The sequence below is a fragment of the Ruditapes philippinarum genome, unplaced genomic scaffold, assembly GCF_026571515.1.
Source record: "Ruditapes philippinarum isolate M1 unplaced genomic scaffold, ASM2657151v2 ctg3287_1_1_1_1, whole genome shotgun sequence".
Classification (NCBI taxonomy): Eukaryota; Metazoa; Mollusca; class Bivalvia; order Venerida; family Veneridae; genus Ruditapes; species Ruditapes philippinarum.
This window is the reverse complement of record NW_026867077.1, coordinates 220,898-283,510: the sequence shown is the minus strand read 5'-3', so window position 1 is coordinate 283,510 and position 62,613 is coordinate 220,898. Positions and strand designations below refer to the sequence as shown.

The 62,613-nt window shown below is 30.9% G+C and overlaps 3 protein-coding genes and 1 long non-coding RNA gene across 4 annotated transcripts; all 4 read right to left on the bottom strand.

The window, feature by feature from the left end:
• Positions 1-3,090: 3,090 nt before the first annotated feature.
• LOC132734755 (collagen alpha-3(VI) chain-like) lies at positions 3,091-4,268 on the bottom strand. The gene is made up of 2 exons (XM_060721601.1): positions 4,026-4,268; positions 3,091-3,770 (listed from the first exon to the last, which is right to left on the bottom strand). Exons 1-2 carry the CDS (start codon positions 4,081-4,083, stop codon positions 3,181-3,183), a joined length of 648 nt encoding a protein of 215 aa, XP_060577584.1. The 5' UTR covers positions 4,084-4,268; the 3' UTR covers positions 3,091-3,180.
• Positions 4,269-21,729: 17,461 nt separating this feature from the next.
• LOC132734752 (collagen alpha-6(VI) chain-like) lies at positions 21,730-27,062 on the bottom strand. The gene is made up of 6 exons (XM_060721598.1): positions 26,912-27,062; positions 26,438-26,554; positions 25,348-25,464; positions 24,835-24,951; positions 23,974-24,552; positions 21,730-23,725 (listed from the first exon to the last, which is right to left on the bottom strand). Exons 1-6 carry the CDS (start codon positions 26,958-26,960, stop codon positions 23,136-23,138), a joined length of 1,569 nt encoding a protein of 522 aa, XP_060577581.1. The 5' UTR covers positions 26,961-27,062; the 3' UTR covers positions 21,730-23,135.
• Positions 27,063-27,112: 50 nt separating this feature from the next.
• On the bottom strand, positions 27,113-29,147 carry LOC132734753 (uncharacterized). Its single transcript, XM_060721600.1, has 3 exons — positions 29,038-29,147; positions 28,117-28,233; positions 27,113-27,368 (listed from the first exon to the last, which is right to left on the bottom strand). Exons 1-3 carry the CDS (start codon positions 29,125-29,127, stop codon positions 27,240-27,242), a joined length of 336 nt encoding a protein of 111 aa, XP_060577583.1. The 5' UTR covers positions 29,128-29,147; the 3' UTR covers positions 27,113-27,239.
• An 881-nt stretch (positions 29,148-30,028) lies between these two features.
• On the bottom strand, positions 30,029-31,227 carry LOC132734750 (uncharacterized). Its single transcript, XR_009626367.1, has 3 exons — positions 30,887-31,227; positions 30,722-30,763; positions 30,029-30,133 (listed from the first exon to the last, which is right to left on the bottom strand). It is a non-coding gene; the product is annotated as an uncharacterized LOC132734750 (long non-coding RNA).
• Between the last annotated feature and the right edge of the window lie 31,386 nt (positions 31,228-62,613).

The following is a 62,613-nucleotide window of genomic DNA, read 5'->3' as shown; positions in this document are numbered from 1 at the left end:
CTTTGAGTGTATGTTAATACCCATGTTTCTATCACATCAGGTACGAGGAGACTTTCTTACAGCAGGTTCGAGTTGGAACCTGGGTAGAGCTAGTGCCATTCTTACAACAGGCTCGAGTTGGAGCATGAGTAAATTCATTGAATTTCTTACATCAGGTTCGAGTTGGAACCTGAATTGAACCGCTGACTTTTTTACAGCAGGTTCTGTTGAAACCTGAGTAAAACCACTGGATTTCTTACAGTAGGTTCGAGGTCCGTGCTCTGTCTTGTGCCCTGTCCTGTTTTTGTTTGGGATCCGCATGGGTTCCTTGCCACTGGTTCTTGTTGCTGGGTCGTATGGGGGTTGCGTTCATTGAACAATGCCTTTCCTTGTTGATCTTGTTTATCAAAATTTTTGGAGCCTAAATAGAACCACTGTGTTTCTTACAGCAGGTTATGTTGGAACCTTAGTAGAACCACAGCGTGTCTTACAGCAGGTTCGAGTTTGAACCTGAGTAGAACCACTGAATTTAATTTCTTACAGCAGATTCGAGTTGGAACCGGAGTAGAACAACTCGATTTCTTACGGTAGATTCGAGTTGGAACCTAAATAGAACAACTGAATTTCGTACAGCAGATTCGAGTTGGAACCTGACTTAAACAACTGATTTTCTTACAGCAGATTCTGTTGGAACATTAGTAGAACCACAGCGTGTTTTACAGCAGGCTATATTTATTCCTTTTTAAAAATAAATCTCCTATTTTAGAATTTTATCTATCGGACGACATGAGAAAGAATGAATGCATTCTATTAAACTATATTTTGGTAAATTAAGACAACGTTTTCATAGAATATAACTTTAGTAAAATAATTTCAACAGTAATGTTTACATTATTTGGTTATCATAGCTCGTTCATTTATTCTTAAGAAATGTTTGTATTGCGAAAATAGTGACCTGCTGTTTTCATATATTTCACAAAACAGTTTAATCTCAAACACGTTCTGTTTAAACATTTGAGCTGAAATAAGCAAAGAATCTCTCCATGTTGTGATTGTAGGCAATAATGAAAAAGGAATATCAGACACTATATTATTTATAATTATATAATTAACAGATATCTTTGCGCATTTTAGCTTCAGTTTCTAGTCATATATTATGTTGTCTTATATAATGCGAAAGTGCCGTGAATATTTGTTTCATATCCTTTCAAATATACACTGTTAGCATATATTTAAACTAATTCGTTTCTGTGCATATTAGCTGGCAATTGATCTTATTTCTCCTCAATATTTTTGAAATGTTAGTTTCCCATAGGCCAATGGGGTTACCTTTCGCAAAACTCTAAAAAAATAAAAACCTATAGAAACAGTGTCCCAATGAAGTTTTTGTTCGGGGTAATGAATAAATATTACATAAGTTCGTGAGTAACAGCAAAAATATCATTCACGTAAAAACACTGTAACTGTGACATTCCGCTGTTATTAGAATTATTAAAGAACACCACTTCAAAAACTACATCTTAAATGTACAGATAAAAGATCAATGCAAAGGTAGTTAATAATTGCTGCTGGAATCTCATTTTTCTTTGTCTTAGTTAATTCCCTTTGGTAGCTCTTAAAAATATAGTTAGAAACATTTTATGGCAATATGACGTCAATGAATTCGATCCTAGTTGGTATATAATATTGCAGTTGGTATCTTTATTAAATAGAAAAAAACAATCCGTTTTTAAGTCTTTCTTAAAATGACAATGTGTTATATCCCCGTAACTAACGAGTTTCATATACTATAACTGTTTTTTCGCAATGGCATAATGTTGTTTTTTTTGTAATAGAAACAAATAAATACATAAATCGTTAGGGTTTACTCACTGATTAAAATTGATATATGACGCCGGGCGTACCGAATACCGGGATTTTTCCGAACTACGGTTGTAACACGTGAACATGTTGTCCTATTTATTTTGGCTACTGCGTTACCCTAGTAGATTAAGCAAAGAAGAAACACAATATATTGGCGCTTTTGTCAACAATCTTTCTTGAATTAAGATGTAAACTCATAATTAATTTACACATAAAATCTTAATTGGTCAGTATTTACCGTTTACTTGAAATTTTATTTAAGTTTTTTTTTTCATTTTACCATCTGTAGGCCAGGCTTTTATTCTAAGTATTGTTTTCCTCATAAGTGCTAAATTTCGCTGCGGAGTTGCACCAATTAGACTAGAACACACGTGTGATGTAATCGCATTCCAATGCAGCAGCTATTTAAAAAAGATCAATATGTAATAGTTTTAGTAAATGAAACGAGTTAGTTACGAGGATATAACACTGGCTGGGGCGTCATCAAGGGGTGTTTCTGCTAAAAAATAGCGAGGCCGTCAGGCCGAGACAATTTTTTTGGCAGAAACATCCCGAGATGTCGCCCCAGCCAGTGTTATATCCCCGTAACTAACGAGTTTCATATACTATAACTGTTTTATCGCAATGGCATAATGTTTTCTTTTTTGTAATAGAAACAAATAAATAAATAAATCGTTAGCTACATTACAGTTATTTATGATAAAGCAGCTTTTTCAAGTTGTTTTCGCTGCCGCAAAAAAAATATACAAAAGACATCCAATGTTAGAGGCGGATTGTAAACTGTTACCAAAATTGATTCAAGATTAAAGGGATTTTTTCAGTGGAAATAATTCATTCAGCGGATGTACTTTTGATTAAATGAGAGTAAATTTCATTTCATTTTTTCATTGTATTTATATATTTATTTTATTTTATTTTATTAATTCCATTTTTTTTTTTTTTTTTTTTTTTTTTTTTTTGCTACTGGGAATGGTCGTTCCCACTGCCCCAATGGAGCCTCTATGAAAAAAAATGTATTGATATACTACAAGGTGCGAAAAAAAACTCAACCGATATATAACAGTCGAATTTGTTTTTCCTATATGAATCAATCAAAAACTGTACTGTTATATATCAATACAGTTTTCAAACGCTCATTGAAGTGTACTGAGTATAATGGGTTAGCAAGAACAAAGGAAAAGTTCCAAACCATGCGATAAATTGTTAATTACAGTTATAATATAGATACAGATAATGTGGAAAACAATATATAAATATCGTTATTTACTGACAAATTCTTTAAGTATTTAACAATTATCAGGATAACCTTATATGTACGACTTTAGTTAACAAATTATATTATACATTTGAACAATAATCATATAATAAAGTTGTTCTAAGAGAGTCTAGCACATTAACGCCAATATGGATGTCATCCCCTAGTACAAACGTTAGCATTGGGTCCGATGATATATCACGCAAGTTGATCCAGTTAGCACTTCTACCAGTACCTATGGTAACAATTATTATTCCAGAGTCTTTAACCCGTTTTGCCGCCTTTTTCAGTCCTTGTGTATCATTCATGTTTCCTGAAGTTACCAAAACTAGGATCTTTCTTGCATATGGCCTCGATCCTCTCAAAGTTGAAAATCCATTTTTATTCACATCATTCAGAGCACGGGTTATGTTAACATTTTTATTGTATTTCTGTCTTGTTTTCTTATTATCATCAGCTATAAGACTGACTCGATCGTGATGGGTTGTAAAGTTATATACACTCACTGTGTCATTCGTGAACATAGAGTAACTGAACTGAGTTGCATTTGGACCAACATTAGTAAGTGTTAAAAGATGAGAGACAGCTTTGACTTGCATATCAAAGTCTTTATGATTTATATTAGCCGAAACATCCATAACAATAGCAACATCTGACACATTTGTTGAACATTCTGAAAAAGATATTGAAACAATTCAATAACAAAGTAATCAAATCAATATTTGAAAGAATGAGAAAGCAATCCTAAGAATAATGTATGCAGATTATGTATTCTTTTACAAAATTTGATATTCAATTCATTGCAACAAATTTTCAATGAAATTACATGCTTATTACTAGACAATTACTAGTAAATCATGATATAACATCACAATAAAATGAATACACGCAAAGTAAAGTAAAAGTAATATAAAATGAGTAAACATACTGTCACAACCAAACATGGTGTATTTAAGGAGTGTCTGTAAACAATCCTCTGTTGCCATTGGAAACACAAAATGATTGATTATATGATGATATTTCTAACAATTCCTCATGACGTATGGACAATCCACTACCAACAGTATAAATCTTCACCCCGCTGACTATCAAAGCATTTGCCTCTGATATCACAATATTCGGGTCCGACGACAGTCCATCAGACAATAATATTATATAGCGTTCGACATCAACCGGATCTCTCACACCATTGTCCCGTCTGCAAAAACGTCTTCGCGTACTTTCTTCAAAGCAGTTCCAGTCAAACTCGGGCCACCACAATCTACTGTTAGGTGATCTATTGCGTTCTGTATCTCGCTATTGTTGTTAAAAGTATTTAAGTAAAAATGAACAGTCGCTTGTCGAGAAAATGTCACAAGACTAAACTGGTATCGATAGTTTGGTGGCCCTACTTGATATTTGGATATGAAGTTCTGGACGTATTGTTTATGCTTATCAAATGTAATATTACATTCACTCATCGAAGTGTCGATAACAAATACAAAATCGGCCATTTTATATGGCGTGCATACGTCTGAAAATCAATTGTACTGTGTATGAAAAACATTAGATAACAACATGATGTACCATATTCTTGTCTAGAAAAAATAGTGTTAAAGAAAATATTTTGCAGTCCCATTTGATTTTTAAAATTACAAAAGGTTACATGTACATCAGTTTATTTAAAGATGACGGTGATTGCCACTATTCTAAAAAGTTTAGCCTGTAATAAAGCATATAATTATGCACGAATTTATTGTTACTTACAAAGCAGCGAAACAATGTTATATTAAGTATAAATTATTGATCATTATAGAAAATCAAAACATGACAAATTAAAGATAAGTAATATATATACCAATATTTTCACATTTCGGACCTTTCCACCCATAAAAACAAATACAAGTTTTGTTACGACCCCCATTTGTCAGTTGGCAGTCACCATATTTACCACAATGTATCGGACTGCTGCAATCTGCATATATATCATATTTATTTGTGTAATACAAGTATTTAACTTTAATTTTAAGTTTTATAATAGTGTTTGTTGATACATTTAGAAGTCGTACTATTTCGATATTTAATAAAACACATAAAAACAATAATACAAATTGTTATTAATAATTGAAAATGGCTCGAAAAATCCCTGGCTTCGACATTGGTTTTATTTATTTATTATGGTTCGGCTCGATTTCTGGAGAGAGAATTTTATGTTTTCGTCCCTTCTAAAAAAATTCGAGATGGCGAAAGGAAAAAAGAAAAACCACCCCGGTTATATGCCTTTTCACCCAATTAATAAACGTGTCTTTCGCCTTCGGTTCTTTTGGAAAAGGGCATGATATATTTTAGGTGAAATAACCGATATTTTTTATGAATAAGAACGAAAAATAATTTTTTTTGGGAAAATTATTTTTTGTCGTCGGGGAAAAACAAGGCCCGGGATCGGGCGCCCTATAACTTGTGGGTGTCGTACCTCAAAAAGCGAAAAGACGAAGACCCATAAATTTGGGCCCCTTTTATCGGGGTTTCGTTTTTCGGGCCGGTTAAACTTGAAAAAGAAAAAATGAAAAACGAATTTTAAATTTGGCCAAAAATTCAGGGGGCCACCATAAATATAATTTGGGGTCCCAGTTGAATGGGATAATTTGTTTTGGAAAGTTTAAAAATTTTTTTTTAAATTTTCACCCGACTTAAAAAAATTTTTTGAAAAACTCCAAAATTTTTGGGTTTTCACCCAAAAACTTTTTAAAAAAACCCAAAGGGGTAATGGGCCCTTGGGGAGGGAAAACGTTTTAAAAAATTTTTTAAAAAAATTATTTTTACAATTTAAAAAAAAACTGGGGGTCAAAAAATTTTTTTTTATAATAATTAAAAAGCACATAATTCCGTTAATTTTGGTTTTGAAACTTTTTAAAAAAACAATCAACTTAAATTTAAACCTTACCCCAACCTTTTAAAATTTTTAAGTTTTTGGTCCGTTTCCCGCCATCAGAAAAAGCATGTGTGCCCTCTTTTCCCGGCCGTTGAACCCAATTTCACGTCCCCTACCCTTATGGACCAAATTTAAAAAAAATGGACTTTTGAACAATCTTTTAAAATGGGATTTTAAAAATGAGAAAATGACAATTTTCAAAGAAAATCAAATTTAAGAAAGAACAAAAATTTAATTTTTTTTAAAATTTTTTAAAATTTTCTGGGGTTTAACAAAAACCTTTTTCTGGAAAAATCAATAGTAAAAATTTTTTAAAAATAATTTAAAAAAAAAACCCCTTTTAAATGAAAATACCCCAAAATTTTTAAATTTTAATTTTAACCTTTTTAAAACACAAAATTTGTTTTTCCCTTTCCCCAACCCTAGAAATACAAAAATGGCTTTTCCCCTTTTTTTTTTTTTTAGTTTATCAAATTGCATGTTTCCCCCCATTTTTTGACAATTTGTTTGGGCTAGTGCAATCTTAAAGAAAAAAAAAAATAAAACCCTTTTAAAACAATCAAAAATTTAACCCAAAAAACTCTGGCAATAAGGGTTAAGAAATGATAAAATTTCAAAACCCTTAATTTTTTAATTTTTATAATAAAAGTTTTTTCCCAAACCAAAAACCCTTTAAAACGAAATTTCACTTTGTTTTCTTAAACAAAAATTTAATTTTTTACAATTTTAAAAATTAAATGTCCCCTTTTTATTTTGTAAAAAATTTCAGCCCAACCTTGAAAATTAAAATCCTTAATTTTCCAAAACTAATGAAAACAAGCCCGCGTTAAAACCCCGTTAAAAATTAAAATACCATGGTTTAAAATAGTTTAACTTTTTTAAAAAACATAAATTTTTAAAAACTTTAATTTTTGAACCCTTTTTTAAATGATACAAAATCTGAATTTGGTTTTTTTCTATAAAAAAAAACCCTTTACCTTTCAAAAATAACAAGTATTTTCAAATTTTTAACATGAAAAATTAGCCTTACCCTAACCAAAAAAACAATTTGTGCCTTTTTACCAATTCTGAACATTTTTGCACATATGGCCCTTTTTCCACCGGTTTTTAAAAAAACCAAAACCCCTTGGGCAAGTAACCCTTTTCCAAAAATTGAGGGGAAAAGGGGAAAAGTTGGGCTAAGAGCAAATTTTTGGATTATAATTTTTTAAAAACGTTCGTTAAAACCAAAAAAAAAACAAATTCCAAAAATTTTAAAAAAATTTAACAAAAAAGCCCCCAAAAAAGTGTTGGAAAAAGGAAAAGAAAAATTATTTGATAAAATTTAAACCCGGGTTTAAATAACCCCCCCTAAACTCCCTTTTAAATTAAAAAACATCCCAAATTTCGGGTTTTTTTTACATTTTAAAATTTTTACCTTTTCCTTTTTTACGAAAATTAAAATTTTTCCTTAAAATCACCCAATTTTTTTCCTTTTTTTCCAGCCACCCCAAAACACAACAATTTTTATGGCCCTCTTCCAAGCAATTTTTAAACCAAAAAATTTTCATGGTTTTTTCCCCCTTTAAGAACAGTAAAAAATTTTGGGGTTTTAACAATTTAAAAATTTTGGGTTTAAAAAAACGTTTGATCAAACATTCAAATTTTTTACAATTCCCTACGCCGGAATTGGGATACCCCAACTTTTAAAATTTTTTCCAAAAAATTTTTTTTAAGAGGTTTTAGGAACAAAGTAAGGGATCCTCAAACAATTTTGTCAAACCAAAAAATTTCCTCTTTTTTACAATGGTAAACCCGTTAAAATAAAAAATTTTTCAAAAACAGATAAAGAAAAATTCTGCCCCAATTTTTCCCCCTATACCCTGTTTGTTTTTTTTGGCCTTTTCCCCAATTCCTTTCCTTTTTTTTATTTTTTTTTTTTTTTGAAAATCACCAAAAATTTTATTTAAAAATGCCCGTGAATGAAATTTGGGATAATATTACGCCCCTTTTTTTTTCTTCGGAAATTCTTGGGGATGAAATTGGGGAGACTTAAAAATAAAAAAATTTTGTTCAAAAATCATTTAAGGCTTTTTCTAAAAAATTTTAATTTTCAATTTACCCTTTAATTTTTAAAATTTAAAAAGGTTTAAACCCCCGGCCCCCCCAACCCCATTGCCCCAAAAAATTTCAGTTATGTCCTTCCCCTTTTCCCGGGCCTTTTGGAAGATCCAAAAGTAAAAAAACGGGTTCCTCCCAAAAATTTTTACCAAATTTAAATGGGAACTTTGGGGAACCAAATCTGGAAAAAGGATAAAAAATTCTTTAATTTAATTTCAAACAATTTTTTTAAAATTGTAGATTGGGTTAAAAAAGGTTTTTTTATTAAAAAATTATCAAAAATTCGTAAAAATTTTTTTTATTATCCCACTTTTTAAAGGGGTTTAAAACATTTAAATTTTTCCTCGGAAAATTTAAATTCAAAATTAAATTTTTTCCGGGCCCCAAAAAAATTCAAACCTGCAAAAAAAAAAAAAAAATTCAAAAACAAAAAATTCTTCTTTTTTTTGATTTTCAAAAAAAATTTTTTGGTTTTCTTTTTTCCTAAATTTGGGGAAAATTAAAAGTTTTGGAAAATTTTGGGGCAAACAAAGGTGAAAAAAACAATTTTAATGAAATTTTTTTAAATAAGTTTTCCTGCACAGGCAGACTTTTCCAAAAAAAATAAATTTCTTTTAAAATAAAAATAAAAATAAAACCTTTTTAAATTTAAAAGTTAACAAATTTTTTTTCTAAGGTAAAATCCCTGGATTTTGGAAAAATGGTCTCCTTTTCCTAATAAAATCACAATTAAAAACCTTTTTCCGCCAAACAGCCAAAAAACTCATGTATGCCCTTTTTCCACCAATTTTATTTTAAAAATTACATTTTTCCCTTTTTTTTCCCCTTGTGAAAAATAAAGTTGGAAATATTGGGAGTTCCCGGAAAAAAAAAAAGTAGACGAATTTAATAGCTTTAAAGAAAACATTTTTTAAAGGTTTTTAAGTAAACACCTTTTTTCCCTTTTTTTTCCGTTTTTATATTTTTTTACGCTAATTAATTTGTACCAACCCAAATACAGTTAGGGGCCTTTTTCCCGCCACCAGGGAACAACTCATTTGTGCCCCTTCCACCATTAATTAAAAACATTTTCCCCCCCTTATTTTTAAATTCAGTGGACTTGAAAATGTTTTAAAAAAAAATTTTTGGTTGGGTTTAACGTCAAAAACCCAAAACAGTGTAAAGGGGATTTAGGCCCACTTTTCCGGGGGTTTTTCTGAAGAGGAATAACTTTTTTGTGCCCCCCGGGTTTATTTTCCCGTCAGGGGAACGGGTACCTTTAGTCGGGCAACTGGCGTCCCTTGAAAGAGTTTGGGTAGTTTTCCCCACAGAAAAATTTCCCAAAATCCCTCGGATTCAAAACCCCCAAAGCAGTGAGGAAAGTTTTAAAAAAAGATTTTAAAAAAATTTAAAGTATTAATAAAGTGATTAAAAATTAAACTTTTTTGGTTTTTGTCCTTTTTTATTTCGACTTTTAAAACAAATAATTTACCTAAATTAAAATTTTAAAAATTTTTGGCCCTTTCCCGCCCCCAAACACAACTTTCATGTATTTTCCCTCCACCAAAATTTTTTTAAAACATGTCCCTTTTTTTCCCCTTTTTGACAAAAAGTGGACCCATTTCAGTCTTTGAAAAAAGAAACAAACAATTTTTAATGAAAGCGAAAATTTTTTTTTGAAGTTTAAACACAAACTTTAAAAATTTTTCCCTTTAAAAGGGTTTTAAAAAATTTTTTAAATTTAAAAAGTAATTTTTTTTTTTACCAAAATAAATCAAAGGGTTTTTTGGGCCCTTTTTTTCCAAACCCCCCAGGGGACAATACAAGTGGGGCCCCTTTTTTTTCCCCCCCCTTGATTTTTAAATTACATGTCCCCTTTCCCTTATGACAATAAAAAGGATAGTGCAGTCCTTTAAAAAAAAAAAGATATTTCCAAGGAAAGTTTAATTGGGAAACAACAAAATTTTTTGAAAGGGCAAAAACCAACTAAATAAACAAAAATCTTGTAAAAAAATAAATCTTGGGGGTTTTACAGTGGTAAAAATCATTAATACAGTATTTAAATCTTAAACCCCCCTTTAAAACACAGGGAACCCCCAAAATGAAACATTTTTTTTTAAACCTTTTTTTTTGCTTTTTCTTAAAATTTAAAACCCCACATTTCCCTCCGTTTTTGATAATAAATTTTGGGGAAATTGAAACAATGAAAAAAATGGGTTTTAGATTTTTTCCTTTTGGGGGAAACCAAAAACAAAATATTTTTTTCAAAAATGGGCGAATTTTTTTTTCCCAAATTGAAATGGCCGAGGAAGAAAAGGGGACAAATTCCCTGCATAAATTTTTAGGCATTTAAAAGGGCAAAAGAGTTAGGGGAACAAACCCGACCGTTTTCCCAAAGCTAGCTGGAAAAGCTTTCCCTTTCATGAGAAATTTTCCAAAGTTCCCTGGTCGGGAAACTTTAACCTACACGGTTTAGGAATGGTTTTAAAAAATTTGATTTTTAAAAAAATTTTTTCATTGGGGTTAATGAAAAAAAAGAAAACCTTTCCCCCTTTAAAAAGAAAAAAGTAAATTTTAATCAATTTTTTTTTGGGTTTTTAATTTTCCCTCAAAATATTTTGAATAAAACCGTCCGGAAACTTTTTTCCCCCTACTAAATTTACAGTTTGGCCCTTTTCCAGCCACCAGCACAAAAATACTTTTTATTGGGGCCCCTTTTTGGGCCCTTGTTAAAATGCATTTCCCTCCATTGTGGGGAAAAAAAGTGGCTCTGCAAATCTGGAAAAAGGAAAAAAAAAATTTTCCAATTTTGTTTAATTTTTAAAATACAAAAGTTTTAAAACCCAAATATAAAAAATCTAGTTTTTTTTTTAACTCTGTTTTTTTATTAAAAAAGAATTTTAAACTTACCAAAATAAATTTTTACAGTTGGGGAAACCATTTTTTTCCCGCCATCAGCAAATTTACTAAATTGGGGGGTGCCCTTTTTTTTCCCCCCGTTGAATTTACATTTTCCTTTTTTTGTGGGGCAATAAAAAGTTTTTGGATTTTTTGCAGTTCTTTTTGGGAAAAGAAATAACAAAAAATTCAAAAAAGGGTTAATTTTCACAATTTCTTTTAACGTTTTAAAGTAAAAACCAACAATAATTTCCCCTTTAAAGCTTTTTTTAATTTAAAATTTATAAAGGTTTAAACAATTCTTTTAAACCCTTTTTTTCTTTTTAAATTTTCCAAAAGTTTTTTGTTTTTCCTTTTCCAGCCATCAGCCCCAAGTAAAAATTTTTGTGCCCTTTCCCGCCCAAAATTTATTCAAATTGGGAAAGTTTCCCTTCCGTTAGGACAAGTTTAAAATGGGGGGGTTTTTTTGGGGGAAAAATTTTGATTTATTAAAAAAATTTTTTAAAAAAAATTTTAAGGGCTTTTTTTTATTTTTTTTTTTAATTTTTTTCAAATTTAAATAATTGGGTTAAAAACTTTTTTACAATTTCAAATTTTTTTTTTTTTTTTGTTTTTTTTCCCTTTTGAAAAATTTTCTTTTGGTTAATAAATTTCCCTAAAAAACCCGAAAACTCACAAGAAAGTCCTTTTCCCCAGGAATTTTAGGGGAACAACTTGGCCAATTTATTGGGTTTTTCATTCTTTTTCTTCTTTTTTTTAAAAAAACAAACATTAAAAAGGGTTTTTTTCCTTTTTTAAAAAAATAAAAATTTTTTCCTCCAAAAACCCCCACAAAAAATTTAAAAAATATTAAAAACCCTAAAAAAAAAGGGGGAATCAATAAAAAAATAAATTTTTAATTTTCCCCAATCTTGGGAAAGGTTTAAAAACTTTTTAAAAAAAATTTAAATAAGGTTTTTTTTTTCCCCTTCTTTTTAAAAAATTTTTATTAACCCCCCGGTTTTTAAAAAATTTTTAAAAACCAAAGGAATCAAATCCCAAACCCCCAAATCACAGCTTGTCCTTTTTCCCCAAAAACCAATTTTTTAAAAAGGGGAAAAACCCCGTTACAAAGAGTGGTTTGCCGGGTTTTTTTCTTTCCCCCGTTTGTTAAAAAAGGAAAAAAAAAACCCCAAAGTTTCCCCCGTTGTGAAAAGTTTTTAATGGGCTTTAAAAGTTTTTTTAAAGGGGTTTAAAAAAAAAAAAAAAATATAACATTTTCCTTTCGTCAATCGGAAAAAATTAAAAAACCCCAAACAAAAAATTGGTAAAAAAAAATTTTCCAAAAAAAGGTTTTAAAGGGGTTAATTTTAAAATTTTTTTTAAATAAAATTTAAATTCCCAAACGGGGGTCTTTTAACCTTTTTTTTAATTTCAAAATTTTTTTGTTACCTCCCCCAAAAAAAGGGTTTTTTAAAAGGGCACAAACCTTTTTTTTTAAATTTTTCCCTTTTTCTTTAAAAACCTTTTGGAAATTTCAAATTACATTTTTTCCCCCTCCATTATGCCCCAAAAAAACCCGGATTGAAAAAATTAAAAATTTTGGATATTTCAAAAAAATTCAAAGCCCATCAAAAAAAAATTTCCAAACATTTTTTTCCGTAAAAATTTTTTTGGAAAAGGGGTTGTCCCTTTTTTTAAAAGTGGATAAAATTCGTTAAAAAAAATAAAAAGAAATATAATTCCCTTTTAAAAAAAAAAAAAAAATAATTAAAAAATTAAAAAATTTAAATTATTAAAAGTTTGTTTAAAATTGGTTTTTTATTTTTTTTAAAAAATTTTTTTAATTTTTTAAAACTTTTAAAAATCTTTTTAAACAATAAATTTTTAAAAAATTTTATTAAACCATTTCAAAATTTTTGCCAAAATTTTTTCTTTTTTAAGTTTTTGGTTTAAACCCCTTTTTATCGTTGTAAAAAAAAAAAAATTTCTTATATAAGCTGCCTGTTTGAAATGCCTGTGTTTCCCCCTTACAAAAAACAAAGGGGACCCGGGAAACCAAATATTTTAAAACCAAAAACCAAAGACTAATGCCTTATATAAGCCTGTATTCAACTTAAGTATTTTGCATACTATATAGAACTTTATAATTATGAGAGAATATAATTTACAAGTGATAATGCAGTTTAACACTTTCATTCATTTTTGCTATTCATGTGTACCTGTTAAAAGCCAAACAATAATGAATATATAGAAAAACTTGATATAATATCCCTAAAACATGTTTATAGAAATGGCTAATAATATCATTAGAATGTACCTCTGCGTTTACAGTTTCGACCTTCCCAACCCTCTGAACAAGTACAGCGATAATCGGTGTCAGAATATATTGGCACACATGTCCCTCCGTTATAACAATATATTGGGCTGGAACAGTCTGTAATGTACAAGCTGATGTGTACTTTATTTAAGAGAGTCACGACGTTTCATTTTATCCAACTTTGTCACATTTAGAAAAAGGAGATCTCTAAGGCGAAATTTTAAATAAATACTGAAGATACATGTTCGTGGAAAAAAAATCAATTCATGTGACATTATGCCCATCCAAATGTAGATGGTTAGTGTACAGGTAATTTAAGTAAAAACGAGAACTTTGCATTTTGCATTGGTTATTTTCAAATAAGTATTTTATCAATGACCCGTGTGACTCACGAAACATGATATTAATATCCTTAGGATTGTATAGGTGGCGTTTAGTTTATATAAAAAAGAGTTAAACAGTCTTTTTATATTTAAGAAAAAAAATTATAGTCGTGATTAACATTTTGTATTCTCAATTTTTGGTCAGTAATCATTAATATAACCAAATGAAATATATAGGTAAATAATATTGATTCACAAGTCCGAAGCCGAAAAAAATGAATTTAAATGTGATTCAGTCTTTAAATATCAATATATTTGGCAAAAATGATCCATGAAAGGAAACCAAAAAAAAAAAAACAACAAATAAGACAAAGCTGGGGCCTTTACAGATGGGTCAACACTTAGCTTTGTTTGTTTCAAGATCCTAAGTATAAAAAAAGTCATAAAAAAGCAGAATTTTCTCAAAAAAGAAATCAAAAAAATAAAATATTTATATTGATTCTGGTTTTGAAATTTCTTTCTGTTCGAAAAGAGACAATGTCAATGTGATTATAAAAGTGTGACTTATAGGTCAGTTTCATGTCTTTTAAAAATAGTGTCACAAAATTTGGGAACCTTTCCACCCTGTTATAACAGTTACATTGGATAGTGGGCATGACCACCGTCATTTGTCCAGCAAGTTCCATGCCTGCATGGATTCTTACCAATCTGAAATCAAAATAAAAGTATATATACAATTTATACATGTCACACACGCCCCAAGAGTTCGGACTCTAAATGCGTACCACTACACCGCAAATTTAACGTCTTTTTCGTGCTTTTTGTCCTTATATATTTTCTATCTGTAATTTCCCGCTCATGACTTTCTTTCTTTCACATATTGGGTAGACGATGATAATCTAATGAAATGATTGTGAAGACAACAGTTTATGAAATAGAACTAATTCAATTAACATAGTTTTAAGAATACAATATTCATTTGAAAATACTCTATAATGGTAGACTATTATATAATCAACACAAACACGACTTTGTTAAACAACAAAAAAGAAACATTAATTTTATTAAAATGTTAACGTTAATATTTCTATACTTTTTGAAGCTTGAGAACGACTTACCGGTGCCGGCTGGCAGTCTGCAGAAATGAAAAAAAAAACAACAGCATTATATTTGTGTCATGAAAATGTCAACAACCATGAATTAATGCAGTTGTATATCTATCGAGTTTTAATACTTAGCAATAAATAATATTGAATAGTTTAATCGAGGCGATAGCCGAGATCAATAATAATTTTTTCAGTACATATCACATCATATTCACCAGCTAAAAAGTACATATCTGTTTTATTACATAATTTATCAAGTCGGCCATTGAATACGACGGAAATCGACATTTTTCAGCTTGTCTACTTTTTCGATAAGTTGGCTCTGTATTTTAATGCTCATTGGTACGCTAAATTCTTAATGCTCTTAAAAATGTAAAGACGGTAGCTAAAATTCACTTAAAAAATAAAACGTTAGGCGATTCGCATAAATGTCAAATTAATCTATTTTAGTTACCGTCTTTACATTTATTCTTTAGGAACATTAATTTAAGAATTTACCGTGCATTATCATTATCATCAGCTCGGTCAATATATTTTTTTCAGTACATAAAACGTAATATTTACCATCTAAAAAATCCATAGTTGTAAAATATATTTCATACTTACAATGTTCACCACCACGTTTTACTCTTCTCACAACTTGATCAATGCCGACATCAACGCCGACATCAACATCAGTGTCATCATTATCTGGTTCCTCAAGATCGTGAGCTGTGAATAGAGAACAATCGTACCCTTATCTTGGATTAGTTAGCTCAAATCCTAAACTCGGCTTAAAACGGTTCCCACTATCTCTCAAATGATTGTGTATAATACATATGATATAACAAACACGTGCTCAAGCACGGAATGAACTGTGTTAAACGTTTTTCTTGATTAAAATATTAATTTAATCAAGAGTTTGATTCCATATAACCAAGTTTATCAAAATATTTGTATGTAGCCTTTAAAAGAATAAAAAGGTTTAAGGTCATAATATTCTATCTCAAATATATATAAATATATATATTTGTATTTATTCATTTATTTATTTATTTATTACCTCTTTAAAAAATACTTACATTTATCTATTTTCATTATGTTTTTTTTGTTGTTTTTTTGTTTAAAAAAAGTGTCATTTTGCAACATTGACACCATGTTATAATAAAATTAAACCATAATCCGGTATGTTCCAAAATACGAGTAAAAAGCAAAACGATAACAATGCAGGATTCCTTTACTAAGCATTTAATTCATCCATTTTTTTAGTTCTGATATCGAGTATTAAATTTTATTTACTGTATTACATACATAACCAAACAAAATAGTTTGTAAAAATGAGAGAGAGAGAGAGAGAGAGAGAGGGAGAGAGAGGGAGAGAGAGAGAGAGAGAGAGGGGGGGGGACAAATCTTACTTTGTGTTTTATCCCCATTCACAATCAAAAGGTACAAGTATCCTGGAAAAAAAACAAGTGTAAACATTCAGATTTAAAAAGTGTGTAGGTTTTTAGTAATGAAATAAAATTAGAATATGTACAGTTAAATTGTTAAGAATAATGTAAATTGTTGATAAGTATAGTCTGATTTTATTCACTTGTCAATTATGAATACATTATAGCACTCAATTAAATATTCGATCCCATTTCAGTTTTGTCCGTGTAGTTTACTAGAATTAAAATGGAGTATATAGTAATGTTTTGAAAAGACACCTAAGCTTATTGTAAATATGGTTGTAATATCCGAAACAGCACAGTCAGTTAAGGTCTGTGGTTCGATATCTACTGTTGACATTGTTTTAGAACTTATACTTTCTTTTTGCACTATAATTTTTTTAATATAAATGGGCAAATGCTTGCATAATTGTCAACACGGATATGATGCAAGACCTTAAAACATTGATTTTAATCCGAATGAATTCAAAATAGTCATTCTTAAAACATGTTATTTAAAGAGAGTATAGACATCCAAAATAAGTGCAAAACATAAAAGATAAATGAAAAAAAATCAAAAAAAAATCATAGCTTCAATAATGTTGAACATATCAATAAGAAAAAAAACATGGGTCTACGCGTTCTCGATCTTTCAACACGTAGGGCACTAAAAGCTATAAACCCGTATAGCAGATTACCCTATTGCGCTATATAACGCTTAGTGTAATTACTTCACAGATACAAATTACATTTAATTACATCTCACTGTGTATATCTCATGAAACTTACCCAAAATTTATCGGAGATTAAATATTTTGTGTTCATGGATAGGTTAATACAATCAAACTATATATTAAATTTACTCACCAAAAAAAGCGAAGTACAGAAATAATCGCCACATATTGTTTGCATAAAGAAAATTTTCTTCAAACTGTTTGTAAGTTATAACTAAGGTTATTTAAGTTTCAACAAAGTTTGGAAATCCCCTTACTGATAAGCATGCATAATCAATGACTTAGTAGTGTGCCGCGAGAGGGAATCTCCCTAACATTTTGGTATATTTGTTTAAGCCCATAAACTATTTCAAAATACAGTAGCTCTAAACCTCGCTTGAATATTTATCTTTCAGTAGGTCCGTTTTATTGACTTATATTTGTTTGTAAACATCATCGATATATCTTAAACAAAGATTACAAGCAAAAAAAACTTTGCATATTTGTTGACAATTTTGAGATTTTTTTCAATCAAAGGGCCTTCGTTAACAAGATATGATTTTAATATATAAAAACAAGCGATTTAGACGACCATTTAAAGACCAGATAAAGATAGCGTTTGGTCAATATAACCTATCATTGCATTTTACAATTTTCACAAAATAACGCAAACATTTACTCTCATAAGAGACTACCTTTCTATAAAAACCACCCTTTTTATTTACTTAATTTGAGGTGACTATTTGGGCATGTCCGATAGTAAACTTTTCTTTTTTTACCAATTCGAATGAAGCGAAAGAAAATTTATTCTTTTTATTTTAAGAAGCTTTGCGATATATCCAACTTCAGTAAAAATAGTTTTTAAATAATAGAGTGAAATAAATTCCGACTTTGCCAAAAATAGTGAAAAAAATCAACAACAAAAATATGAAACAACGGCATTAATAAATGACCGACGTGCCATAATACAATGAATAGCACCCGCCTGGTTTTAAACCACAAAGTCGTTGCATCAAACTAAACAATGTACTAGTCAAGAATATTAAACAAAGTGAGAAAAATAGTAAATTCACTACAATAAACTAAAGAATACTAGAATTCTTCTAGTGTTTAAACTTTACGCTAATGGATCCAATAGTCACTATAGTCTTTACCACAAGTATAAAGCCAGACTAGCCTGCACAGCCGTGTAGTCTGACCAGGCTCGATATTGTATGTCGCTTCATTTTTGCTGTGATTTTTACATTGAAAAATACCTTACTGTTCCAAATTCATAGCATGACAGATCCATTTTATAAAGATTATGTTAAATGCTGCATAATGAATTTCGTAACCAAAGTTCATGATATACCACTTTAAATGACTTATTAAGAAATGTTATAAGACATGACAAACAACTTTGTATAAATTTTTAAAAAAATGCAGACTTTACAGATCAATAAATAACAATTTGAATCTTATCACTGTCATCTTATTTTATTTACACGTTATCAAATTTAAAATGGTCCAACCATCATCGATTTACCGATGAATCATTAATCTTCCGTGTGAATTGTGGGATTTCCCTTCTCATAATCTTAGGTTTTATACATGTATACATTAACTGCCTTGATATTCTTCGTTTTATATCCTACCAACGCTATTTATTTCATAGGGCGACTTTTTCAGTTTTTTATATTTTGAAGAAATACACATATACCAGCTTGAAGACGGATCGAAATATACACTTACTACTTAGCAGGCTAGCTTTCTTTGAGTGTATGTTAATACCCATGTTTCTATCATATCAGGTACGAGGTGACTTTCCTACAGCAGGTTCGAGTTGGAACCTGAGTAGAGCTAGGGGCCATTCAAAAACGGGCGGGGTTCCCCCGAAAATTGGAAACAGGGGAGAAAAAAAACCACTGTTTTTCTTATTTGGGGTTATTTTGGGAAACCTTTAATAAAACCCAAAACGTCTCTTTCTTGAGGCAGGCTATATTTATTCATCTTTTTAAAAATAAAATTTTCCTATTTAAAATTTTATCTATTCGGACGACATGAGAAAAAGAATGAATGCATTCTATTAAACTATATTTTTGGTTAAATTAAGACAACGTTTTTCATAGAATATAACTTTAGTAAAATAATTTCAACAGTAATAGTATACATTAATTTGGTTATCATAGCTCGTTCATTTATTCTTAAAAAAATGTTTGTATTGCGAAAATATAGTGACCTGCTGTTTCATATATTACACAAAAAGTTTAATCTCAAACAACGTTCTGTATGTATGTAGTTAATGCTTAATGAGGGTTCATCCGTCCTTTCGGGCACAAAAATGCAGTTTTCGTGTTCGAGTACGGACCCCGGACAATGTCACCAGTCATGTCCTTAAAAAGTTAATTTTGAAGCACAAAGTGGTGATAATTTACCTCCATGCAATTTCCACGGAGTATTAGCCAAATATATGAATTTTGAGCCAAAGAAGGTCACTGTACGGCGGTCAATGAGAACCTAAATGTACAGTAACCTGTGACAATAGGAAAGGTTAGCCCTGAAAAGGGCTGTTGGTGCCAGAAAAAGGCCTGCCTTACAAGCCGTCTATCTGTACTAGGGGCTCACGTACCCTAGCACACCATCCTCGTCGTCTCAGCCTACTTTGTATGGCCACTCCCCTCGGCATTAGTCAGGACACCGGCAGTTAACTTCATGCAGTCTATCTAGGTCGTGCCGCCTTAAACGTTACCCCGAGTAGAGGAAAACATGCCGCCTTAAACGTACACAATCCTTCAATCATCTGCCGATGCCCTGTGCCTTCTCAGCGACGTGCACGCTCCGATGGGAAGTGAGAAGTCAAACACGTTCTGTTTAAAATTTGAGTTTTAATAAGTAAAGAATCTCTGTAGGCATTTATGAAAAAGAAATATCAGACAATATATTATTTATCATTATATAAATAACAGATTTCGTTGCGCATTGTAGCTTCAGTTTCTAGTTATATATTTATATGTTGTCTTATATAATGGACATGCCGTAAATATTTGTTTCATATCCTTTCAGATATACACTGTTAGCATATATTTAGACTTATTTGTTTCTGAGCATATTAGCTGGCAATCAATCATATTACCCATCACTAATTTTGAACTATTAATACCTATAGGTAAATGGGAGTTATTCTTATCGCAGTGAAATATCTGAAAAATAAAAACCTATAGAAACAGTGTCCCAATGACATTTTTGTTCGGGGTAATGAAATAAATAACACATAGATTCGTGAGTAACAGCAAAAATATCATTCCTCGTAAAAACACTGTAACTGTGACATTCCGCTGTCTTAAGCATTATTAAAGAACGCCATTTCAAAAGCTTCAATAAAAGATAAATACAAAGAAGGTAGTTAATAACTTCTGGAATCTCCTTTTTACTTTGTTCGAGATAACTCCCTTTGGTAGTTCTTTAAAAATATAGGTAGTAAAATTTTTAGGCAATTTGAAGTGGGAGAATTGAATCCTAGTTGGTATATAATATTGCAGTAAGTATCTTTAATAAATAAAAAACAATCTGTTTTAAGTCTTTCTTTAAAAAAAACAATAATAAAAGTTCTTCTCTTTGCTTGACAATTCTAATCCTTTTTCGTGATGTATTAGATTTTAGAAAAGACAAGTATAAATCATCGTTTTAAAGATGCCATGACTTTTAAGAAAAATAACTCTTTTTCTTCTTAAGTTAATTTTACTAATGTACGTTTACGATTTGTCCGTTTTTATCTTTATCTGTTACCTTAATAATATTATTAAATAAACTTTAAAACTTATCCTGTGTTGATTGTTTGTTCCACTTTTATTGTTTTATTGTATTAATAATATTATGTTAAGAAAAAAAATATATCATTTAACTTAAAATGGGCATATTTCGGCACTTTCTTGTGAAGTAAAAATAAGCGCCTTGAAGTGCGCGCGTAGGAAAACATTTTGTTAAAGTTCCTACCAATACAAGATAGGATAAACTCGAAGTTTGAGCTATTAATGAATGAAATCTCTTAACTAATTAGCTTGAGATAGAAGCTGGAATACTGTTTTATAAAACGATCTCTCTTAGCCCAATTACCAGGGGTGTTCAAATATGAATGCAACAAGGCCAATATCTCGCTTTTAACCACGTTTTGCACGCACATATGTACTATGTACATAGTACACATAGATGGTTGTGTAAGCTCTCAATTGATACAATACATAGGTAAATCAGTTCAGTCTAGCTTTGGCAATAGCACGATTATCGCTATCTACTCGTGTATACACTGAACTGAAGCTAAAATGATTGGGAAAAGGTCTCCTTTCACTGACCAAATACGGTCTTGTATCAAGTACCGCTGTATTCTTGGTATACAGGCGAAAGACATATTTAATGAAATATGTCGTATTTATGGGAACAATGAACTTTCTTTTTCATTTGTCACACGATGGTGTAGGAAATTTAAAAGTGGTTTTGATTCAGTAAAAGATGCATCTCATGCACGCCGTCCGAAAACTGCAACTTCGCCAAAAATGGTTTAAAAAGTAAAGGATTTCATTGCTACTGATGCAAGATTTACAACTAGTTATATAGCTCAATAGTTATATAGCTCAATGCGTTGGTATCTCTGTAGGAGACGCTCACACAATTCTCATTAAATAATAATGATTTACTTCTGTGAATTTTGTAACATAGATAATAAATGTTCAAACGAATAATGCCTTATAATTTCAAATAAGTGCAATTATTCACGTTAATTCTGCATGATCTTGAATGATATTACAAACAAACATGAGTTCATTCAACAAATATCGGGCTAGGTTCACTTCAAAACTTCAAACTTTATTTCCATCTTAGGTTTACATCAAGTAAACAACAAAACCACCATTCAATAATAATTACAGTGAATAATGGCGGCATATTAACAGGTGTTACGTAAAAAGAGAATGACAAACATATCCAAATAATACATGTAAAATTACAAAAAAAAACATATGTGTAGCAAATAAATATATTTTCAAGTAAACGAGCAATCCAGGCATATCAATGTTATATGTTTTTAGATATTATTTCGATAAAATTACTAAGTTTATTTAATAAAATTTTATTTTCACTACTAAACAATTCTTCTTATTTAAAAAAATGGGATTAACTTAAAAATACCGTTTTAAATACTTTTTTCTTTCCTCAAACATGTGAACAAATAATGAAATTCGTCACCCTACATCATCATTACAAAAGGAACATTTTCTTTCAGAAGAAGGTTTTCCATACCATCCTCCTGTTTCCACAAGCAGCCTATATATGATTTCTAGTAAAAAACGCATAATTGATAAGCTACGTCTAGATGACAAAATCTTGATATAAGCACTTCTTCCAAACTCAGTTTTAATACCTTTTTAATGTTAATTGCCATTTCCGTATAAAATTATCTTTTAACTTTCGGCAAATTGATCAAATCAGCCATTTCTCATTTAAGAAACTTTGACAGTATCATACTCTTGAAAAACTTGAAGAACACAACAAATTTCTAACATTTTCGATCCATTGGGACTTAACATTGTTTAAAGTATTCATTTCATATAACATGCTGTAAAACTTACCAGATAGTTTGTCGATATTTTGGCTTGAACAATTTATCAGTTTCGTCCAAAATGATATAACTCTTTGGCATATATCAATACGAACTTGGGCTAGGTTCACGAAACATATGAATTGGCCTAGCAAATATAATATATAAAATATAAAGACCGCAATAAAACAAAACTAAGAGCACAACACATAAGCATGATACTTACTGACAGTTCTTCGTCATAAACAAGGTACACGTTTTTATTGTTTAGCGGCAATTTGTTGAAACACTTGTCATACGTAGAAGTGTAAAGGTATGGTAAACATCTTCTTTATTAATACATGTTTCTTTTCTTTCACTGTGTCATTTTAATTTGACTTTTATCATTAAAAGTTTTACTCTGCTCGTACTTGAAAATTGTTAAAAACCTGTTTATTGTCTAAAAAATCAAATCACTTTTAGATTCATGGTCTTAATAATTGATCAAGATACATAATGTGGAAAATACAAAAATATCGATATTACAGACAAATACAGTATTTTGTAACATATATCAGGATTGTCTTATATGTACGACTAAAGTAAACATGTGAAATTTTCATAAACGTATTCTGCAATGTCTTGATTATAATGGTACTAGCTGTCAGATGTCTGTACAAAATGTGATAAACACAGCGTAACTAAAGTCATGTCAATATTGTCAATGTATAATTAAAGCATGTAATTTATGATCATACATTTGAACAATAATCATATAATAAAGTTGTTCTAAGAGAGTCTAGTACATTAACGCCAATATGGATGTCATCCCCTAGTACAAACGTTAGCGTTGGGTCCGATGATATATCACGCAAGTTGATCCAGTTAGCACTTCTACCAGTACCTATGGTAACAATTATTATTCCAGAGTCTTTGAGCTGTTTTGCCGCAGTTTTTATTTCTTGAGTATCATTCATGCTTCCTGAAATCACCAAAACTAAGATCTTTCTTGCATCTGACCTCGATCCTCTCAAAGTTGAAAATCCATTTTTATTCACGTCATTCAGAGCACGGGTTATGTTATTATTTTTATTGTATACCTGCCTTGTTTTCTTATTAACATCAGCTCTTAGACTTACTCGGTCGTGATGGGTTGTAAAATTATATACACTCACTGTGGCATTCGTGAATGTAGAGTAACTGAACTGAGTTGCATTTGGACCAACATCAGTAAGTGTTAAAAGATGAGAGACAGCTTTGACTTGCATATCAAAGTTTCTATGATTTATATTAGCCGAGACATCCATCACAATAGCAACATCTGACACATTTGTTGAACATTCTGAAAGAGATATTGAACCAATTCCATAACAGAGTAATCAAATCAATATTTGAAAGAATTATAAAGCAATCTAAGAATAATGTATGCAGATCATGTATACTTTTACAAAATTTTAAATTCAATTATGTGCACCAAGCTTTCGATGAATTGACATGTTTATAACAAAATAACTTAATCATGCTCTAATAGTATAACAAAAAAATTCACGCAAAGTTAATTAAAATTAATATAAAGATGAGTTAACATACTGTCACAACCAAACATGGTGTATTTAAGGAGTGTTTGTAAACAATCTTCTGTTGCCATTGGAAACACATAATAATTAAAAGATGATATTTCTAACAATTCCTCATGTCGTATCGACACTCCACTACCAACAGAGTAAATCTTCACACCGCTGACTGTCAAAGCATTCGCCTCTGATATCACAATATTCGGGTCCGACGACAGTCCATCCGATAATAATATTATATAGCGTTCGACGTCAGCCGGATCTCTCACACCATGTGCCGTCTGTAAAACGTCTTCGCGTACTTTCTTCAAAGCAGTTCCAGTGAAACTCGGGCCACCACAATCTACTGTTAGCTGATCTATTGCGTTTTGTATCTCGCTATTGTTGTTAAAAGTATTTAAGTAAAAATGAATGGTCGCTTGTCGAGAAAATGTCACAAGACTAAATTGGTATCGATAGTTTGGTGGCCCTACTTGATATTTGGATATAAAGTTCTGGACATATTGTTTATGCTTATCAAACGATATATTACATTCACTCATCGAAGTGTCGATAGCAAATACAAAGTCGGCCTTTTTATATGGCGTGCATTCGTCTGAAATCAATTGAACATGATGTACCATATCCTTGTCTAGAAAAAAATTGTGTTTACAGAAATACTTTACAGCCCTATTACATTTTAAAAATTACAAAAAGGTAACATGTATATCAGTTAACTTAGAGGTGACGGTGATTGCCAGTATTCCTGCAATTAAGGTATAATATTATAATGCACGAATTTATTGTAAAACACAGAACAGCGAAACAACATTAAATTAAGTATAAAATATTGATCATGATAGTAAAACAAAACACGGCAAAGATATGTAATATATACCTATATTTTCACATTTTGGACCTTTCCACCCATAAAAACAAATACAAGTTTTGTTACGACCCCCATTTGTCAGTTTGCAGTCACCATGTTCACCACAATGTATCGGACTTGTGCAATCTGCATATATATCATATTTTGCTGCGTTATACAAGTATTTAACATGTATTTGAAGCTCTATCTATAAAAGTGTATGTATCTACATTAAGAAGTCGCTTCTATTTCGATATTGAATAAAATACATAGAACATAATATAATATGTTATAAATGCTCGAAATCCCAGCCATAGCTGTATCAGAGTGATCGAGTAAAATTGATTATTTTGACTTACTATCAAATCCGCTACTAACTGTAATTGATTTCACGCACACAAACCTAAAAATATGTCTTGGATAAAAACGAAATGTGTTAGAATCATTCTTATACAATTCAATCTAATTTTATCAATTGTTCATTTATTAAGGCACATATAGCATATGGAGCATGAAAAAAAAACATCAACTAATTTACCTTACCTACTAAGTCACAGTTGGACCCTTTCCAGCCATCAGCGCAGCTGCATGTGTGTCCTCTTCCACCGTTGATCAAATTGCATGTCCCTCCGTTATGACAATAAAGTTGACTTGAACAATCTAAAAATGAGTTTGATAGAGAAAACGAAAAATGATTGGCATTCGGAACGAAAGGAATTATTTTTCTAAGATATTCAATAATTTGACAGTTTTCACGTCAACGAACCTTTATACTAAATCTTAGCTGAAAATTTACTAGAACTCAAAATTAATGTATTAGATGTATAATTAACACTTTTTCAAAAGGCATTTAAAACTTAATAGTAATAAACTGTACTATGTTCTGGACAAAAATGGACATAGATACAAAAAATTACAAAAGTTCACTATGTTTGAAAAATATTGACAATTGAAGCGTAACTTTTATATCAGTTTTATACAACAAAAACAAAGATAAGTTTTCACTATCTGAAGAAAATTTTGCTATTTTCATATTATTTTCAGTTGAAAAGTACTAATAAAGAACCATAGTTTTTTAATAACTACAAATAAATCAATGACAAATGTCTATGAAAAGATTGTTTGGTTTATTGAGGCAGGTACTTGATATTTTACATCAAATAAGAAGAGGGTGGGGTAAGAAAGGCTGATAGATTTTGTCACATACAATAGGGGTATCTAAATATTATTTAATACTAATTATCTTGATACAAATCTAAACATATGTGAAATATATAAAGGAAGTTTACCATGCCGATTTTAAATTATAACCATTTAAGTTGTAATCCTATCCAATTGCACACAATTCACTGTAAAAAAACATGCATCAAACTTTAATTTTTTCTTAATTTCAGATTTTATATAAAAAATAAGAAAAAAGTCAAAATCTTGCCAAACAAAAAGAAGAAACAAAAGACAAATATAAAAAAAAATTGTCTCCTCTGTGGTTTGAACCCACGCCCTATCGAAACTCTGTGTCCTCACTAAAAATGAATACTCTTCAGAAAGGAGATTCTGTATTAGGCATCCAATATCTTAACCAAAAAGTTTAAAGCATTGAAATGAAAATAACCATTATAAACATCAATGATACCTGTAAAATCACAATTAGTTCCTTTCCAACCCTCAGTGCAACTACATGAATGGTTTCTTCCGCCGTTTATCAGATTGCATGTTCCCCCATTTTGACAATATTGCGGACTAGTGCAATCTAAAAGACAAAAGAAAAAAAGAAAAACAATCAAAATACTCAGAACTTTGTAATAGATAAGAATAATAAAATTCACCATTATTATATAATCATATCGTTCAATTCAATCATAAAAGCAAAATTATACTTTGTTCCTTACAACTACATTTATAAATTGATTAAATTACATGTCCCTCAGAGATGCCAATTAAGCGAACTTGAGTTATCTAAAATTGACTGACAACAGTGCGCAAGCCTTCATATTATATACTAGAACTCTTATACCCATTGTGATACATATTTGAATTGTTCTTTCATATAAAATTATACTTACCTTTCAAAGTCACAAGTATTTCCTTCACATAAAATTAGCCTTACCTACAAAGTCACAATTTGCGCCTTTCCAACCATCAGTACATCTGCACATAAGGCTTCTTCCACCATTGATCAAATGACAAGTACCTCCATTGAGACAGCAAAGTTGACTAGAGCAATCTGGATATATTTTTTAAAAAGTTCGTTATCATACATACAACTAACAAATAATTTAACAGATGAAAAAAGATTTTTTTCTAACAGTAAATTGAGCAAAATAAATCGTTCAATAATAATATAATGCATCTCATTCAAAGCCCTTTTTAAAGGCATTTAATTAAAATTGCCTTCACATGGAGCTATTATAAACTTTATCAGACAACCGATGATTTTATAGACTTGCCGACAAAGTCACAGTTGACGCCTTTCCAGCCGGCAGCACATTTACAAGTGTAGCTAGACCCTCCATTTGTAACAGAACATGTTCCCCCATTCTTACAGTACAAATCACTGGAACAATCTAAAAGCCAAAACGAAACAAAGACTAAACTGATAATATTTTCATGCTGATGATCATGGAAGCTAATAATAAAACTTTTTTTATATTGAATCATTTTGCATGAATAGATTTAGTAGAACAATAAATTAGTTCACACTGTCTAAGTAATGCTTCCATATTTCTTTTTCCAATTTTAACAATAAATTGAAAATAGATGATCCTCGAGAAAAAAGGAAGACAACAGACTGAAATATATCAACAGGTGACAATACCTATCACATGATCACGAAAGACAGTCAATGGTGGAACTTCTCTCGCGAACTCAGCTACGATCTTTATTCAAAAATATATTCGGAGTCAGTGAAAAAAAAAACAGAAACTTTAAGGAAGTGTTGCTGTTTATTTTCATGTAACAAAATGTTTGTATTCATCTTAAGTAGTCATAGCCTTGTTAAAATAGAACATAATAATAATTACAGACTATAAATTACAGGAGATAATGCAGTTTAGCTCTTTCTTTTTGTTCCCGTTAGTTGACATGCATTTGTACTTGTTCAAAGCCAACAATCATGAAATTATATATGTAACATTATTGGTCAATTTTTTAGAAGATTTTTTATACAACAGACTTAATTGCAGAAAAAATATTCGTGTTTACTTTAATACATGGGATGAATAACAGTAAGGAACCGATTAAACTTAATGTAATAACACTAAAAACATGTTTATGAACAATATAGAAATGACTATTAATATTATAAGAATGTACCTCTGCGTTCACAGTTTCGACCTTCCCAACCCTCTGAACAAATACAGCGATAATCGGTGTAAGAATACATTGGCACACATTTCCCTCCGTTATAACAATGTACTGGGCTGGAACAGTCTGTAATGAACAAGCTGAGATGGTTAACTGTGATTAACTTTGCACAATATCTTAGACGTATTAAGAAAAAAGAGATTTATTAGACGCAATTTAAAATAGAATAGTAAAACTTGAAGATGCATGTTCGTGTAAAAGAATACAATTAAAGTGGCATTACGTCCATCCAAATGTAAATGGTGAGTGTAAAAATAATTTAAGTCAAATTAACTTCACATTTAGCCATGTTTTTTGTTTTTTCAATTTTATATTTTACTTCAAATGTATAATTAATAACCCGTGTAACTCACGAAACATTCTATAGATATATTTTGGATTGTATAGGTGGTGTTCAATTTATAAACAGAGAAGGTATGTCACAGTTTTTATTAATTATTATTTATTTATTCATCCATAACATTTTGTATTATCAAGTATTAGTTAATAACCATTATAACAGTCAATATGGTGAAACATATAGTAATATATAATTCATCTCAACTTGACAGCGAAAAAATATATATATATAAATATATATGTTTGAAACAATACGGATAAAAAAGCAAGAGAAAAGAATGAATCGATGCCGTTTCCAATTTACATTGCAATTGTTCATTTACAAAACTGTAATAATAATTGAAGAGATTATATATATTAGCATTTCTTTTGAAGAACCTGCCTTTATGCTTTTTTCTGTTCCATCAGGATCATTGATGCCAAATATATTTATATTGATCTGGTTTAAATTATTCTATTCGTCAGACAATGGTAATCAGATATAAAAATGTACCACAGATCAAAACACTATAGGTCAGTTAATATGCTTACCAACATTAGTACAATTTTTTCCTTTCCATCCAATATGACAGTTACATTGATAGTGGGCATGGCCATGGTCATTTGTCCAGCAACTTCCATGTTTGCATGGATTGTTACCACTCTGATATGAAATTTAGGAAATAATATCGTGCATATAAGTCACACTAGAAATTGACCAGACGACGCGGAAGTTTGGACCAAGGGTCTCTGAATTACCGATTCAGTATGATTACCACTACACATCGCAGTTTTAACGTCAATTTCTTGCTTAATTTCCTCATATACTGTATATAATCTGTTTATCATTTCTTTCTCATGACTTTCTTTCTTTCCAAATTGGGTAGATGATGACAATCAAATGATATGATTGTGAAGACAACAGTTTCTGAAGTACAACTTCTTTTATTTGTTTCAGTTAAAAAAGCTAGAGGAATGCAATATTCGTTAGAAAATATATGTATTCTAAAATAGTTGGCTATTATATATTATAAAATCAATACGAACAAAACTTTGTAAAATAACATAATAAAGAAACGTTAATTTTATTAAAATGTTACTGTTAATATTTATATACCGTTTGAAGCTTGAGAATGACTTACCGGCTGGCAGTCTGCATTAAAGAAATGAAAACAACAGAATTTTATTGGTGTCGTGAAAATTTCAACTACTATGAATTATACAAATTCACAAAAGAAATACGTTTGCATATCTATCGTATTTTAATAATTAAAAAAAAATCAAAAGTAATATTGAATAGTCTAATACTAAGGTTGTAAATTGATCCATATTTACCTAAATACCAATTGCCATGGTAGAAATCTAATTTGTCTCATTAAATATACTCTTACACAGAAGCTTCCCGTTCAGTAATGCATTCGACATGAAGTATAAGTTTGAATAGATGCAGCCATCTTTGAATGCAAGCAAATTAATAAATGTATATCAATTTATCTAGTTATACTATATTATATATGATGGTTTGTATATATTTCATACTTACAAAATTTACCACCACGTTTTACTCTTCTCACAACTTGATCAACCCCGACATCAACGCCGACATCTACACCAGCATCACCATTATCCGGTTCTTCGAGATCGTGAGCTGTGAATAGAGAACAATTGTATCTTCACCTTGGATTAGCTGTCTCAAATCCTAAACGTGGCACAAAACGGTTCCCACTATCTCTCATATGATTGTGTTTAATACATATAATATATCAAACACATGCTTAATCTAGCACGGAATGTGTTACGTGTTTCTCGTGATTAAAAACATGAATTTAATCACAAGTTTGTTTTCATGTAACCAAATTTATCAAACAATTTGTATATACAGTATATAGCCTTTAAAGGAACAAATTTCAAACGTCATAATTTTGAACACCAATTGATAAGGCTAATTAGTAGTTTATTTTTTTTAATAACTTTAATTATTTCATTTTTGTTAATAACTTTTATTTGTAAAAATCATTGTCACTTAATGTTATATCAACACATTTAATTAACATAAACCATAAACTGCAGTTACGTTAAATTACAAAATTAAAAAGCAAATAACAATGCAGGACTCCTTTATTAAGTATCTAATCCATCCATTCTTTTAAATTCTGATATCGAGTTTAATATATTTCTTAACTGTATTACGAACATAACCTTGTAAAACCGAGAGCGAGAGAAAAAAACTTCTTACTTTGTGTTTTATCCCCATTCACAATCAAAATGTACAAGTACCCTGGAAAAATGAAAAAGGTGTAAAAAATCAGATTTAAATTGCATGTAAAATATAAATTGAATATGTGCAGTTAAATTGTAAATAATAATGTTAATCGTTGATATGTATATATAATTTACTCACCAAAATAAGCGAAGTACAGAAATAATCGCCACATATTGTTTGCAATAAAGAAAATTTTCTATAACTAAGGTTGTTTAACTTTCAACAAATTTTAGAAATACCCTTATTGATAAGCAAGCATATTTTTTTATTATGTCAATCACATGATATTAGATTAAAGATAGTGTGTCGCGAGGGATTATCACCCTAACATTTTGGTATATTTGTTTATGCCCTTAAACTATTTCAATAAACAGATCTTTCAGTAGGTCCGTTTTATTGACTCATATTTGTAAACATCATCTTAAACAAAGATTTTAAGAAAAAATACTAAATTTTGCATTCTTGTGGACAATTTTGATGGTTTTTTTAATCAATCATTAACGACTTTCAATAAAACAAGCGATTTAGACCAGATAATGGAAATCATTGCATTTTTCAATTTGCACAAGTTACCTACCTGAGAGACTGACTACCTTTCAATTAAAATCGCCCTTTTTATTATTTACATAATTTGAGGTGACTTAATAGACATGTCTTTTTTTCTTTTTTTTACCATTTTGAATAAAGTGAAAGAAATTTTCTTCTTTTTTTAAAGGATTTGCTATATATCCAACTTCAGTATAAAAATGTTTTTGAATAGCATAAAGTGGAATAAACTCTAACTTTGCAAAAAGAAAAAAAAAAGAAATATCAGCATTGATTAAATGGCCCATGCGCCATAATACAGAGAATGATCGTACCCGTCTCACATTGTCGTAATATACTGGTCTTTTATGTTAAACAAATTGAGTAAATAGTTAATTCACTATGCAATAAACTAAAGAATACATTATTCTAGTGTTTAAACTTTACGCTACTGGATCCAATAGTGACTATAGTCTTTACCACAAGTATAAAGCCAGACTAGCCTGCACAGCCGTGTAGTCTGACCAGGCTCGATACTGTATGTAGCATAATTTTTGTTGTGATTTTTACATTGAAAAATACCTTTGACTTTGAGTGGACTGTTCTAAATCCATAGTGTGACAGATTCATTATAAAAATTAAGCAGATTATGTTAAATGCTACAAAATGAATTTCCTAACATAAGGTTTCTAAAGTTGATCATGTTATACCACTTTATATCACTCACAAAGATAAAACAAACAACTTTGTATAAAAGACTGTCCAGATCAATAAATAACCATTGAAATCTTATCACTGTTATTTAATTTACACGTTTTCAAATTTAAAATGGTCCAATCATCATTGATTTACCGATGAATCATTAATCTTCCGTATGAATTGTGGGATTTCCCTTCACATAATCTTCGGCTTTATACATGTATATATTAACTGCCTTGATATTCCTACCAACGCTATTGATTTCATAGGGCGTCTTCTTTCAGTTTTTACATTTTGAAGAAATGCACAGACACTAGCTTGAAGGCGGATCGAAATTTACACTTACTACTTAGCAGGCTACCTTTCTTTGAGTGTATGTTAATACCCATATTTCTATCATATTAGGTACGGAGTGACCTTCTTACAGCAGGTTCGAGTTGGAACCTGAGTAGAACCATTGGATTTCTAACAGCAGGTTCTGTTGGAACATGACTAGAACCACTACTGAATTTCTTACAGTAGGTTCGAGTTAGAACCTGAATTGAACCACTAGATTTCTTACAGCAGGTTCGAGTTGAAACCTGAGTAGAACCGCTACCGGAAATCAAGAGAAAGAAAAAATGTGTTCCATCAAACTATGTTTTGGAAAATTATGGCAACGTATACAATAAAACCTTCTTAATTTTAATTTAGTAATCTCAACAGGGACGTTTTACATGGTTTGGTTCTCATAGATCGTTCATTTATTCTTAAGAAATGAGCCGCGTCACGACATAACCAACATAATGGGTTTGCGACCAGCATGGATCCGGACCAGCCTGCGCATCCGCGCAGTCTGATCAGGATCCATGCTGTTCGCTTACCAACCCTATTACAAGTAGAGAAACTGATAGCGAACAGGATGGATCCTGATCAGACTGCGCGGATGCGCAGGCTGGTCTGGATCCATGCTGGTCGCAAACCCATTATGTTGGTTTTGTCGTGACACGGCTCATTAATGTTTTATTGCAAAAATAGAGATCTGGTGTTTCCATATCTTTCACAAAACATTTTAAACTCAAACACTTTCTATACAAATATCTAAAAAAAACAAAAACCTATAGAAACAGTGTCCCAATGAAGTTTTTGCTAGGGGTAATGAAATAAATAACACACAGGTTTGTGTGTAACAGCAAAAATATCATACCTCGTAAAAATACGGTTCGATAATATTTGTACAGTTACTCACAAACCTATGTGTTAGTTATCAGTGTTATAACTTGTTTGTCTGCTACAATTTCACAGTACAAATTTAATCATAGATTTAATTAAAGTAATAATATATCAATTAATGACAATGGTACAACAGTATAAAAACAATCGAATTTGACTTTTATAGTTACAATCGTCCACGTCCCGTTTCACCCATCGTCGGATATCACGGTTAATTAACACGTTACATGTAATATAACTTGTAATCAATGAATACCCCTTTAAGAAGAACAGATTAAAAGATCAATACAAAGGTAGTTAATAACTGCTGGATTCTCCTTCTTATTTCGTTCGAGTTAGTTCCCTTTGGTAGGACGATCCTAGTTTGCAGTAATAGAAAGAACATCCCGTTTTAAGTGTTTCTTTAAATAGCAATAACAAAATAAAGTTCTTCTCTTTGCTTTGGGTTTTTCATGATGTTTTAGAATATATAAAAAAGACAAACAAAGATGATCGTTCTTAAGATGCAATTTATACTTTAAAAAAGTACCGCTTTTTTCTTACGTTATTTTTTCTGAATAGTGTACGTTTACGATTGGTCCGTTTATCTCTTTATCTGTTACCTTAATATTATTATGTTTTTAAATGTATCAAACTGATAAAATTCGTCATTGAACTTAAAATTGGCATGTTTCGGAACTTTCCATACCTAATAAAGTAAGAAAAAGCGCCTTGAAGTGTACATGAGTCATTTATGAAAGAAATGACTTGGGTAGAAACTACATTACTGTTTTTACATAACGATCTATTAGCCCAATTATCAATGTGATAATATTGTAACTGAAATATATATGATGCAAAATAAGCTCATGCATTCATATGATTATTTCGATAATTAAGTTTTGATATACATTTTAAAGCGACAGTGTATCACAAAGCAGCGGTAGGATAATACGTCATCGCGCACCTGCAAAATGCTCCGATTTTTTTTTTTTTGTAATTGGAATGTGTTGGAATATCAAAAAAAGTAATGTAACGCACCAAAGATTAGCTTTAGTACTTGACGTTTAAAGTTATACTGGTTTAAGCCTGAAAACGGGAAAAAAATGTTTGGGAGTCCGAGTGGGAGCATTTAGGAAAAACAACTGCGTGAGGGAGGTTGCACATATTCTTTATCCCTCATGTACAGACTCAATCAAACCGAGTCTGCAATTCTCTTGTAATTTTTTGTGATTAATGCTTCCGAGGGATCACTTTGTTTCCAGATATTTATTCCGTTTTCAGGACTGAACTAGGCAATAAAACTTTAAATGTTCATTATAAATCATATCAAGTACTAAAGTCGATCTCTGGTGCGCTACATATTTTTTTGATATTCTAACGATTTCTTAGAATAAAAGCATATATACCTTCGAGTCAACGGGATGTTTACAAAAGAATACAGTCAGATTCGGAGCATTTTGCAGGCGCTCGATGACGTAGTATCTTACCACTTGAGTGTAGTCAACAACCATCCAATCACTAGAATTATAACTATTACATGGAGTTGGAAAATATACATTAAAAACATGTATAATTAACTATTGTTCTTTCTGAACTAGTTGCTCGGTTGTTCATACGTTACCAACGAAGCCTGCAAACAAAAAAAAATCTTCAGAAAATTTCTCATTTTAAACACATTTCCAGTACGATTTCTTTGTCTCCGGTGGTCTGACCTTGCATTTATTGAAACAATCAACTCTCCTTTCTGCTGTAATTGGTGTATAAAGAAATCTAATGAATAGATTGGAAAAGGAAAGACATATTGAATTGAATATTGAAAGGCTTTTGGTGACATTATGAACCGGTTATGAGAAAAATTAGTCCTTTCCGCTCGGCGCTATTGAATCTCTTAGAACAAAATGGGAAGAAAAATAAAAGCATTCTGGGATTAGTGAAGTACCAATAAAAGTTTGATTAGTGAGTATTGACATTCTAGAAAGCTATGTATGACATAGGAATTCTATTTACATGAAGCCAATACAGAATGTTTTGGTGAAATAGGGTTATTGCGTTTATGAGCTATGTTTCTACCTTTTTCTCTCTCTTCGTATAAAGTATTATTCGCAATAATCGCAATATTAAAGGGACTCCACAAATGTTGTTTTTTTTTTTACATGACGGGGCTTGAAATAATTTTTCGAGATTTGTCTTCCATTTGATGTAGGTCTAGACCAATACATTATCTGCAAAAGTTCAAATAATTCAAGCACTCTGTTTTTTCCAGAATAATTTGTTTAATTACGAAAAAATACCCTAAATTGAAAAGCGGTATCGCTACAACGACTTTCACTCAAATCGGGTCAAGAATGGCACACAATACGATTTTCAATTTGTTTCTGACTATATTTCTTAATTATCGTTTGCATATCTTTCTGCTTTAAATGTCCCACATGATCTATGAAAAAATCAAATTTTATGTTTTTAGACTTTTGGACCACAATGGAATCCCTTTAACACTTACAATACATATCTGCAATAGTGTTCAAATTGGCAATATATCAGAGATTGATTTACGATAGAGAAATTATGTAATATATGTGATTACATGTATATTTTGGATTAATCACATGGAACTTATTGCTAACAAAATTGAAATGTAGCACGACCTTCTTCTTTCTAGTTCTAAATTTGTAGTTATAAACCAATTTAACGCATGCAAAGATAGTTTTCCTACCGGCTGCCCCGTATAATTGATGTTCATCAAGCATTTTATTCCACAGCATATTTTGCATGTTCCTGTAAAAGATTAATATTTTATTCTTACACTGTATTAAAATGTATTTGTAAGGTTCTTTTTCATTTAAACACAAATACATATGCGGTCGCGTATTTACAAAATACGGAGCGTTGTGAAATAGTTCTACCAATTATTGTAACCTTGAAAAAAAATGGCGTCCTTGGAAAAATCTGACAGTTATACTATTTTTTATTTATCGATTTTAAATTTCTTATCATTTTTACTTTTAATTTTTTATCTATGATATTTGGTAGTCATTACGTATTCCCTAAAAGATTTAACCACTTTTTTAGGAAATAAAATAAGAGAAAAAGTAGAGTATTTTTTTTTTACTTTCAGAAATGGGTAGGGGTGGAAAACGTGATTACATTTTGATAATTGTATATACTATATTTGAAAGTCTGATTACCCTCAAAGGTATACTGGAATCATGTTTGCGAGTTAACTTATATTTATGTATGAAAAAGCATTGCAAATAAAAAAATCAGATAAAACGTACAGTTACCTTCTTTTGGCGAAAAAAAACCCGGGGTTTCATAGATTATCAATGCATATCATTTGTTGTGAATTATTATATTGCTTGCATAAAGTAAGATTTAACAGGGATAAAATGCGTTCATTTAACATAATTCAATGTTATATATGTACTATTTATCAAGGATTATGAATAAATCATAGCTCTCTATATCAAAGCTTTAGTTTAATTGACATATTAGCATTTTAAGTTTAAGTTTTATTTTCCGTGATTCTACGAGAAATGTAAATGAAACTTATCGTTTTCTGAAAATTTGTTCCTGGGCGTGTGCGCGGCAAATTATCTGTCGCGCCATTGACGACAATATCACGAGAAATTTCGAGAAGTGAGACACGTGACTTGAGTTTTAATGAAAGATTCAAACTGTGATTGGAACCCTGAGCGCTCGTTAAGATGAAAAATGCCATAATTAGTAATCTAGTTGATAAATTGAGTATTATCGTGAAATAAAACCGTTTTATTAGAGTGTCGAATTACACGGTTTTTACAGAATTGGCAAGCTCACTTTCTCCTGTGATAGCGTCGAATCATATCTGAATTACTGGCTGATTGTTGTATAAAGAGAAAAAATGGGATATTTTTGACTGTCTCTTGAAAAAGACAATTTATTTGCGACAAAGTAACGAAAATAGAGAGGAAATTAAGTAAACAACATGCATATATGACAATATGCTTGTTGTTTTTTTGGTCATCTCCAAAAGATGAAGCTTAAGTTGTATCCTCTAAATACTAAAACGCCCGTGTGTATATCGCCCACCAAGAGTGAAATCAGACTACTACGTCACTTTCTGTACTTTCAAAATTATTCTATCTGATCTACCCCCGTGTAACTAGTGCAAACAAAGATCCATGCTGTCTGATCATGATTTACACTGGTCCCTATTCTGTCAGCATTTATTTGGAAAATTCCCTAAAAACGGTTGAATGGTTTTTCCCAGATTGAAAGATGGACAAGTCCATGTAAGATATTTAAAGCGTGGGAAGGGTGATAAGCAGCAAGTTGACATAGAGTGTTTGTTGCTCCTGGTAATGCAAACGCTTATCAGAACCGGAAGTTGCCTTCATATTATTTTGGTAACTTTTATCTTATTGACAAATTGTATTGATAAAGAAGAACAGACAAGATTTGGGTCGTTTCTAAAAAGTATTTTTCTACTTTGAATAATTCTTCTTCTCTTTATCAACATTATGAACTTTGATAAAAAAAGAATAGGAAGAATATATTCCCCAATCCTTAACATATTTAGAAGGCACCCGTATTGATTTATACATTAAGATTTAATCAAGTAAATATGAACAGTTGCAATATTATAATATCTAATGTGATAATTTTCTTTTGACAATTCTCATTTTATGAAACAAAAGCCATGGTACAAGCCCTCATGATTATAACATACATGTGAAAAATTTCCCACGGAAAATAAACCCAGTTCATTTTTTCACTGCATACATTTTGATTGTTGACGCATGTCTTCCCCAGATAAGACAACTCGCGAGCCTTTGATTCCGAAGCTTATCCGATTAACCATACAGTTTTTCCCATTGCACCGAGGTTTGTCGGATAAGTCGCACTATTTTCTAACAATACCTGGCTTTCCCTCCAAATCATACGCATTTCTATCTGCACGTGGACTGGTAAAAGCTATCGACTCGGAGACCGTGCATGCCCATCAAACTTGTAACGAAAACGGATGTAGAAAATTCAAAAATCAATCCGCACTAAAAGACTTATTGTTTTCTATATTGACAAGAAAACATGGGAAAGTTTAAATTCTGGTATTCCCATGGAATGCAAATAAAACTGATTTAAGTAGAGAAAAGTGGATTTATTATAGAAATATAGATTAAATTCTTCTATACAATGTTATCAACTGATTTTATGGCATTCGATTACCTTTAAACCTTTTTAAAGCCTTTGTTAATATTGCTAGGAACTATTTATGAAGTTGTTATTTGTTAACACAAATAATCGTACTCGTTCATCCTTCATGTTTACAAATATATAAGCAATACAAATTGTATACTTATTTATTTATAACAAAGACACGTTTTCATGCAAACAATAAGCACAGTTCAGTCTCTCTGTACGGCACAAACAAAAAGCTACAAACAAAAAAGCTACAAACAACATCAATACTTACACAAAATAAGAAACATAGAATGCAAGAATTAAATTAGATAAACTGGTTTTTATGACTCTAGGTAAAATCAATCAGCTTACTGATTAAGTTACATTAAATAAATACTAGTATAACATTGTTGCCATCAATGTTAATCTATAGATTAAACATATCTTATTGGAGCACATGTAAAATATTATACAAAATATTAATATACGACAAAGGCAAATGAGTTCGAAAACAAGTTCTTGCAACATTAAATTAAGCCCTACCCAGTAAAAATATATGACATTATAAAGAAGACAAAAGCGTTAAAGTCGTTATCTTTGTTTGCAAAAAAGCAAAACGTTATATTCGCAATCGACGATGTTGCGACTTTATTAAAATTGGTGACTTTGTTGACAGAAAAAAATGACAGATGGGCGAGAAAATCCATGGATGGAAACATGAGTATTATAATCCGTCATGTCTATAGATAACAAATTTTAACATGATTTGAGAGTTGAACTATGATATATGATAATTTATTTTTTAAAACAAATATCTTTAGAAGTTACTATCGAGAAGACATCACAGTTATAAACAACAATATTTTAGATTTTTATTCACGTGAGCATTCGAACAAAGCACATTTCGAATATGTTTAACTAAATGTTCTCATTTCTGAAATAATATACATGTACGAAATTACTTTACAGGAGTAACTTGTCATATTTCGTTTCAAAACTATGATGAAAGCAATATTATATCAAGTTTTTCATGCCAGTTTTCATACACACACAAAGAGCACCAGAGTTTTTATTGAAGCTTCGAATTAAGTTTCCTAATGGTGCCAAGATTTCTCTACAATAGGCTTAAACGCTGTATAATACCTTAAGATACACTAATTAGAGTGTTGTTAAGCGTGATTTTGTCATCGTCCATTCCTCTTGACACACAGACAATTTTTGTTTGCATGGATGGTCTCCATTATGCTTTTCGTAATTGGATTTTTGGATATGTTCGGACCTTGCTTCCGTCCAGCTCGCCTACTCGTGTCACGTGATCTTGTTACGTTGTATCGGCCATTTGCTCCTAACGGTTCTGCGCAGTCATAAAGCACGTTAATGATAAGTTGTTCCGACTTGTCAGAAATGTTAGGAACATGTAATGTTGACAGGACACGCACACAAGACATCTTGTTTCATCCTAGCATTACAACAATTTTTTCATGAGCGCCAATAACATCGATCATTATCCTTTTCTTGGGGACATGTACATGTCTTAACTTTTAATAACATTCCTTATACAGAATCTAAAGAAGCAATTATGCAAACACGAATGAAGTACAATGCACTTGGTAGGTAACCTTATATTTACATGTATAGTGTATTGTCTATTGAGAGAATAATCAAATACTGATACATTTTGTGTAGGTAAAATGCTTCAAGAGAAGAAATGTATTTTTGTGGGGCTTAGGCTCGGCGGAGTTATAGAATGAATTTAGGGTGCGATGGCCAAGATCATAATGAGATCATATTTATCAACCAACACGAGTAATAACTATTCTAAGAAACAGGGATCAAATATGACTTCAATTAAGGAAATTAACGTGTTTTAAAAAAGTTTTACCAAATAATATTTTACAATAAGCAAAGATATGCTTTATTATACTTAACAAAAAGTTTCAACTAAATCTTTTAGTTCCCAAACTCGAAGTGGTATCATGTTAGACTAGTATAGGCATGGAGAGAAATAAGAAAAACGCATTCAGTTGTGTGAAAATATTAGATATCAATTCTTTTGTTAAACAATACCCTACTCTAAACCAAAAGATGAGTATTCAATATTTTGTGTACCGACTTCACTACAGACCGTCAGGACACGACCGGACAAATATACGTATATAGTTGTAAGTAGTGGGCACAAAATTTGAAATAAGTAATGGGATCCAAGAGCAGACCAACAATTCATTAAAATATACATTACCTCCATATGCAAACGAATTTTGATAGTTAGCACTAAAATGTAAACAGGAAATATGATTTTGGTTAACATCGTGTTTTATAAACTTAGGTCAAAGGAACCTCACCTGCTGGAGCTAAGAGATGCATAGACTCCAATAATTCGATACAAGGGATAAACTGTGGCTGCAATTGTGATGCCTCAAACCTTAAAGGCAACCCATTAGCCACAAGGGGGAGTAGATCAATTGAATATTGTGTTTAAGTTAATATTATGCGCTAAATTTAGAGTTCTACTGAAGGTGGATTGAATTTCAACACAATGTTCCGTTTTATCATTTATTGTTTCTTTTTCAGTGGAATACCACACACATTAATTATTTATCAAATATACACAGGTTATCCTGACGTTAACAAATACAATGTAAATATTAAAAAGCAGTAACAAATATTTCTAGTGGAGAGCCACAATGTTATTAATTGGAAATCCAAAATCTAACTGTTCGATATCTCTATCTTTACAATATTTCTAAAAATGGTTTCGTTTTAAACTGACCAATAAAATTTTAACATCTTTGTTTCTTAAATAACAAAATAACCAATCAGGTTTCAATACAAAATAATGTAACATAGCAACATATAATTTATAACAACAATAATCACCTGGACATTTTATCAGTAATAAGGTTTAACAACTTATTAAGTACAGACGGCTAAATTGACATTATCACCTAAATATAATAAAACTTTTAGCACCATTGATTGGACAAGGAGGAAAAGCCACATTTATTCTTCCGGTTACATAATTATAAATTTGACATCTATTGTAAAAACATATAGTACCTGTAACTTAACATATTTGAAATTTCACACATAGTTTTGAAAATATGACCTTTAAGAAAATGATTATATTTATAAATATTTGTGTTTAAAAGAAAATCATCATGCATATTTATTCATTTTTTTTTTTGTAAAAGAATTTTATCATTTTTCGGCCGCACAACATTAATGAAATAATGAATACGCTTTTACACTTTTGAGCGCATTATAAATTCCCGTTCTATACTAATATTAATATTACTAATATATTATACCGTCATAAATACTCCGGTATACTAAGGGTATTGTTTGAACCTTTGTTAGTACATACCGAAGATTTTTGGTACTTGAGGACATACCCTCAGTAAATTTCAATGTAGAATCGCCATATAACATAATTCTTCATAGTGGATTATTTATAATTCCTATATGAAATATAAAAAATTGTCATTAAATTTCTAACTGGATTTAAAAAAAAAAGAAAAATAACAAGTTTTGTTTTAATGATTTATAACTCTTTGATACCTATACATTTGTATATGGCTGTGTTCAAAGAGAAAGAGAGATACCGTTGTTTTAATATAAGGATTGTTAACACAAGATGCCATAGGGGAAATATCGAGTCGACGATTGTCCGTTTTTAGCGGAAGATAGGAAGGAAAACGGAAAGATATAACGTCCGAGAGATTGTTTGTTTTAACACTTGCTGATTCAAGTGCTTCCATTAGTCGCCTTGTGGCAAGATAAACACCGACATTATCCGAATGACAGAATCAATATTCTCTGTCGTCTGTAAGAAAATGTTTGTGGAAATTATTTACGTTCTATTTGTTAAAAGTCGATTTTTCGTTGCTTTGATTTTATTGTACTGACGGGTCGATGCGGATTAGAAATAGCTGTAAAAGCTTTTAAAATGTTTAAAACAGGAAAAGTCGATGTTTAACGAAAAATGTGTGGGTTTCAAATGCTGATTTGTTTTACGCTGTAAAATAGATTCTACTTCAAACCAATAAACAAGGACAGAAATGTATTAGCATGTCTCGTATTACTTGAGCTTATATCCTTATATGTTAAATAAATGCTTCATAACAAAATAATGGGAAGAGGTGTTTAACTTGATCGGACAAATATATTAAATACATATATGAGCCGCGTCACGACAATACCAACATAATGAGTTTGCGACCAGCATGGATCCAGACCAGCCTGCGCATCCGCATGGATCAATGCTGCTCGCAAACCCATTATGTTGGTTTTGTCGTGACGCGACTCAATTATGTATCTCTTAAGATGAGTGGTACGGGTCGGTAAATAAAAGCATGTATCCTTAAAGGCCCATTTTGTCCCAAAAATGCTTTTATATTTTTCATCAAAAACATTTTCATTTTTTGTGTCCTGTTATAGATTTCTGAAAGATACTAATTTGTCAGTTACCTGAACCAAGTCAAAATGAAGGCCTAACATGCTCTATAATGTTTTATTAAAAGTAATAAAAATCATATTTGCCGTTTCTAAAAAAATTGTATTCGTTTCTGAGGAATAGCCCCTTTAATTTCCTTTGCTCCAAACAGTACAGCAATAATCAAAATTCGACATTATATATGCATTATAAAATAACTGTTTTATTTCATCTGTCAAATAATAAGATATACGCCTCATTAATTAAGTTTTAAACAAAGTACTTCAATTAAGTAATTCCAGGACAAGTTATTATAACTTTAAACACCTTATAATTTTTATATTTTTACATTTTGTATTTTTTGTTTTTGTAATACATAAAGTAAGTTCATTACAATGATTACGTTTTGTTCCGTGCATTATATCATGCATTTTGTTTTATTTGGCTGGATTAACAAATGGTATGTGTCCTCAAATGCTGTATTTCCATACCAACATTTGAGCCGCGCCATGACAAAACCAACATAATGGGTTTGCGACCAGCATGGATCCAGATCAGCCTGCGCATCCGCGCAGTCTGATCAGGATTCATGCGGTTCGCTTACGAACTCTTTTACAAGTAGAGAAACTGATAGCGATCAGACTGCGCGGAGGCGCAGGCTGGTCTGGATCCATGCTGGTCGCAAACGCATTATGTTGGTTTTGTCGTGACGTGGCTCATTTTTCTTTAGCCCTTATCTGGACATTTTAGGGACAATTTTAAAATATAAACCAAGATAAAATAAAATAATAGGCACGGACTGCACTTAAAATTGCAAGTTTTACGATATGCACATGCCTATTTGTCATTTTGGTAACCAGTTATTGATAAAAAAAACAACCTTAAATTCTTATCCATCGCTAAGGTTTTACTTTGTGTTAGAAATTGCTTGCTAATCTGTTTGCTACTCTTGTGGTATTAGGATTTTTTTTTTACACAAATGCAACAATTTATGTCATTTCAGCCTGGTAATGTAATAAAGTGGCTACACGATTTACAAGCAAGGTATCCTAACCTTCATTGTAGAAATGTTTTAAAGTTCCGTAAATAATTCTTAATAGTCTCTTACAATTCTATAATTCTTTTTTAGAATGGCTATATGCAATGTATATGTGTAGATTTTATGTATTGATATTATGAATTGTACAATGATGATACTTAAATAAAAGATTAAACAAAACCTTCATTTTTCTCACTAATCAGGCCAAAGTTGATAAAACTGTATTTGTAAATTATAGAAAAATATCATTACAGGTGAGGCGCTTTAATTACAATCTATTCCGCTGCAGTTTCTATAAAATGAATATAATTAACTGCGCGCGCAGGTAATGTACACGGGTAGATTATTTGTCTGTATAGACGGGACAATGTGGTTGTAACAAAAGATACAATTTAGTGGCGTGACACCGCCATTACTGCCCTATGCAGGCAGTATGACCCCTAGGACGATCTATTTGAGTGATTTTCACAAACGTTTCGTATATCAATAGCACCGGCTAGTACATTCATTAACGGACACACGACCTATGTTGTTTCATTTAAAAAGAGCAACCAGAAAATGTATGGATTTTTAATGCATTGCAGATATTTTAGAAATCAATGTAATTGAATAAATGGATATTTTTTAATTGAAACACACATCAGATCTGCGGGAATGGTGACTTCCTGAATGTTCAAACAAATGTTGGGAGTGTACTCAGTCACAAAAGTTCATGTAAGTTATCAGTCCAGTGACAAATCAAACACACAGAGCTATCTGTAATAAAATAATCTGTCAAAGACAACATAAATTTGTATATGAAGTAATAAATAACGCAGCTTCCGTTACTCTTGATTATTCATATACAGTAACAAATGTATTGAGTTAGAATTTTTAAAAACGCTTTGATATGAGCAAAGCAATTGTAAATTTGTTATAATCATGATATTTAGGAATAGAACAGAACATCACTTAATTATTTTTCGTTACATTTAAGCAATATAAAAGTTTACAATGCGAAATATATATTTACATACATATACTTTTCTTGACATGACAATTGTGCAACTGGAAAAGTACTATGTGTTGTTCAGCGTATTATTAACTAGAGCATTTACAGCAATCCGACTTAATCTAATCTAATAGTTGGTAACTTGACAAAAGAAAGTAAGCAATAATGCAATAACAAATAGATATCAACATATCAACAAACCTGAACATTAAACTACCAATTTGGCAATAACTTAAATGCGATATTAAACATACATACAATAATTTGATAAAGATAATTTCAACGGAAGAAAGTTAAATGTGTACTAATGAGAAGCAAAATAAGGGACAGCGTGTTACATTATTAAAGAAAACATGCCGAGATAAATTGAGAAAAGACAATTTACACTTCCATTCTCTTAAAATAATAATAATTGACATTTATATCACTTATCTCCTTGTATAAATTTAGAATTTAATAAAAATGTGACTTTTACTTTTTCACTTTAAATGACAAAACTATGACAAAACTATGACAAAACTATGACAAAGTCAAGATCATTTATATGTATAAAATAGCAAAGACTTGTTCAACCATACCTTTCCCTGTTTAATTGATTTAGATTTTTATCTCTTCCCACGTCATGTTACACACAAGATGCATCCATGGCAATGTCTTATTTCTTTCTCTTTTTTTCTTCAAATCATTTTCTCTTAAAAGCATTGCTGTCATTTTCTGGAATAACTTCCGGTACGATTGTTAACTTCTGGCGAAATATTTTAGATACTCTAATTAACGAACTACTTTTTTCTAAGTGGCCTTTGATGTCATGCAGAGAAAAAAAAGATGAAGATGACGACAAAGGCATTTCAAGCTGATGTAGTCATTTAAAGTTAAAAACAGAGAAATGTTTTTTAAGTAAGCTCAAGAAAATGTACCGGAAATGCGGTCTTTGCTGTATAGAAGGCGTGTGTCATTAGTGTGGCCAATTTGAAATAATTGAGAACAGAACCATGACCAAACAAATAAATTTTGAATTCTTACCTATGCCAAATGAAATATGGTTGGAACATTGGTCATTTGAAATATTTAGATAGGGATTTTCATAAAAGTAACAGTTATTTGTATGTACCAACTACTCTAAATTCTAAAAATGTGCCAAATTTTACATGATTTTCTGTATAGTTTTGTATTAAACAACATATGAAATATACGTTTGTAGTGTTTATATCGAGCCATTATACATCCTTTTTTATTCAAAAGAAAGTCACATAAAGAGGAACAGTGTTTTCTTGTGGTAACTGTCTATATATCAGTTACAGGTATTAACTTGCATGTACAACCAGAAAAAACTCAATGACGTCAAACCACTCTATGCCATCAGTCGTGTGCTCTTTATTTTGAAACCTTTGAACTTAACAAAAGCATAGGAAATTGAACAAGGTGAATATTTAATAATTCTGTTCATCAACTGAATCAGTAAATAACCTTCATATCAAAGTCACGAAGCAGTGGATGTTGTTAACTTTTTACAAATTCCATAATTCAATGCAGTTCAAAGTCACTGATCTTATTCAATTATATTGAAGTTTATCAACACACTTATTAACGTGTCAGTCTTGATTTATTGCTATGAACAACGCTTTATTGTCTATATCAAGGACTTTAAACGAGTTTATTCAGGTTGTACTTGATTCATAATTGATAATATTGCAGTAATTAAAACTATGCCATCATCAATTAAAACTTTCTTTTGCGTGTAACATAATATTTTGACATTGGTAAACAGATAAGTGTGCAACACTGAAATGTAATTTATAATACATTACCAATATAATATAAAACCCATGATAGGAATCAATTAAAGCTGAAATTTGATTCTCTAAAACACTTGAAGGTCTATCGCCTATGTTTGTTCAAATTTCGAGAGTCTCATGGACTGTATATATGGCGTAATGCTCATATTTAATTATGGAATTACGTTTGTAAGTCTCTAACTATAATTGTTATTCCTTACAGCAGTACATGCTTCAAGTCTTTATTTCTTCCCCCAAACTTGAGTTTCAAGTATTTAACTTAAAGGTAATCAATATGAAATCCGACGAAAATTACAGATACACTGAATAAAATTTGTGAGATTCTCAACTTAATTTGTCCCTTTCGATTTGCTCCAACGATGAAAACGAGGCGACACGAGGCGGTCACGTGCGTAAAAAGACCTCTGTTGACATGCGCGGTACGCCATTTCCGCATCGTCAAATATCAGGTGCATAATGACTCCCTCTCCATTAAATGACGAAAATATTGTAAAAAAAATAATTTGATGAGGATTTTGTTTAAATTTTATAACATTGCAAATATGTAATTGTAAATCATAGATACCTCTTGGTACGGAGCTACTGTAATTTAAGTCAGAAAACGAGAACTTTTGGAAAGAACGCCCCTTAAGGACAATTTGCATGATATGTTTTAAACATCCAAGGAAACTTTTTTTGTATACATTTATAAATATTTAATGTAACTAGTTACGGATTCATATGTATACATTTATAATGAAATAATATACAAAATAAAAAAATGACGTTGAAAGGACTTATTCTTTAAAATGTAAGATTTTTAAAATAAATAGAGTAAAATCTATGATTTTATTCTATTTTCATATCTTGTTCGCTTAAATAATGTGTTTAAAGTAATTATAGCATTGATTTGATTAGTGGTTAAATAAAAAAAAAACTAAGTTTTAATTATTTTGGTGTGACATGTACATTATTCTGTATATCTTTAATAAAAACTTCCAAAACAGACTTTATATTGGGTAATGATAGACAATTTATACATTTTGACATTTATAAATTACAAAATTTTAAAATTCTTATTGTAGAGTATATTTTCTCAATATTGGCAATATGCAACATCGTTTGCTATAAATGATATTCTAACATAGACAAGAGGGCCATGATGGCCCTAGATCGCTCACCTGACTTATCAAACTCATCCAAACAATTACCTAGACAAGCATTCTGACCAAGTCTCATGACAGGTGAGTCAAAAATGTGACCACTACAGTGTTAACAAGGATTATCCATATTTGAGCAGTGCGACCTAGTTTTTTACCCAGGTGACACATATTCAAACTTGACCTAGACATCATCAAAACAAACTTTCAGACCAATTTCCAGGATACTTGGATCAAAACAGTAGCAACTAGAGTGTTAACAAAATTTTTCTATTTTTAGCTCCGGTGACCTAGTTTCACATGCGATTTCGAACTCAACCAAGCAATTACCTAGACAAGCATCCTGACCAAGTTTGATGATAATTGAGTCGAAAATGTGACCACTAGAATGTTAACAAGGTTTTTCCATATTTGGGCGGTGTGACCTAGTTTTTCATCCAAGATGACCCATGTTCGATCTTGACTTAGAAATCATCAAAACAAACTTTCAGACCAATTAACAGAATATTTGGATCACAACAGTAGCCACTAGAGTGTTAACAAGATTTTTCTATTTTTAGCTCCTGTGACCTAGTTTTTCATCCGAGATGTCCCATGTTCGATTTATTCCCAGCAATGACCTAGACAAGTTTCCTGACCAAGTTTGATGACAATTGAGTCAAAATTGTGACCACTAGAATGTTAACAAGGTTTTTCTATTTTTAGCTCCTGTGACCTAGTTTTTCATCTGAGATGACCCATGTTCGAACTCATCCGAGCTTTCACCTAGACAAGCATCTTGATCAAGTTTGATGTTGATTGATGCAAAAATGTGACCGCTAGAGTGTTAACAAGGTTTTTCTATTTTTAGCTCCGGTGACCTACTTTTTCATCCGAGATGACCCATGTTCAAACTCATCCGAGCTATCACCTAGACAAACATTCTGACCAAGTTTGATGATGATTGAGGCAAAATTGTGACCTCTAGAGTGTTAACAAGGTTTTTCTATTTTTAGCTCCGGTGACCTAGTTTTTCATCCAAGATGACCCATGTTGAAACTCATCCGAGCTTTCACCTAGACAAGCATCTTGACCAAGTTTGATGATGACTGATGCAAAAATGTGACCGCTAGAGTGTTAACAAGGTTTTTCTATTTTTAGCTTCGGTGACCTACTTTTTCATCCGAGATAACCCATGTTCGAACTCATCCGAGCTATCAACTAGATAAGCATCCTGACCAAGTTTGATGATGATTGATGCAAAAATGTGACCGCTAGAGTGTTAACAAGGTTTTTCTATTTTTAGCTCTTGTGACCTAGTTTCTCATCCGAGATGACCCATGTTCGAACTCATCCGAGCTATCAACTAGATAAGCATCCTGAGTGTTAACAACTAAATGTGAACGGATGACGGACGGACGACGGACAATCATCGATCCTAAAAGCTCACCCTGAGCATGCTCAGGTGAGCTAAAAAAAAAACACGAAAAAATACAGTAAAAATAATAAGTAGTCAACTGTAAATTCTATAATTCCCTTTAATATACCAACGTTTCGGCTGAACAGCCTTCTTCAGGGTACATACATAAATAATAAACAATAAACAGGAAACTATGCCGTGATAATAAATCAAGCAAAACCGATTTCCACGTTTTTACACTTAACAACGACATCTTCATTGCAGAAAAAAAGATAAAAATTACAGCACTTAAAACAAAATTTGAGATAACAAGACGAAATGGCAACAGAGAAATTATCTTTTTTGAAGACTGAGGAAAAAACTACAAAAATGATTTTTGTACTGTCAGTAATGGTAATGGCACTATGCCTCCAGCAATCTGATACAACTTTGTTTTGATCCATATCCAATGGGTTTTATTATTATTATTTTATTTGTTTTTTGCACGTATATAATCCAAAGATGACTGAATATATTAGTGAAAGGCAATACTGTACTCGTAAATGAATATTTATAACTAACACTGAACGAAAGATAACATACAATTATATTATACAATTATTGACTAGTGAGCCATTGAATATAATAATGTATTAAGTAAGAAATTGAGTCATAAGTGAACAATGTTATATACTTTTTCCAAGTTTGTGTAAGAATTTTAAACATCCGGATACAACATGCACTGCATTGCGGAAGAGCATTGGTGCCAGGTGTATGTTTTTTATTAACTCGAAATTTCGAGTTACTAAATTGAAATTTCGAGTTACCAACTCGAAATTTCGACCTACTTATCTCGAAAGTTCGAGTCACTAACTCGAAATTTCGACTTACTAACTCGAAATTTCGACTTACTAATTCGAAATTTCGACTTAATTTACTCGAAATTTCGACTAACTCATTCGAAATTTCAACTTACAAACTCGAAATTTCAATTACGTAACTCGAAATTTCGACTTATTAACTCGAAATTACGACTTACATTGCACGACTTACATTGGTTGCCGGTGAATTCAAAACACTTTCTTTCATGTGTAGTTGTTGTACATTTACAGAGCACCTACTATGTATTTAAAAGACCAATTTTGAAGGGTCAAATTGTCCACACATACCGAACATATCCTTCCATTTTCTTGAATGCTTTTTTTTGTGGGGAGTGTAAAATCACACTTTCCACATTTCCGTGTTAATCGGATGATTTTGTGTCTAAAGCACACATACAACCATCATGTGGAGATACAACAAGTTCAAAACCAACCCTATTGTAAACTGTGCAATATGCATGTGTTAACTAAGTTTTAAGTGGCGTGTCTACGCCAGTTAGTCTGTCACGTTTCTTTATACTAATAATGTTTTTGTAAGATTTTCTAAAAGATGTTTATCAATATTCTATATTCATTTATTAACTAAGACTTTGATTCATATTGTGTTGATAAAAGTTGATAAAAGTGGAACTTGTTGTTATATACATGTTGGGAATAATATTAAAGCATCCGGTTTTACAAGAAATATAGTCAGTCCAACAAATTTGACAAAGGCCTCAGCACACCATATTTTGGCCACTCCGCGGTCCTTTCCTCAGATGTCCCACACGTGAAGTATAGGATCGTTTTATTCACAGGGATGAGAAGAATATGATAAGTGAAAAGATATGTTCGAACAGGTGGGATTCAATACAACGTCTGAAAAACGCCTGAACGTACAAATTAAAGGAAGCCTTGTGTTTTTTAAGTCGGGCGTGTCAAAAGTGACCACACTAATAAGTTTAACTTTAATAGTTTGTCCAGGCTCCCGTTTCTCCATCTCCATCGTTCAACCGCACTCCCTACTATATCTTATATTATTATAACTCTTGATAAATCATAACTTTGGCCATTCTAGTAATGTAACTAAGTCGAAATTTCGATTTAATAAGTCGAAATTTCGAGTTACGAAGTCGAAATTTCGTGTTACTAAGTCGAAATTTCGAGATAAGTAACTCGAGTGAATATATCGAAATTTGGAGTTATTAAGTCGAAATTTCGAGTAACTTAGTCGAAATTTCGAGTTAAAGGGACTCCACTGAGGTTTTTTGACATGACGGGACTGGAAATATTTTTTTGAGATTATTACTCCATCTGATGTAGGTCTATACCAATAATTTATGTTCAAAATTTCAGATCATTAGCTCGCTTTGTTTTTCCAGAATAATTGTTTTAATTGTCAAAAATGACCTAGAATTGAAAAGCGTTTAAACGCTTTTTCACTCAAATCGGACTGAGAATAACACAAACATACGATTTTCAGTCTATTTCTAGTTATATTTCTTAATTATCTTTTGTATATATTTCCGTTTTAGGTGAACCAGTTGATCTATGTGAGAAATTGAAAATTTATGATTTTAGGCTTATGAACCTCAGTGGAGTTCCTTTAATAAAAAACACACACTTGGCACTAATGCTCTACCGTACTGCATGGCTAATGTTCACCTAAAATATATATGTTGATGTACTACGAATCTAAGTTTAAAGTCCTATATTGATTCATTATATAGAGAAACGGTGACTGGAACAGAACCTGTCAATATATACACTAGTATCATCATGATTATCTAACACGTTATTATATACGTGTATATGTGTTTCATACACCATTATGAGTGTTGCTCGATTTTTAATTATAATTGTATAATTTAGAAAATCAATATCCGTAATATATTTATCAGACTTTGTTCCATATTTACGAAGTCGAAATTTCGTGTTACTAAGTCGAAATTTCGAGATAAGTAACTCGAAATTTCGAGTGAATATGTCGAAATTTCGAGTTAGTAAGTCAAAATTTCTGGATTATATTTTTAGAATAGTAATATTTGATTTTGTTAATTGCTTGCAGGCATCGCCTTCACGAAGAATAAAAAATATCGCCAAAGTCATATTAAGACATCAACAGTATTCCTGTTAGCATGGCAACCAAAAATAAAAATATGTTATAGAGAAATATCTTTAACTTAATTGGGCTTTAATATCCTTTTATTTCAACACATAAAACCAGTTAACTTGCGTTTTAGTCAATTTTATTCAGAATATAGATTATTTTTCTGAAGTTTAAATCAACGATTTAATGACTTTCTTAAGCGTCTTCTCGCTGACAGAAAGAATCTTTGATATCACTTTGCATAGATAATGTCGACTTTAATCAACGTTTATTGTTTCTTTTATTTCCCGCAATTAAATGTCAAAAGGCATTTTAGAAAGCAGACGATATCGTTAATCACATGTTTACATTTCACAATCTCGTAATTGTGTAAGAGATATCTTATTTCTCTCTTGCTTTGTTGCTATTTTTGTTTCATTTATCATACGAGGTAATTTTGTCATTACCTGTGTGATCTCGCCGTTTATTTGAGAGATAATTATCTGGTCCTCGTGCATTAAATGGCAATGCAGTTCGATTGTCAACAGGACTATTCTTGTATTGTGAATTTACAGTAAGTTATGTCCCATGAAGGGTTCAGCTATTATTGTTATACTTTTCTCATTTCACGACCTATTACCCGTCATCAGTAATTCTACCTGTAAAGTACCAATTTGAATCTGACACGCCCCCTTGGCGCGTGCCGGTTACTACGTGACCGCGCATGCTCGGTCAGCCATTAACTTTCGCTGCACGAAACGTACGCGGATAATGGTTTGACACGGTAATTGACGGACGTGAAATGCTATGATATTAATCTTCGAGGGAAAAAATATTAACAAAATAGCCTTTTTCTGTCGTCATTTTTTAAAGAGTCATATTCGGAGAGAAAAATATGTAATCATTTTTTGCACTAATGAGAAAATTACTTGATGACTAGTTCACCGGATATGATAAATGCATAAAACAAATAAACATGCTTCTGTTAAAAGCAGTTGAAACAAATCAAATAAATTATGGCTTTATAATTTTGATTTAAACATATAGATCTCGAGGGAGTCATTATGATGGAATATCGCACGCTGAGTGTTAAACAACGTTACACAGCGTTCCGGAGATAATATAAGGGTGACCGTTACATTAATGTCTCTTAGAAAGTTCAACAAAAGCTGTATCAACAATCAGAAGCTAGAAGTGTTTGTCCTTTTTTGTCTTCTCTTTTTTCTGTAAACTCAAGACCTGTGTCATATTTGACGTCACTTTTACTCTTGCTTAAAGGGACTTTTAAAAAATCGTTTTAGATAGTGTTTATTTGGAAAAATAGAAAATATCTGATATATACAAATGTAAATCCTCCATATAAAATGTCAATTAGATAGTACTTATTATTGATCATAATTTCTGAAATGAAAAATAAATGCATTTTTAGTGGAAAGTGGAAAAGAGTAATACCATGCAATGGTAAGATTAAAAAAAAACAGTGTATGTAGTTTCGACTTGAGATATAAATCTGCGTCTTTTTTATTTCGGGTGTAATTTGTCTGAGAGATTGCTTATTTTAGTCAAAAGTCGAAGCACAATGTCCATTTTTACCGTCTTCGTACAGTTACTATTATTAAAATGATATATGCTTGTTTAAATTGTACTGTTGGTCATTGTTGTATTTAATGCTCTTCATCTTTGGAGGAAAATAAAGTTAGCTATTCCATCCATTGAAAGTACATGTATCAAAAAACAAGATTGTGGCCTTCACTCTGTTGGTAACAGATTAGAAATATGGTGATGAAATAGTAAATAAAGTCTTATCTTGCATTTTAAAAAAACATTTGAATTGTCACAGAGATTATAAATATTAATACATTTAGTATATAAAGCACACAAAATAATCTGTTAACAGTAAATTTGAATTTTGCAAGTTATCAGTTGAAAAAAATGCCAAAAACATGACGCGTTTATGTATATGCATGCCGAGATTAAAATAAACTTTCTAAGCAGAGAAGTAAACAATTGTCTCTGTTATTAAAGATGAAAGACAAATTCTTGATTAAGCATTTTACACTGGTGTACTGTTTGTATTTTGTACTGTTTATTTGATCTTTGATTTCGTAATATCAGATCCAGCGAAATTCTTGGAAATGAACTTTTCTGGTAATTATATCCTTCAGGCTTCAAATACCATTTAAACCAATTTTCTCAACTGGATGAAATAATGTAGGGCTATAGAGATATTTGAAAGTGAAAATATCTAAACAAAAAAAATCTATTGTTTGATGGATGTTGCGCAAATACTTAGGGGCAGAGTAAACTCTTTTGTCAAAGATTATCACATGAACATAAAACATAGTGTTTTTTTAATTATTGGTCATCGTATTACTGTATAGCTGTACTGTATAGTATATAAAATGTTAAAAGCATCATATCTGATATATAATACATAAATGAATAAGATAAAATTGAAAATCTTTGATATCCATGTTTATACTACATATTGTTTATTCAACTGAATTAAAGTAATGAAATTATTATGTTCTTAATGGAGACAAGAAACGAAACACTTTTCACGTACATGTACAATGAAATGAACTTTTTAAGAATGATTCGGTAAATGTGTAAGAAAACAAAACAGTTTTATATGCAGATTTCAACGAAAGATCATACTTCTTTCATTAATCTAAGCATAACTAAATGAGCCGCGTCACGACAAAACCAACATAATGCGTTTGCGACCAGCATGGATCCAGACCAGACTGCGCATCCGCGCAGTCTGATCAGGATCCATGCTGTTCGCTTACAAACCCTATAACAAGTAATGAAACTGATAGCGAACAGCATGGATCCTGATCAGACTGTGCGGATGCGCAAACCCACTATGTTGGTTTTGTCATGGCGCGGCTCAAATGAGTTCAGTTTCGTATAGTATGAATTTGTCGTTCAATATATAAAAAACTTGATGTAGCTTGACATTATACGAGGCAAAACAAAAAAAAATGTTAGAACAAAAGTCTGAAGAAGACATGTCGAAAGCTAAGAAAATCGTTGGTTTTTATTGAACAAATCCCTATTACTTTGAAATATTAATGTTATGTTCCAGATGAAATTAATATAACATATTTAAGATTTAAATAATATATACTTGTTCAATCTATCACCTTACTGCTGTCTGAAAATGCTACACTGAAATAAAAATCAGTTTTCGCCGCTTGTATATATTATATGAATTTGTCGTTCAATATATAAAGTTATGTAGCTTGGCATCAGATCAGTAACAATGCAACAACACGAAAACAAATATTGCTATATCAACACATGTCAAGTTACAATAATGTTTATTTGCTTATACAAACAGTTACACAGAATGACCGCTATGCAGATATCCATTCCAATTACCAATAATACATGTATACGCTCAAATAAAATAATGTAAATAAATTTTCTCGTTTTATATACTGTGGCGTAAAACCGTGAAGAACGCAGACGCATCTCTTAATACAATTAATAGTTGCGTTTTTATGACATATTACTCGTTAATACACTTGTTACTATATATAGTAACAAAATTGCCTATGTTTTCAACTGATATGAGTGTCACGTGACCTATTATGAGTTTGCGGCCCGGGGCCGAGAACTAGTTATCAGCCCGCTGAACATGTGCACGTGCACAAACTGAAACAATGACGTCACATTTTACGTCATCAAACAGTTCACTGTAAAAATGAAAGTAGATTTTAAGCATTTTATGATTACATGAATCGCTTGTTTTTTTTATGAGAGCTTAAGCGTATTTCGTACAAACACAGTTTTATTACTATTGAAATTTAAAGAAACAATACGACAAATTCATTCCGAAAAAAAATGAAATTCTAGATTCTACAGTAATGTACTTTGAACATACAAAAAGTAAACAACTGTACTGTATAGTAGAAATTCAGACAGGATTTTCAAGGAAAGAAATACATGTACCAAAGTATTTTGTTTAGAAAAATGCTACTATTAGATCTACCAAGTGTATTAAAGAGATTAATACACGGCAGAGTAGGGCCGGAAGGTGATAATCGGCCCGCAAAATGAATAATGGCCCCGAGGGCTTCAGCCCGTGAAGAACGCAGACGCATGAATAACTCGTAGACTCTTTATACAATTAATAGTTGCGTTTTTATGACATATTACTCGATTCAAATATCATTACTTCACTAATATAAAGTTAAAAGCTGATCTGGAATGATGAATAATTGCTTGCACAGCGTTCGAAGCGTTCGCGTAGTCGTTTAAAGAACGTCTGACGCCAACCTCTTTGCCTGCGCTTCAACGAAAACGTCAAATTTTGCTGCTTTTTTAGTTATTTGGCTTTTTTAGTTATTTGGCATGAAAAATATCTTCATACTTAAAATTGTGATTGGTTTTCTAATATTAAGCTTTTAATATAACGATATGGAATGGTCTAAGTATGTGCTACCGATTCATTTCCGACGGTTTATATGTTTGTACTATCCTTAGTTTTCTTTAGGCTGCTGGGCTGCTAGGCTGCCAACTTCAGGCTGCTAGGCTGCCAGGCCGCTAGGTTGTAAGGCTGCCAGGCTGCTAGGCTGTTAACTTCAAAAATTTCGAAGCGTCAAAATGAAAAAAAAATAAAGTTCAATATTAAAAAAAAAAAAAAAGATCACGATATTGAAATAAGACGTGGAATGGTCTAAGTATTTTCTACTGATTCATTTCCGACGGTTTTTATGTTTGTACTATCCTTAGTTTTCTTAAGGCTGCTAACTTCACAAATTTCGAAGCGTCCGAATGAAAAAAATATGTGAAGATAAAGTTCTACATCTTAAAAAATAAAGATCATGATATTGAAAAAAAATCGTGGAATTATATATGGAAGTGCTACTGATGTATTTCCGACCATTTTCATGTTTGTACTATTTTTAGTTTTCTTTAGGCTGCTAGGCTGCCAACTTCAGGCTGTTAGGCTGCCAATTTCAGGCTGCCAGGCTGCTAGGCTGCCAACTTCACGAACATGTATTATCTTCGAATTGCTCACATGTATACTTTCTCTTTCCAACTAGTTTTACATGTCCTTTTCATTAATGTTGTCCTGCAAAACACTAAAAGCAAATGATAGTTGAAAATATATTCAGCACAAACAATGTTGGATTTAAATATTTCAAAAACGATATTATAAAATAATGGATATTCCAACAATTTATCAGAACATTGGATAATTTTTTCACATAATTGAACAAGAGTATTTAAAGTATCTTTCCAAAATATTTTTTTTCAGGATTTCGCTATGGTTTCTGGGTAATGAGAGCCACAATTTTAATAATTTATTTATATCTATTAGTTTAGAAACAATATCTATCCATTTTCCGTTGCTCGTAATGATTCGTCTAATCCAAGTAGTTTTTAATGTAGATATAAATGCATTTAAATCTATCATGTCAAGACCTCCATCTTTTTATTTTTCATCAAAACATCTTTTTTAACTTTGCATGGACCTTGCCATATAAAGTCAAAGAATAAAGTATCTATTTGTTGAATATAAGATTTTGGAGGATTAGGCAAAGAAACAAACAAGTGATTAAAGAGTGACAGTACAAGAGTTTTAATGACAACTATTCTTCCAATTGGTGTAATTATTCTTCTCTTCCACATTTTTAAGATCTGTTCTGCTTTTGCAATTTTAGATTTGTAGTTTAAGTCTAGCATTTTTGACAAATCAACATGAAACTTAAAGCCAGGCATGTCAAAATTTTGCTGATTCCAAGAAAATTTCCATTTTGTTTTTATACTATTTGCACTAAATTTTTCTTTTCCAATCCATACGATTTTTGTTTTGTCAAAATTAACTTTCAAACCTGAAATAAAAGTAAAAGTGGACAATGTGTCAAAGGTTTCATTTAAAGAAGAGGCTGAACCATCTAGAATAATTGTAGTATCATCTGAGATAGCTTATGTTCTACCATATTCATTTTAATTCCTTTCATTCTGTGATTTGATCTAATTTTCTGCGAAAGTATTTCAGCACATTAAATAAAAATATAACAACTAAACGGATCACCCTGCCGGGACCCAAGCTAAATGCTAAAGAACTTTGATAAAAATCCATTTTGACATATTGCTGAAATCCCATCTTTATAGAAAATGCTAAAACATCTTTTGATGTCTTCTCCAAAATTAAAAAGTGACAACGTTTTATCTACAAAAACCCAAGACAAAGAATCAAAAGCCTTTTCGATATCGATAAGGAGTAAAAGCCCAGAAATGTTATTCTCCTCTGTATATTGCATTATATCATAAATTAGTCTTACATTTTCTCCTATAAATCCGCCCTTTATAAATCCTGTTTGGTCAGTGTTAATAAGTTTGTCTAAATATATTTTTATTCTATTCGCTATGCATCCAGAACCAATTTTATAAATTCTATTAAGCAGTAGTCGGTCGCCAATTTTTAAAAATTGTTTTGGCTTATCGTTTTGATACACGTTATTATACCCTGTGTTTGTGTTACAGATAAGTTTCCGGATATAAAAGCATGGTTTAGAGCCCTGCAAACAAATACACCAATTCTGTTCCAAAAACATTTATAAAATTCTGCTGAAAATCCAGATGAGCCTGGACTTTTATTATTTTTCATATTCTTTCAAACGGTAGATGCTTTTCTAGTCTGATTTTACCCTCGAGCGATTTCGACTCTGTATTTGATAATGTTGGAATGTTTATATCTTTAACAAAGTTTAAAACATATTATCCTCTAAGTCATGTGAGGTACACGTATATAATGATTCATAAAAAAGTGCGGTTTCGTTTAAGATTTCTTCTTGTTTTGTTATTAAAGTACCATCGTTTTTCATGAATTATGTGATACATTTATTAACATAATTGCTTTTTTACAAGATTACTAAATAATTTACTTGGTTTCTCTCCATCAATTACCCAGTCAACTTTTGATCTCAAAATGTAACCTTGAAACTTATTTTCTTGTATAATTTTCAATTCGCTTCGCAGCTGTTCGAGTTTTTCATTATTTTGAATAGTTTCTGATTTTCCAGCATTTCAATATCTTTTTATCTGTATTTCCCTTTCATTACTTTTTTCTTATAAGAACCGTAGGATATGGATTTACCTCTTATTTCCATAAGTAAAGTTTCTAAAAGTAACTGATCGTTTATAACAAATTGTATATCTTTGTTTGGAACACTTTCATTTGTTTCGAAATTATAAACAGGTATGGCATATTGCTTTTTAAGGTCTTCAATTTTGTTATTTATTTCATTAACATATTGAATCTCTAAGTAGAGAATTGTTGTGTTTCCAGACCCCTTTACCATGCTTAAAATCACTAAATTTTAATTGCATTATAATAATTGAGTCAGACTGAAGACTAGGTTTGATAGAAACATTTTCACAGTATGGTAACATAAAAGAAGGTAAAAGAAAGAAATCGAGTCTTGCTTGTTGCAGTGGGTTTGCCTTTCGCCAAGTATATCGCTTTTTATCAGGCTGTAGTTCCTTAAAAGGATCAGTTAGACTTTTTTTCTTCCATGTGTTTCAAAAGAGTTGATCTTGCATTTTTATTATTTATATTTTTATAGTTATAATATTCTAAATCAGGATTTTGCACCAAATTGAAATCACCACAAATGCAATACGAGTCATTCCTATATTCTCAACGACCATGAAAATGGTCTCATAAAAGAACGGATTGTCGGAGTTGGGTCCGTATAACGATACTAAAGTAAATCTTATTTCTCCAACAGATGAGTCCAGTGTGACATAATTTTGGAAATCATCAACTATACTTTTATGTATTTTGTAATCTAGTGACTTTGAGAAACATATTGCAACTCCCCTAGAATTTGAAGATGAACAACTTAAAAAACATTCCGCATTCCACTGTGTATAAATGGTGTTAAATTGACTGTGTAGAAAATGTGTGTCTTGAAGACAGTAAATATCACATTTTGAATCTTTTATGTACTGAAATACTTGCAGCCTTTTCTTAATACCTTGTAGGCCTCTACAATTAACAGATACAATTTTTAATTCACTCATATTTTTCAGTAAGACAAGTATTTTGACTACATAATTAATACAAAGAGGTAATAAATACAAAAACATTGTCACAGGCAAACTAAAACAACAATAAAACATCATAATGTACACAAAAAATCTAACTTAACACGATTTTCACAACGAATCAACTAAAACAAACTATATTTACATTCAGGTATGGTATACATGTATTTAGTTATTTAGGCGGCTTATCCTAGCTTACATAACACTAGACATAATAAAGATGTTGGCTTTAGTAATTTCAGAAAGTTCAAGTTCAATATTTTTAAAGGCCGAAATTACTTCTCAATGGAAAATCGAAAAGGAACGAAAAGACTGAGAAACAATTTGTAAGACTTCTTTTTTCAACGTTCATGGGAAAAACGAAAATTAAAAAGAAAGTGACACCATACATTTACTTAGTTGTCCGCAAAAATTTACTTCTCGATGTAATGGAAAACGAAAAGTCTAAGAAGTAAAATTATAGGACCTTTTTAAAACAATATTTGAAATGAAACTTGTATCAAAATATATAGCATTACATAGAGAGTTATTTCTACATAAACAATCACTAGTATTGATTTAATTAATATTATGTTTATTCATATTACGTCATGATATTTCTTTTGTATGATAAAAGCAAGTTACTTGTTAAAGAATATAAAATTACTTTTTTAGTTTATATATTATAGGACATTGTATTCTAAACGTGTTACTCTGTGAGTATTCTTGCAAGTTTACAATAGTATTGCCTAAAACGATTTGAAATATTAACAAAATCAACGCTATCAAGTTACCATCTTTTTTTTAAAAAAATGTGAAAATGGTAGTATTCATTTACAATTATTCTAAAAGTAAGATGTCTCAATAGCTATCATTTAAAAATCTATTCGACAGGTGGCAAATGATAACTTGTAGCAAGAACATTAACAAACAAAAATGTGATGTGTAGTTTCCATCTCTAGACAAATAATGATAATATGTAGCACAAAAAAGTGATGTGTAGTTTCCATCTCTTGACTAATAATGATAATATGTAGCCTTCGAAGTTTTTTTTTAATAAGCTTCTTGACAGGTGACAAAAAGGAAGTATTGACAATATCAATAATCTGTTGTTTCTTGAAAAATTTACTCTACAGCTGAAATAATGATAATAAGAATAAGTATCAACAACATTGACAGTCTCTTTTTTAAAGATATACTATGCTCATCTTTTAGTGAAAAAATTTAATCACAGAAATTTGTTGAAATCTATGAAAGTCTGACTGAATATGTCTAATTTGAATAAAAGAATCAATAAATTATGTATGAGAAGCTCAAGTAAAGATGGTCTTTTCTTTAAAAAAACTGCCACTTTTTTTAATGACACTATATTTTTATATTGTGACCACCAATAGTTTTTAGCATTTCAAAACATAATATATCTCCATTGTATGAAGTCGAAACATGTTTATTTTATGTTTACAAAGAGACTGTATAGCAATTATCAATATTTTCGAAACATGTTTATTTTATGTTTACAAAGAGACTGTGTAGCAATTATCAATATTTTCAAATATCAAATTTGAGCATAGTATATCTTTAAAAAATGTAACAGACCAAAAAGAATTTGCATCATTTACAATTTGTAATTTCCATCTTTTTAAAAAGCTACTTGAGAGGTGATACAGTCTGATCAGGATCCATGCTGTTCGCTATCAGTTTCCTTACTTGTTTTAGGGTCTGTAAGCGAACAGCATGGATCCTGATCAGACTGCGCGGATGCGCAGGCTGGTCTGGATCCATGCTGGTCGCAAACACATTATGTTGTTTTGTCGTGACGCGGCTCATATATATGCTCAAGGTGTAGCTTTCAGGCAAACATTTATTATCATATATTGTACAACTAAATTAAAAAAGTGTACATTCACTGAAATATTTACTTATCAATACTAGCTACTTTATACTTACAATGGAAACTAGAAAAGATAAGAAGAATTTAAAGTTTAAAATGGAATGGAAACTATTATTTCACATGGTCGATCAAAAGTAATATTACGATGAGATGTGTATAAAATGCAGTATTATTTAATTTTTTGTACGAGGCATATGGAACGATGGTGTTTCAAAAATATAACAGCAGTCCAGAGAAAAATATCTGATTTTAAGTAAAAATACACCGAAATACATTGTGCATTTAAACTCTGAGATGCAACTCAAGAAAATGAGAAAGAACTTATGTGTGACTAGAACTATCGTGTACAAATACTGAATGAATTCAATTTAGTTCAATTTTCAATACTAGTATCACTTTTTGAACTTTCGGATGAAATTTATCAAATAATGAAAACGTATCAATTGACGATGGTAAATGTTGTTCAAAATTTGAAAAATATCAGTTTAAATTCTTAATTGCTTTATACATTTTATCATAAAATAAATATTAACACTGTTACTGTATATTTGTTGCTATTTAAATTGTTAACAAATCTAAACGGTTGAATCACATTTGAAAATCTTTTGTATGTTTTACACCAA

Excerpts from the sequence above, each read along its gene's own strand:
- LOC132734755 (XM_060721601.1), bottom strand. The coding sequence starts at position 4,083 with ATGGCAACAGAGGATTGTTTACAGACACTCCTTAAATACACCATGTTT. Across the intron at positions 3,771-4,025 it reads CACCATGTTTGGTTGTGACA|AATGTTCAACAAATGTGTCA; the intron begins GTATGTTTACTC and ends TATCTTTTTCAG.
- LOC132734752 (XM_060721598.1), bottom strand. The coding sequence starts at position 26,960 with ATGTGCAGATGTACTGATGGTTGGAAAGGCGCAAATTGTGACTTTGTA. Across the intron at positions 24,553-24,834 it reads TCCAAAATGTGAAAATATAG|ACGAATGCACGCCATATAAA; the intron begins GTATATATTACA and ends AATTGATTTCAG. Across the intron at positions 23,726-23,973 it reads CACCATGTTTGGTTGTGACA|AATGTTCAACAAATGTGTCA; the intron begins GTATGTTAACTC and ends TATCTCTTTCAG.
- LOC132734753 (XM_060721600.1), bottom strand. The coding sequence starts at position 29,127 with ATGGAAGTTGCTGGACAAATGACCATGGCCATGCCCACTATCAATGTA. Across the intron at positions 28,234-29,037 it reads AAAAAATTGTACTAATGTTG|ACTGTTCCAGCCCAGTACAT; the intron begins GTAAGCATATTA and ends TGTTCATTACAG. Across the intron at positions 27,369-28,116 it reads TCGAAACTGTGAACGCAGAG|ATTGTTCCAGTGATTTGTAC; the intron begins GTACATTCTTAT and ends TTTGGCTTTTAG.